General features: G+C 32.5%; 3 protein-coding genes across 5 annotated transcripts in view; all 3 read right to left on the minus strand.

Annotated features, from left to right (window-relative positions):
- Positions 1-19,806: 19,806 nt before the first annotated feature.
- LOC124361223 lies at positions 19,807-21,244 on the minus strand. Its single transcript, XM_046815266.1, has 2 exons — positions 21,026-21,244; positions 19,807-20,020 (listed from the first exon to the last, which is right to left on the minus strand). Exons 1-2 carry the CDS (start codon positions 21,139-21,141, stop codon positions 19,807-19,809), a joined length of 330 nt encoding a protein of 109 aa, XP_046671222.1. The 5' UTR covers positions 21,142-21,244.
- A 546-nt stretch (positions 21,245-21,790) lies between these two features.
- LOC124361225 (piggyBac transposable element-derived protein 4-like) lies at positions 21,791-25,431 on the minus strand. Its single transcript, XM_046815267.1, has 3 exons — positions 23,789-25,431; positions 22,817-23,021; positions 21,791-21,916 (listed from the first exon to the last, which is right to left on the minus strand). Exons 1-3 carry the CDS (start codon positions 25,429-25,431, stop codon positions 21,791-21,793), a joined length of 1,974 nt encoding a protein of 657 aa, XP_046671223.1.
- A 17,519-nt stretch (positions 25,432-42,950) lies between these two features.
- The window catches only part of LOC124360307 (protein DDI1 homolog 2-like), a 36,576-nt gene continuing 7,437 nt past the window's right edge, over positions 42,951-72,089 (minus strand). Inside the window, exons 2-7 of one of the 3 annotated variants that reach the window (XM_046813812.1) lie at positions 57,830-58,039; positions 56,277-56,531; positions 54,972-55,204; positions 53,942-54,131; positions 44,128-44,234; positions 42,951-43,166 (exon numbers count right to left, since the gene is read on the minus strand). In XM_046813812.1, the coding sequence (XP_046669768.1) occupies positions 43,086-43,166; positions 44,128-44,234; positions 53,942-54,131; positions 54,972-55,204; positions 56,277-56,531; positions 57,830-58,039 (1,076 nt within the window). In that variant the 3' untranslated portion in view covers positions 42,951-43,085. Of the gene's footprint in view, positions 43,167-44,127; positions 44,235-47,125; positions 47,282-51,602; positions 51,686-53,941; positions 54,132-54,971; positions 55,205-56,276; positions 56,532-57,829; positions 58,040-72,089 lie in introns of those variants that run through there. The other 2 variants (XM_046813813.1, XM_046813814.1) reach the window with 2 other exon arrangements.

Genomic DNA, 72,089 nt, shown 5'->3' on the forward strand with positions numbered 1-72,089 from the left:
CACAACTTATGGTCGATTATAACAATCATACATTACAAATGACCAGTAACAACAATGATGTTATGCAATAATTATACAAATTACTGGGTGACAGCTGTTGTGAAGCATCTGAACAACTGGACAATGTATTTTAATTGGGGACATAAGGAATAAAAATTAAATGGAAATTTGTTTGTGATTTATGCTACAGGGTCTTGAACACTATGTTGCTCATGTGGAGTGCTGTAACATCTCCCCCTCTCTATCTCTCTCTCTGCCACAGAGGTAACATCTCTTGTATAGTTTTTCGTTAGGGTTATGGCTGAGGTTGACCAGCTCCTTTGTCCTCCATTTTCAACCAAAAAATTTCCTTTTGTTCATATCTGCTTTGGTATTATGTCAAAGTTAATTTAATGCTCAATGTGCAGTTTCATTAGTTCAAATGTCAGCTTTTTCAAAAATCCAGTCTGTTAAAAAAAAAACAATGTTTTTGGTTGGCTTTATAGATATTAAAAGAATTAACATCTTTGAGTATGTAAAAGAACACGGCCAGTGATCACTGTTTTGAGTACCTTGAAATGTCATATTGGCAACACATTTAGTCTAATATAGCGTATTTTGTGTCATTATATTCTGGAATTATGACTGGCTTCTTGTTGTCTCCAGTTGCTTCATTGATTGTAGCATTATCGTGCAAGGAAGAAATCATTAAAACTTTTTTGTTTTTCTTTGGGACTTTGTAAGATGCTAAAGTACGGTTTTTCTGGAAGCTAAAATTGCTACTCCTTACTTTTCTCTGCAAATCAGGTAAGCAGACTGGAGGCACTCCCTGTTTGTTGTTTCTCAAGGTTGCTATCCAAAGTGAATTTCTTCTTGTAGCTTTATTAGCATGAAAGCTCAAAGCTGAACCAATGACCAGATACACAGGTGACATTCCTGTTACTTCCTTTTACAGACTCTCATACAACCAAATTTAAAGTGCTGTTGATGACTGTAAGGCACAACGGTTTGTTTGCGTACATAGACTTCACAAGATTTGTAGCATAAAAGTTTGAAATAGATACTAGTGCAAATACTTTTATTCAGTACTTGGCAGGTTTACTGGGCATGTATACCTGAGAGGGGCAGTTTCCTCTAAAAGCCACCAACTGTTCATCATGTATTAAGTGGTCAGTTGGTTTATAAGAACTTGTGCAATTTGATATGGATTTTCCAAAGATTTCTCTGAATCCAGTAGAATTGTCCATAAAATTTTCCAATTCTTGGCTATTAATGTCATCAAATCTGAGGTAGGTAATAGAAATTTAAATTGGTTCAGACTCATTGCAACGTATACTAATTGAAGTCCAATTACTAGTGTTGTCCCATACATCAAACAAGTTCCTTCTTCCGTCTTTTAGAGCACCGGCAGTTTATGGGATCCTAATCAATTCACAAACATCTATTGGTTTAGAATCTCTCCCCTCTTGCAAATTAGGTCCTAATTTTGGCAATATAAATGTTAGTGTACTCTACAATATTCAATATTTCATTGTCAATCGTATTAAAAAAAGGTTGTTCAGGTGCTCAGTTAACCTGGTATTACCTTGAGGTTCAAGTCTGTGGAAGACTGGCATGCTATTCTGCCTAGGAGTGCAGACTGTTTGTGGATCAATAAACATCTTCTTTCTAAAAATTAAATTCAGGGATTTCAAAAGGGACTTGCAATGGGGCTTGCAGAGGTTCTGCCTCTGGTATCAGTTCTTCCTACATTTGAACTTCTACAACATTTTCAAAAATATCCATTTAATTATCACTAACATCTTTGGAGCTAGAACAGCTTTCAACTTCAGGTCTGGAGTTATCTTGCAACTCTACATAATCTGTTTTTAGTTCATCAGGGTCTTCCTCACCAAGGGTATAGTCATTGTTATCCTCAACCAATCAATGCTGTAACTCTTCACTGTTAGCCATTGTTTCTCATCAGGAATTTTCCAATACAAAAACATACTTTTTACTAAAATGTATTAAAATTATTGCACTCAGTGAGTGTGTAGAAATACTACAGAGCTTGAGAAATAATTAGTAGAAAATAGACGAGTTCAATACACCAGCTGTCACTACACTGAGGGGTTCTGAGGTAGACAGGGGGAAGGTAAATGAGCGCTTAAGGCCATTTGTGTTGCCAACTGCATTTTGTTAACAAAACAAAATTCTTGAAGTGCTATTTTTTAGTGTTAAGTAGTTATAAAAATTTCAATGTCTTAATCAGAACTAATTGTATAAATACGGGGTCTAAATTACAAACACTGAAACAAACCAAGGAATCGGCCTGTGATCTTTTTTGCATAAATTATCAACTGATTGGCCTGTGATCCAAAAGAGAAGAACATTAAGGCCAACAAATTAGCCCTTAGTCCTCAAAAGGGTCAAGGACAAATTCTATGCCATCCTAACAACAAAAATGTTGTAAAATTTCAAGAAATTCAACAAATTATAAAAAAAAATTAGAACACTAATTATTATAAGTCTTTTGAATTATTAAAAAATTATACCTGTTACAGCGTTTAAAAAATCTTAAATTAAAAACATGTATTGCTAAATAAGTTGCTATGCGCTAATTTCGAGAACGATTACAAAAATTTAGCTAATTTTTTTAAGTATTCTTTGAAGCCCGCGGAAGGTTTATATGAAGAGAATGATTGGAGAAGTTTCTCGGAATGCTTTAGAAATCAGATTACTTTTAGATAACTCAGTAAATATGTGAGGAAGAGTTTATCAACGATTTTATAACGTAAAATAGATATTGAGCAATAATTTGTAGCATCCAATGTATCTCTATTTGAATATTGGTGTAATTTTTGTAAGTCTAAGAAAATTTAGAAAACCCTTCTTTTTAAAATGACATTTTTATTAATTTAGTTTAAATATTGTACCCAGAGCCCGAGTAATAGGTTTAGCCGGGTTCGCAGCACTAGTGACCATGAATAGCTCGGGCATTTTTATTCAATTCTATTGTTTATTTGAGTGAGCATGTTTTCTGATTCAAACATTCTGGTTATGTTTATTAGTTGTGAAATGTTATGTTTTGATTTTGCAATCCCTGGATCACATCCGTCGTTTTACAAGTGAATCTGAACAACTGATCATAGTCTCTGTCTGCTTGGTAGTGTTTCACATCGTCTCTTGTAAGCCTAATGGTTTTTTTTACAAATACAGTACTGTCAATTGGTGTACCTATTTGTTCAAAAAGTACCACATGAAATTTTATCTATCTACCAAAAAGAAAGTAAAAACCAAAAATAAGTAGGATGGTATAGATTCCTGTTTTTAATAAAATACATAGAAATACTCTGTCCTCATTTAACAAACATTTCCAATAATTATTGTTGCTGCTGGAAGATAAATTGATATATTTCATGTCAGGTCATGAACAAAGAACAATTTCAAATTTTATAAACTTAATCCATTAAAATATTACACTGCTGCAGTGTTATGTAACTTGTAAATGCTCTATGGACATGAAACTTTACTGAATGAAAAATTAATGTAGATGCTCATTCAAGTTTTTTCTATCATTTGGACTTAATTTAATATTATCTTTTTTTTCTAAAGATATAAGCAAACCGTACTCGTATTTTAAGTTTTAGAGATGATATATTTTTCTGTATTTCAATGTGTATTTAATGAATACACGTTATAACTGAATATTCTTATTTCAGAACAATGCTTTAAAAATTATTAATAACAAATCTCTCACTAAATTTTTCAAACCTATTTATAAGGTACAAAATAATGACTTTATATACAGTTAAATCTTGACTCCAATCCTAAAGGACATGAAGAAAATTTGAAAAAACACAGTTTTCAGTTACCAAGAATGAAATCACTGATTTCGAGTTACAGAGGGCCAAGAACATAGATTGGAACTTGTCTAGATCGTGTTACTAAAAGGTAAGCTTTGCTTAATTGAACATTATACATAAGCATCTGCCATCACACTAATCATACAACAGCTCCAGAAAAAACAATACTTTATTGTACAGTAAAGTACATAGTATCTATATATATAAATGCGAATGTTTGTTTGTATGTTCCGTTATAACTCTGGAACCAATGCACGAAACATCGTGAAATTTTGTACAGTGATTCTACACGTTCCTGGAAGTAACATAGGCATACATACTAGAGTAAATTTGGTCCAATTTAAATAGTTTATTTAATTAATTTTTTAATTATAAATCGTTGATAGAGTGTTTTATATTGGATCCGACAGACTGCGCTACGACACATAATACAAAGCGAACTGATACTTAACAGCTCTGTTAATACTTTCAGCTGAAGTTCATCAAAGAGGCAGAAACATTTGTTTACATTTAAAATTTAGAAAATTTTTATTGTAAAGTGCTTGATCAGTAGTGTAATGCAGGTTGCATAGAAGACGTCATTGCCTAATTTTAAATTCAGATTGCACCAAGATCAAAAAACTTTCTAATGCAATGAAAATACTATTAAACGCTATTATGAAAACAACCTCATTGTAAAAATCCGTGAATGTTTGCACATAAGGTAATCGAATTTGGTTACATGGAAGGTAAATGAAAAGAGCCGAAAGAAGACATTTTATGATCGAAATTGGGTTTCTTTGATACATTTTCTTGAAAAACACCCCTCGAGATAGTACCTATCAGTAAAATATCAAATTCTACGGAGGGCAAACTTTGGTGCGTTGCAAAACGCCGTGTTCGTACATACATAAAATGTTTTACCTTTTCCTGATCTTCACTTGACCGTGAAACTAAGTAACGTGTTCTCACAACCGTCAACCAAGCCAAAGCGAAGCGTCGCCGGTTCAGCTAGTTTTTATTATTTTCACAAACATGTGTGATAGAAAATCACAAGGTGAGGTAAAAACATTGTACGAAACAGTGAATTTACAGCTACGGGAGTGGGAGATTCATCGCTCAACATGAAACTTTGCATGGCAATTATTGGCTCAGTATCTAATGTAATTACTGAACTTGGATATATTGAGTTGCCTCACCTTAATTTTAAAGTTGCAGAGGTCAACTGATTTGTAGAGACCTGCACAGCTAGAATTTTAAGCTATAGAGGATTAATAATATTGCACAAAAATTTGAAAATTTCAACTTTAACAAAATATTCCAGTTTTAGAGGTGAAGTTAACATTGGCTGTTATGAGTATGAGAAGTTCGAAAGAATTTTACTTATTAAGAATTTTGAGTTATCATCCTGACTTTATTTTAATTATGTAAATACTATAAAGAAAATATTAGTCTTCCCAATATGACTAATAATAAACTCTGTACAAGACAAAACTTTCTATATATCTTATAATTAAAAATGAATCGTTAAATGTGTTGCTAAGTGTTAATCTCAAGAACAGCTGGGCTCAGGAAATTCTTTTTTTAATATATCTGTTTAAGTCCGAAGAAGATTTTTTAGGAAGAGAAAAATAGCAAAAGTTTCCTGGAATATTTATGAATTTAATAAAACAATTATAATACTTATGACACATGATCCAAAGTTAACTGACACTAAGAGCTGTTGACACTTAGAGGTGAAGTTCACTAAAGAGCAGAAACATTGATTTACATTTAAATTTGAAATAATAATTGAGTGCTTGGTTAGTTGTGTAATGCAGATTGCAAAGACGAAGTTACTATATAATATTTACTTTAGATTGCACCAGTGACCAATAAATCATCCAATGCATTTGGAAATACTATTTAAACGCTGTTATAAAATCCACCTTGATGAACAAAACTGTGAATGTTTGCACATAAAATAATAGGAACTGGTTGGCTCCCATGACATTGTGTATGGCTCATTTACTGTAGTTTAATGAGAAATGAAGGAAGCTGTAGGGTTGGTTTTTGTGCGCACTTTTTCTCTATATAGCGGAAGCAAGTGACAAAAGTAGATGCTTTTTGACCAAAGTAGTCTTTATGAGCTTACATAAATATGAATATTTTCTTGATCTGCATAAAAAATTAAATTAATAATGGCACCAGAAAGTAGACACTTTTTAATCTAAGTTGAATTTCAAAAACCACATACGTATTTAATTTCTTGGTCAGTAAAACATAAATTCAACTGTGGAACCATAAATAAATTAGACAGGCAGTGAATTTAAATGGCCGGAACTTACTCTTTATGAACCCAGTAACTTTTTAGTCGCATATAAGTGTATATATATATATATATATATATATAATATATATATATATATACAGGGTGTATATTATGTCTGGAAACACCCAAATATATCCTTTAATAATTTAAATATAAATTTGAAACCTCTTTCAATCGTGATAGAGATTGGGCATCTACTTTTTGGAACAATGTTTTGTTATGTCACACCAACGGGGGACGTCCTGCCGACGGTATCGTGAATATTCTTAATGGAAGCCTATACCTTGTGATACATAATTTTAAAGGTAATAGCTTACTGAATTGAATGCCACAAACCGCATCTCAAAGGAATTATTCTATCAGAAAATAGAGCATTTTTAGTATTGAAAATTTACTGATGTTCAACAATGTAATTTTAACATGGTTCTTGCCACAAAATGTGTTACACTAATTTTTTAGCATTTTTTAAATGTTCAATTAAAATAAAATAAACAATTTATTTTTAAGCTGGTTTCATTAGTACAAATTTACCAGTTTTTATTACAATGAATAAAACTTATGAGTCACTTTCTCTGATTACTTATGAATCTGTACTTGGTGTTTTCCAGTCAGCAGGAAGGTTTAAAGAGACAAAGGTCACTAGCCTATGAGAAACATTATTGTGTTATTAATCATCTGGTCTACAGGTTTCAGTTTGTTGAGCATGGAGCTTTCACTAGACAGGTCTAAGCTTGGGAATTACAAATGGACAAAGGTCATATCATTCCTGTCGAGTTAATCAGTGTCTCTGAAGCATTGCTGTCAACAAGTTATCTAATTACAGTAGTTCAGTTTTTATTTGGCATTTTAATGGAATTGTCTGAAAGAGAACGAATTACTCTGTTGATGATGCGAGGATATGGCGATCGTCAAAGATCTTATCGGGAGGTTTGTAATTTGTTTAATGACACTTTCCCAGAAAGGAATCCCATAAGTGTTTCAACAATATCAAAAACTATTGAGCGTTTTGAAATGACAGGGAGTGTACGTAATCGGCCAAAGTCGGGTAGGATACAATCTGCAACAGATGAAGAACATGCACTAGATGTTTTGCAAACATTTATTGAAGACCCACATACATCGCTCAGAAAAGCTGCACAGCAACATGATATGCACCCTATGTCTGTGAGTAAGATTTTGAAAATTAATAAATACAAACCATTTAAAGTTCATTTAGTCCAACAGTTAAGTGAGGATGATTACGACAGAAGAGTTGAGTTTTGTGAACTTGTGATGCGCAAATGTGATGACAATAGAGATTTTCTGACCAACATACTATTTTCTGATGAGCCAACTTTTTTCCTAAATGGCAATGTTAACAGGCACAATTGCCGTTACTGGACTAGTGAAAAACCCACATTGGATTACTGAGTCCCATTCACAGCAACCACAAAAACTGAACGTATGGTGTGGAATTTTAGGTAACAAAATTGTTGGACCCTTTTTCATCAATGGAAATTTAAATGCCGAACTTTACTACAATATGCTCCAAAATGAAATAATCCCAGCTATTCAAATTGCATCAGGAGAATACTTTGATAATGTATGGTTTCAGCAGGATGGTGCTCCACCCCATTATGGGAGACAGGTAAGAGAGTATTTGGATTTAAGGTTTCCTCATAAATGGATTGGCCGAAGAGGAGAAATCGAATGGCCTCCAAGATCTCCGGATTTGTCACCAATCGATTATTTCCTATGGGGTCATTTAAAATCCAATGTTTATAGAAGAAAGCCTCATAATTTGGAAGACCTAAGAAACAGGATTATAGAGGAGATTGCTTTGATAACTGAAGAAATGTTAGGCAACTCTGTCGAATCATTTTACACAAGATTGGCTCATTGTCAAACCGTAGAAGGAACACAGTTCGAACAATTGCTTTGACACCAAATGCAGGTAAAACGTTTGTTATAAGACTTTTCTAACAGCATACATTATTTTTTATTTGTAATAAGAAATCAATAACATAAGTATTTCCATAATTGTACTGTAATAAAAACTGGCAAATTTGTGCTAATAGAACCAGCTTAAAATGAAATTTTTGTTTTATTTAATTGAACATTTAAAAAAATGCTAAAAAATTAGTGTAACACATTTTGTGGCAAGAACCATGTTAAAATTACATTGTTGAACATCAGTAAATTTTCAATACTAAAAATGCTCTATTTTCTGATAGAATAATTCCTTTGAGATGCGGTTTGTGGCATTCAATTCAGTAAGCTATTACCTTTAAAATTATGTATCACAAGGTATAGGCTTCCATTAAGAATATTCACGATACCCTCGGCAGGACGTCCCCCGTTGGTGTGACATAACAAAACATTGTTCCAAAAAGTAGATGCCCAATCTCTATCACGATTGTAAGAGGTTTCAAATTTATATTTAAATTATTAAAGGATATATTTGGGTGTTTCCAGACATAATATACACCCTGTATATATTCAATATTGGAACAAAAAGACAATTCTAACTATGACACTTGAAATATCTTAGACAATAGGTAGATTACTAGTGCTGGTAAAAGACTCTTTATGACCTAACTAGATCTTGAAAACCAACATATTTGTACATAAGGGCAACATCAACTGTGGGATCGTAAATAAATTAGACTGGAAGTGAATTTAATCGGCCGGAGCTGTCTCTTTTTTACCAAAGTAACATTTCAGTTGTAAGTTAGTTATATATTTTCCTTATCTGGACAAACGTGTAAACTAAACTATGGCACTGGATTGTCTTTAAGTGAATTTAAACAGACAGAAGTTGACACTTTTTGACCAATTAAGTTTTTGAGACACATTTTCTTTTCAACAAAACGTAAAATAGATTCACTAAAAATTTTATTTAACTTTTAGGATCTCTCAACTATAGATACTGACTGATACTGTAGCTGATATGTCTACTTATGTTTGAAAAATGTCATAAAACTCCACCATATTATTGTATCATAAATGCTTTCACTAAAAAGGCTACACACTTCGATTTTTAGAATTGCGTGTGGAGCTGCAGGAAACAGCTAGTATATATATATATATATATATATATATATAAATATATATGCATAGTAATTATATCTTTCAAATTAAAAATTGGATTACAACTTTCAAAGTAATGAATAAAATGTATAAAAGTTTAAAATAATAAAAAGTGTCCAGCAATATACTTTTGAAGAAAATAAAAGAGTTTGCTATCAAAAGTGTACTATTTAATACATACATATTTTGAGAACGATTACTAAAACTTTTGGTTATGGCTAATGTTGGTTTAATTGTTTTATGCAAGTTTTTATTTGGTTGTGAGTGACTAATAAGTTATCAAACTAATAAAAGCTGTTTAGCCTTAACATTTAACAAAAAAAGAAAATAAACTAAGAATATACTAACAGCCCAGTTAGTATTATTATTCATTTCAAAGGTTACAACTGATTTATATGCAGTGAAAATTACTTTCATTATCATACATATGTCAACATTACTTCATGGTTCAATATAGAGTGAAAGATTATTATTGTATAACATTGGTAAATTAAAGACATTTTCATACAAGCAAAATAGTAACCTTTTTTATTACCAAATGAGAATATGTCAACAAATGCATAACTTCAACAAAATAAAATTATTGTGTAGGCCTACCTCTTTTAATTTTGTAAATGAAGTCCATTATGGTGAATAATTTTTCTGCCAGATCTACTGTACTCGTGAATCTTATTTCTACTGTTAAAATCCTTCATCTGAACTTTTCTTATTGAACTGTTATTTGAATTTACTGATATATTATGGTTGTCTGTCAGGGTTACATATTGAAGCGATATTTCATAAATTTCTGTTATTACTGGTCCATCATAATTTACAAAGTGTAATCCAGGATGAAACAAATTGATCTTCAAGCAAGTTTTCCCTTACCGCTTTAAATTTCACAATCACACCAACTGAGGATGTTCTACCACTCATTCCATTAATGTATCACTATAATAATGATAATAATTACTGTAATATACTGTTTCGCGTTTGCTTAAATGAAACACTCAGCGAATATTGAATCCACTAATTATTTATTAATCTTAACACTAACAAAATTAAACATAGGTTGGCCTTAAATATACTAATTGTTTATAAAACGGTCACTAATCTGTAGTCAAAATACCACTATTAACTATATTGTCTATCTAGTTTCACACAAGTCTATTTAAAACTAATACATTCAATAATTTCAATAACACTAATACATAAAGAGTTTTTTTAAGGATACTTGGTAGGAAATATATACAACTTCCTCATTGATTAATTGCCTAATTTAATGTTATTATTCCTGAACAAACTATTCAAAAAATGTGGTTTATGCACGATGGGGCACAAGCTCACTATCCTGAAGCGGTGTGACAAACTCTGGATGAGGAGTACCCTCAAAACTGGATTGGCAGAGGTGGACCGTCAACTACCCACCCAGATCACCAGATTTAACGCGCATGGATTACAACTTGTGGGAAAGATTAAGAGACTTGGTTTATGCCCACAACATGATAGTACATGATGCACAAATCAGGGCTGTTGTTTAAACAGTAAATGAGGAAGTTTTAAGGGCTATAAAAAATTCAGCTCCAGAGTAGAACTGTTTGTAAAACAACGGATTACAGTCAAAACATCTGAAAATAAGGTTAGTTGAATAACAATTGTTGGACCAAAATAGTTAGAACTTAGAAAATTATAGGAATAAACATTACTTAAATACAGCATTTAACAGTTTTTTTAAAGATTGAAGAAATTCATTCACTAAGATCCTACAGCAAACACAGGAGTTCAAAACACTGAAATGAAAAAACAAAAACTGTCATGATACTTATTATTTTGGGAGCCATTTATCAACAATCTAAGATAAAGCCAAACTAAAAATACAAAACATTTTAGTTTTTAAGACAGCTATTGATAGGTGTAGTGAAAGTCATACCTTGCTATTTGAAGTTTTTAGATTTTTTGACTTTAAAATATCCTAAATTTGAAATATTACAAAAAATATTGGAAATGTCTTGAAAATTGACAACTGTAACGTATTTTTAGAAAAAGTACTTCTTTAATAACTTTGGATAAAAATTGGGATTTGCTAAAATTTTTAACGAGGTAACAGTAAACAAAAGTGTGAAATTGTGCAACTTTGATATTTTGGACCACTCAGTATACAAGAAGCGAAATAAATTAAAACTTTTATTTTTCAAAATAATCAGTGAATCATTTAAATTGAGTTATGGATGAGTCTACCATTACATTTGAAAATCCTTAAAAATTAATCCTACCCCTAAAAGTGTCATTTTGGGGTATTTTTTGTGTGTTGAAAATTATTTTCCCCAATTGTTTAGGGTCAAAATATGGAGGTTTTTGTTAAAATGAAGAAGGTAGTTTTCTCGGTTCACCCACTATATGTTGCTGACGTGGCCAGCATCACTCTATAGAGTAAACATCTATTATCTACTATACTAGAGATAAATATTGTACACCCTTATATCTAGTTATGTTATTGTGTCATAAAATAATTAAAGGATAAAGAGACCGAGATTGTGAGCACCAATAGTCACTTAAAACTTTACTTTTAGATACAAGCTGACACAGTAATAATAATATGGGAGGGCTGGTAGCCACACAAGTTTACAGAAGAGACTGACTCACTATAAAAAAAATATATGTATATATATATATATATATATATATATATATATATATATATATATATATATATATATATATATATATGTATATTATTTGTGTTGCAAATCCCATTTCACAAATGATGGAATAACTTTTTGTAATTTTTTATAGTGAGTCAGTCTCTTCTGTAAACTTGTGTGGCTACCAGCCCTCCCATATATATATATATATATATATATATATATATATATATATATATATATATATATATATATTTTGCTATATACTGTTATTTTTGTATCCAAAAAATTTACAGTAATAAAAATATCATAATTTATTTTTGTTGTAACCCTATTTTATTTAAGCATATCTATTCATTATCAAAAGAAAATGTAAATAGTGGTTTTTAAATTTTCAGTATATCTTATTAGCTAATTATCTTATTAACTGATTTATTTATGTCAGACAGTCGGTTTTAATTTGTTAAGTTAAACAACACAATAATATTGTCATATCTGGCTCGGTAATAAATTAGAACATTTTGTAGCTGTAATTTTTCCAAGAAGGAATACCACATTACTTGGGCTGAAGGGGCATGGGCTGGTGAGGGATGAGACAGGAGGATTGTCCTATTTTAAAGTATTTGTAGTTTAATTTGATGTAACCTGTACTGATTGTGAATACTTGTCTTTCAATTACATATGTCATGTTTTATACAAAATAAACCGTTGACAGGTGTTCTCCTAAAAAAAAAAAATAAATAAATAAAAAAAATACCTGTTAAATGACCTGTTTCTCCTTCCAGTGATATTACCCAACACTATTTTTCAGAAACATTACCTTGGCAGAACCATGACATCAGTGCTATATTATTTTGACTTTTTAAATAAATTAAGATCTGAATCTTTGTAGCGTTTTTAAAGCTACATTGATTTATTTTTTTAATTAAAACTTAAATTAAATAAAAATTTTGGGATCGAAATATTGGGACTTAATTTTAGATTAGATTGTGAAATGTCAGGGTAAAATCGAACATGTAATCCTTTGGCAAGTTAGCACTGGTAGTTTTAAATTGTTAGGAAGGCAGGTTGACTGCCTTGAATTGATTAGAACTTGTCTTATTGTGAGTATTGTTCTCCTGGTTTGATACAGCTGGACCAATGAGAGAGCTCCACGGATGTCCTGCAAAGGTGATTGGAAAGGGAAGTATTTAAGCGCCCGCTCATAATTTTCGCCCTTCTTTTGGTTATTTTCGTGAGTAAAGTTAATTGCAGTGCGCCGTATTTCTTAAATTTTTTTCCGCGAGTGATTTTGAGGTAAGCACCAAATTTATTGTACGTTTTATTGAAATATTCATCCTGATCTGATTTTAAATTAATTTTGTTGTCTTTTTTATAGGAAAAAATTAAATTCATAGAAACTACAGAGCAATCTGAATAACTTATTCTCGAAGAACAATAGAGCATAATAGAATCATACAAGTTACATTTGGTTCATGCTTGCAAGAGAAGTGAATTAAAATTGAACTTTGTTAATAACTGTAATTGAGATTTGAAAAGGTAGTAATTTGTTAATATTTAACTGGAACTGTTTATTGTGAATTATTAATTGAAAATTAATTGAACTTTATAATTGTTAGAGAGAGAGTTGTAATCTGAATTGCAGAGACTTGAAAGTTAAGGTTCAAATAGTGTAAAGAGAAGTTGAAATTTTATTTTGTATTTTGAGTGAACTTAGAAGTGAACATTTTTATTTTAATTATTTCCAAGCGGTATTTCATTTTATTTTAAAACTTTATTATTTTATTTTAGAAGAGAGCTCTGATTTTTAGTTTGATAATTTGATTAATATTTTTATTTCTTGCCAAAGGAATTTTTAAATTTACTAAAAGGTTTGTCAATTCTTTGTGGAAAATAGAGTGATAAAAATTCTGAAACGTTGAACTTATTAATTTGCCAGTTAAAAATAAATCCATTGTTTTCATTTAGAACTGTGATTTTTATTTTAGACAAACCAGATAATATTTAATAGTTAACAATTTTAGTAATACATTGTACTTAATATTCACTAGGATCTTTACTAATCAAAAAATATTTTATATCGTCTTGGATGTATTATTGATGATTTATATATTAATACTCTGGAATATTAAGATCAACAATCCAAGTCGTTATAATCTTATATATTACATTAACGAACTTATTATTTTCCATTCGAAATAAAATTCCGTTTACACCATTTTCAATTATTTCACTGTACACAGTAACCACAAAAATATCCAATACCGTAGTTTAGTTTCATACTTTCAAATAGGGTAATATTTGCTGTTACTGTTAATTTATACAATTCCCAGGGAAACAGCATCAAAAATTTGAATGGTGCCTTTAGACAGAAAACCGTAACATTGGTAATGGGTCTAACATATTATGTCCTTCATATTTGGCTTTTTCAGTTATCCGAGCTACCCCGGTACCATAATTATGATAGGTTTTGTTGTAATACCTGCAAAAAGAATTTTAACACACTGACTGCTGAAGGCAACACTTATACATATGTACGAGTATTTTATATACTAAAAGTAGTACTATTCAAATTATTACTAATAATTTTCATAAATTTGGTAGAGAGATCTTGTAGCATAATCAGTGACACTTACGGGCTTAAATCCTATTTTCATTTACGAATACTTTTATTGGCACCAAACATTTGATTAAATATCATAGTGATAGAGTAAAAGTACTCTGTAATTAAATCAATATAGTCTGCTACTATAGTTAATCTAATCACAATTTACAGTGTGGCATGTAATTGGAAAAAATATGTGTTTCAACACCAGCTAAAACATTTATAACAATACATTTATTTATTATTGATTCATTGAAAAACTAAGTTGTGTTCTATGATAAAATGCAAATTGGCTGAAGCCTTCTGGATTATAATAACGAGATACTAAAAACTTCTCTTTCGGGGTTCATACACATTCACACAAAATTATTAAAAGATTAAAATTATAATTGGCTTAAAAATCTTTAGGAGTACATACCAATTCTGTATAACAATCAATGGATTACTGCTTTTGAAGCTGTCATCAGTTTTTAAATAAGATAACAGACTGATATAGTATGTACTTGAACTGAGTGTGTATTAGAACTGATTCTCATACTAATATCATTTACCACCAATGATTGAGTATCCTTGCAGCAATCTAGGAAGTCAACAAATCCGAAAGTCAGATATATCATTTTCTATCAAGGCCAATGATCATTTTGGATTGACGCTACTAGTTATAAAAGACATAGCAAACCTGATTGACGAACCTTTGACATATATAAATAAACCTTTGCTTTAATGAAGGGGTGTTTCCCTCCATCTTAAAAATGGGGAAAATCACACCCATTCCTAAAAAAGGTAAAATGGCCTTGTATGAAAACTATCTGGTCTGTATCATACCAATATTGGCCAAAGTCATAGAATCAATCTTGCTACGCCAAATATTGTCATTTCTTGTATTACATACCCTACTAAATGACCACCAGTACGGATTTAGAAAAGGCAAAAGCACATGTGTGGAATTAGTAAGAGATTTGCTCTAGGGACTGGAAAACCGGTATAAGGTATCATTGAGCCTCTTCGACCTGTCATAAGCCTTTGATTTAGTCCCCCATAATATATTACTTGCAAAGTTAGAATACTAATGTTTCAGTATAAAGGCTATCGCTTTCATTAAAGACTATTTCCAAGGGTGGCACCAAGTGGTGGAGTATGAAGTAACCTATCAAATCCACAATATATTACATGAGGTGTGAAACAAGGATAGATCTTGAGGCCGATCCTCTTTTTATTGTTTGTAAACAACCTACCATACCACCTCAGCTCCTTATCAATATCTGCATACCTCTTTGCTGATGATATAACTGTCCGAACTGATGCAAGACAGGATGAAAATCTAAAAAATCACATTAAGCAAGTTGAAAAAATAATAAACTGGTGCTCTGTAAACAGCCTCAAGCTAAATTCTGATAAAACCCAAAATCTCCATATTAATTTACCTGAGGCATACAATAGCAATAGCAGCGTAAAATTCTTGGGAGTGACTAGATAATCGTCTTTCCTGGTGTGGTCATATAGACGACATAGGCAAGAAGCTTTCAAAATACAATTTTATGCTTCGTAGATTGGCCTGATCCACCTCCTATGAGGTGTTACGAACAGTTTACTTTGACTGCTTCTTTAGCAGATTGTCATACTGCATACTGGCCTGGGGATCCATCTTATACAGACACTATATTTAAGATCCAAAAAACTGCAATACGCATTCTGTGTGGTTTAAGTCAGAGAGTTATGTCATGGCTATTTTAAGAGAGTGGGAACACTTACTCTTCCCTCCCTATACACTTTGACCCTGATGACCCATATAAAAGAAAACACATCACTTTTGACAAGCAGGAGTGAAATACATAGATACAACACACAACAACAATATAATTTATATGTGACCTATTGCAGACTAACCAAGACACAGACAACTGATCCCTTCCAAATTGGAGTATGACTGTTCAACCTGCTACCAGAAAGAATAAAATGTCTACCACAAAAGAATTTTAAAAACAAGTTAAAAAATATTCTGTTAGAAGAGGAACTTTATTATGTGTCAGACTTTAAAAACACAAACTTTGATGAATATTGACAACCCAAAACCAGTTTTCAGACTTTAATATCAACTAATTATTTCAAAGTGCATTGAACTGTACTGCCTTTGGCTTATTCAATAAAAAACTATTCTATTCTATTCTCTTAAAACATATTGACTTACCTCTCTTAGATTAGGTACCCTTGGTTAAGGAAAATAAAGTCTTTTACAATTATTTTTCTCTTATAAAGTCTTTAAACTGATAATCAAATGATGATTACGACTATTATAACATAAACTAGTGTTCAAAACTATATCCTGAGGTCTCCTAAACACAATCTGCTTAATAGAGTTTAGTGTACAAACTATTGGTTTATTTTCATATCGGAGGGTAATTTTACAGGTGTCCCTCAGGGATCTACATTATTATTCTATCTTTATATAGATAGACTAGCTGTTTCCCGCGGCTTCGCACGCTTTTCGTAAGTTTTGCCCGCGTATGAGCATTTCTGGTTGAAGTAAATTATATTTCCAACCCCGATGTAGATTTTACCTTGATGTCACGATCAAGAAAATATGTCAAAAATGTATTGTACATGCATAATGTATTTTATTACAAAGTGGTCTACCACTCAACCTTTAAGTTCAACCAAAAATTTAGTTTAGACAATTATACATCATAACTTAGCGCCTTCAAATAGTGTTTCACTGTTTAATATACGTATCTATCTCGTAATTGCAGGTTATAATGTGCAGGCGCTTTGAAAACTTTTCTTCATTTTATTCGTTTATATTCACGACATAAGCGAATAATTCAGATAATAACTATCCTATCTTCTAAGTTAGACTAAATTACGGATACATGTGAAATTTGATTGAAATTGGTTCAGTCGTTTTGGAGTTTATTGGCAACATACATCGTGACTCAAGATTTTTATATATATAAGATTAGATAAAACAATAAGGTTTAGTAAAATAATGCTGTAGTAAGTATGAAGCCATAATTACATTTATTGAATTTTATAGCTTCCCGAAATTGGAGTGTTTTTCTAAGTTTAATGACCTCAAATTAAAAAAATAGTGTAATTTTGTTTACTTCCCGATGTTTCTCGGTAAACACTTTAGGCTCAAATTTTAGACAATAGAGTTTACTGTTAGAGTGTAGAATTATTTCTTGCTGATAGCCCAGAACTTGACCTATGAAGGGATTCAACTCTGTGTCATAAAATAAATAGTTTGGTGCAAAATATTTTTGTATTCTGCAAATATTTTATGTACAACTAAAACTATGATATTCCTTGAATTAAATTGACATTTAAATGTGTTTTAAAACCAAATAAATTAATTGTGTTATATTTGAAGAGCTCAAAGCTAAAAGGATGAGGGTCCATTAATTGTCGTTTTGGAGCTAACACTGATTTCTTGTATTTTATTTCTTATAAAATATTGCATGGTATCTAACTAAGCTGAAAAGATGAAGGTTGTACAAGCTATAGAGGTTTGAAAAATACGTGTTCTAGGCTAAAAGGATGAAGGTGCTATAAATGCTGGCTAAAAGGATGAGAGTCCACCTAGTTCAGATTGCTGACCACAGAGGTCTCTGCTCTTAGTGCTGTTGTTTGTTGCCCATCTGCTGATTGTGTTTTTGGAAATTTGCATTCCAGTGTTTATTTACAGCTTCAGGTTAATTGTAGTGTAGATTAGGCCCGGCCTCCACTTGCGATTTGTTGTCGCGCGATTGTTTAGTCGCAAAAATAGAACCTATTGTTTTAAATGCAGGCGCATCCACATGCGACAGAAATGCGACTGCGATTTAAAAAACGCAACTGGACCTATTTTGACCGCGACGCGACTGTCGCGGAAATAAAAATGAGTCACACGGACAGGCATCGACATGCATCCACTGGCGATTATTTAGTCGCATTTTTGACTGAGTACTGTCGAGCGGTGGCTGTTTGTTAACTAAATAAATATGTCTGACAGTGAAACCTCTACTAGTAAATTAGTATTATCAGTCATTGATACTGATTTGCTAATTAGTGAAGTAGGAAAAGAGACCGGCTCTTTATAATAAACAATTAAAAGAGTACAGTGACCGAAATATAAAAGAAAAAACTGTGGACTGAAGTGTGTGGTAAAGTGATAGAAAAACTGGAATGACCTTACATCAAAAGAAAAGAAACATAAAGGTGAGTGATTTTAAATATGATAGCATTAATTGGCTAAAAAATACCACCTACAGGATATCTAAAAAATGTAGCCTACACTAACTTATAATTTATATCTTATCGGATTCATTGCAGTTCTATATGTTCCCGATTTAATCAATTTATTTTCGTCTTTTGATATTTGTATTATCTTATAAATCTATTATATTATCGTCTATTAAAATATTGTATGCTTTTTTAATTTATTCCCAACAGTTTTGTTTATTTTTTATTATTATTTCACAAGAAACATTTTTTTCAATATTTCATTTTAATAGGGTCTACCTAATAGGTTTCTGTAAATAAAACATCGTTCATAGTTTTATTAGCAATTTATTTAAACCAAAATGTAGTTTTGGCTAACAAGATATGGTTGTATAAATGATTAATAATGAAATTATTAAACTTTAGTTACTCTTAACATGTATTAAACAATTTTTTAAACAGAGGTTTCTTCTGTAAATCACTTCCATGTATTATTATGCCAACTTCTTCTTATTGATTTAAACATGGTCGTATTGCCAAGGTAAATGAGCCTTGAGGTTGAAATGAAGTAATCTGCCAAGTAGTCTCTTGCTTCGATACCTGAAGAGGTTACCCCGTACACCGACTTGTTGTATACATACCAGCGGACACTCATAGCATTCATCTTCAACTCGAATACCATCTTTTCTTCTTACAAAGTTGTTGAGAACGCAGGATGATTTAATAATGTCATCCGCTAAGTTCGTTTGGACATTCAATGGCCGATGGAAAATTCGCCATTTGTTTGGCTAAAATACCAAACGTGCATTCCACACCATTCTTCGAGCACGGCACATTCTGTAGTTGTATACTCTTTGTTTCATGGATAAATTCTTCCTGGGATAAGGCCTCACTATATTTCTTGATGTAGCAAATGCTTCATCTCCAACTATAACAAATGGCATAGGTTTTCCATTTTCGTCATTAGGAAGAGTTTGAGCTTGAGGGATGTTTCAGTTTGCCATCAATCAACTTTGCACCTAGTGCGGAGTTTTTCAGAATATTTGAATCACTGTTACTACCGTAAGATCCTACATCGATTGCTGTAAAACAATAGTCTGCGTCTACTACAGCAAGTAACACAATCGAAAAGTAATTTTTTATAATTGTAAAAAAGAGAATCCAGAGTGATTTGGCTTCTGAATTCTTATATGTTTGCCGTCAATGGCACCAATGCAATTTGGGAAGTTCGTTCGCAAGTAAAATTGTTTTGCTATCCTCCTTCCAATCTTCCTCTGATTTGGTAGGCATGTGTATTGGTTGTAAACATGTCCACAATTTTGAGCAAGTATCTTTAATGATGTGACCAATTGTGCTGGCACCCAATAAATATTCAAAGTGTAACGAAATGAAGCTGTTCCCAGTGGCAAGGTACCTGAAAATAATAAATTCTGAAAATAAGGAGGTACTATATCAAAAGTGTTATGATGAAGTTATGGCATAGGTTTTACATTTGAAATCAATAAAATATAATTTTTAATTATTCTAGGGGGGTTAATACTAAATTTGTATTCCAGGTACAGACGTTCAAAAAAAAGTGGAAGAATTTAAAGGACTGCTTTTTGAGGGAAAATTGCAGCACAACGAAAAACCACATCAGGCCAAGGAGCAACAAAAAGAAGAAAGTATATCCATTTTGATGCGTTGCTGTTTTTGGTTCCCTTTGTAAAAGGTAAGAAAACTATTAGTAATATCTCCCTCAATGAAACGGATGGATATGAACCAGAGCAACCACATGATACATCTGATGACATTCAAGAAGGTAATTCTAATTCTACTGCAAGATGCTCACTTGGCATTAATGCACAGACCGAGCGTGAAAGGCGTAAAAATAGTAAGAAAACAAAATGCAAACTCATATGAGACATCTTTATTGAACATTTTGAAAGCAAGACAAAGTGACGAGGGTAATGAAGATAAACACTTCGCTTTAATGTTGGTTCCAATGTTAGGAAAATTAAATGAAGAGCAAAAGCATTATGCTAAGATAGAAATTTTAAACGTCATGAGGCAAGCTCGAAAACATTAATCCACGCCCTGGTTACATCAGCTCTTCCCAACATACACAACAGCCACAGCATAGCCATTCTGCTTACGGACATAATTCTAACCAACCTGTGTATCCACAAAATACTGGGCCAATGCAGAATTTTTACAACGATTTTGCAGGAAGTGTTTTGTCATCACCCTCTGCAAGTGGAAGTGATCTTTTTGATTTATCGTAACTCTTTTAATGGGTAAACTACTAACCCTTAGTTATTCCTATAACATTTGATTTTTATTAATTTGTACTTGTGTTTTTTTAAAATGTTTTGATTTAATAAAGAGTTTTTAATAGATAAACAATAAGATAATTTGATTTTCTGTAATTATTACTCACCTCAAAGTCACTGATAGACGTTCTTCTGGTGGTATAGACAATCTCCATTTTGTGTTTTTATATGTAATTGATGGACCAATTATTCTCAAAAGTTCATCAAAACTATTTTTCGTCATTCGGTAATACTGAAAGAATTTTATAGGATGTTCACTCAAATCTTCAAATAACTTGTGAAACTGCCCTTTTAGTAATCGCTGACTTGTTATTGGGTGAACCCAGTAATTATGGTTTTCGCGTTTACGTCTAGCACGAAGTAAAAAGCGCGATCACAACACTTGCTTCGATGTCATCCATGATCAAAATCTACAACGATTCTGTCGCAAGTGGATGCACCTCAATTAAGTTTTTGCGACTGCGACAAAACAATCGCGCGACAACAAATCGCAAGTGGAGGCCGGGCCGTTAGTGTTGTTTTTGTGCAGTTTAAAATTTCTGACAACGAAAATTCTGTAACAATTGAAAACTGTGCAAAAACCACCTTGACTTGCAGGTAAAAGGAACTTAAAATTTTCTGTGATTCCTGCGCAGGACAAAACAAAAAATGTGTTGTTTTCCGTATGCTTCACTATTGTACACTATACTAAGAGACTTGAAAAAATAACAATGATTTTTTTCCAATCAGATTTAGAGTGATTTCTTGCGACAACCAGGAAATTTTTTAAGTCTTGGACTAAATTTCTTTCTCCTTTATATGCAAAAAGTTGTCCTTTCAAAACACGACCTGTACGGCAACTAACCATAGTTTCCCATCACCCTTGAATGATGTTACATCGTCAGTCTTTTAATGGCATAAATGAAGAAAGTGTTGTTACTAAGTCTAAAAGGAAACACGTTTTCCCTGCCAGAAGGCTGTTTTTCACCTGCCAGAGCTTGCATATTGTGGACTTTTACCTTTAAAAAAAAGCAAAATTACGATGATATTCAACAATTTAAAAAGATTTTGCTCTGTAAAGTCTCAATCATATTTTGACACACTGCCATATGCTTAAACTGTTAAATGTATCCATTACAAACAATCTTGTTATTGAATTTGTAGGTAATCAACATAAGCAGATCTGTAAACAATTTTTGAAAATATAGTCTATCTTATCAATATTTGTTTGTTTCATTTTCAAGACTTGTTAGTGGACCCTCATCCATTTTAGCCTAAGATTTAGTGGTATTAAAAAATAAAATTACTATATTTAATTTTAAAATTTATAATTATAACCAAAATACATAACATATACGTTCCCAGTAAGGTACTGCATGAATTTGTAACCAAAATGAAGAGCTCTTTATTTTAATTATTTTTCAATTTAGTTTTAAATCTTAAAGTCTTGATTTCTCAAAACTTATTATTTTGGATCCTCATCCTTTTAGCTTTGAGCTCTTCATTTAGTTTAATAGGTACATTTCAAAATTTGTCTTTATTGTATCAAACAAATGAAACATGGAATACAGTTGTTTTTTGTAATGTTGTTCTCATTGTTATTTTGTAATGTTAGAGATAATTCTTCAACAGGTCTGCCCTTAGAAAATTACATGTAATTATTTGCAGTAAAATACTAAATATTATCTTTTTTTTAATGCACTATTACGTGTAGTGTGGATAAATAAATAAAATAAATAAATAATGACTTTATTTTCAAGCGAATTTCAGTATTTACAAACTGCTTTTCAAATTAACTCAGGTCAATTACATAATAAGCTGAAACAGCATAAAATAAAGTATACATAAGTGGCTACCTAATAACTTAAATTAATTTCTTTTAACTTCCTTTTAAAACTTCTTAAGGGTAGGGTTTTAACAGCAGGTGGTAGGGTATTGTATTCCTTGGGTCCAAAGTACGAGAATCCCTTCTTGCCCCTCTCCAGGTGAACCCTCGGCAGTTGCAGCATGGCGTCCTGCCGAGTATGACGTTCCCTGACCGCCGACCGCAACATCAATCTTTTGTTCAGGTACGCAGGTCTACCAGTGTCAAGAACCTTGTGGACTATGGTGACAGTTTGTCTCCTACAAATCTCCTTAACACGTTAGCTGCCAAAGGTATTTTTGAAACTTCTCTCAAATGCCATGTAGGTCAGATCTGGCCGGCACCGTATATAATGGTAAAACTTTCTGTCGGCCATATCTGACCGGCAACATCAAAAAGCAGGGTTATGTTAGGTTATGTTTTTTACTATGTGCTGCGGTCTACAGTCAATTTGTTGAACTTCTAGCGATCTTGAATATCGCTATTTACCTACAAAACGACTCCCGTTGTTGTCTACTTACTTTAGCGCGGGAAATTAATACTCAAATATTGACTTGTTGTCATGGTATTGTGTCGGCCAGAAATGGCCGGCAGTATTTATTACGTAATATCGATCATTTTGATACTTACAAAATGAATTAAATTCTTGTTAGAAACACATTTTACGTGATGGAGTGATTGTTCAAGGATTGAATAAAGGTACAGCCAATGATTTACAAATGTTTGGTTTTAATTTTTACATAAATCAGACATATTAAACCTAACTATCATTTTTTTCAATAAAGTACATTTCCTTGTAAAATATTTAGTTGTGAAATAAAATAAAATTGTAAAAATTTGCAATATTGATAATAATTACATGACACTTTGTTATAAAACATGTTATTTGTGAACTTCACGAAAACAGTCTTTACATAAGTATGGCTTCTCAGGACACTGCTCACAAAATGTGTTCACTTTGCCCAGTTTCTTGGCCACATCACGTCCACTTACTTGTACAGCTTTTTTATAACACATTTTGCAGTACCTTCTGACCCTGTGTCTACCCTTTCCCTCTCCAGTAAAGTTTTGAGATATAGTCAGATAATGGTGCCCTGTACCTTTTACAGGAGTAATAGTGTTATTATCTAGACCCATAAGTGAAACAGCCAGATTTTCTTTAAAAGTTGTAATTGACATGCAGTGCTTTTTCTGATGTCCGCCTGCTGTAGGTCTTGCTTTCACAGCATTAGTGTAGGCCAGCCAAGAGTTTACAACAGCGGTTCCAAGAACTATTTCTTCTGCTGCTTTATAGTACCATCTTCTTGACTTTCGAACACCAGTGCTATAAGATGAGAGTTGGTCAGACACATCGATGCCCATCTTTCCCTTGTTGTACTCAACTATCACTAATGGCTTAAAAATGTCATTGCCTTTTTTGTCTATTTTTCCTGTGAGAACGTACTCTACTTCATGTTTGGTGGACAACATTCGCACTTCTCTCTTGTCCTTCCATTTGGTAACTACAATACCATCTTCATTTTCAAGGGCTTTCATTTCTCCTTTTTTTATTTGTGCCTTCATAACATCGGCAGGGAGACCTTTCCTGTTTGCTCTCACAGTACCAACAAGGTGGGTTCTTCTAGCTAAAAGATTTTTGGCAAGTTGCACTGATGTGTAGTAATTATCTACATATAAGATGTGTCCCTTATCCAAGTTATGTTCCATGAGTTCCATGACCACTGAGGTTGAAACTAATTCATTATTTTCATTCTGGATGGTCCCTTTACCCATGTAAACTTTTATACAATAGGTATACCCTTGCTGGTCACAAAGTTTGAAAATCTTTAGGCCATATTTGTGGGCCTTGTTGGGTATGTACTGTCGAAATGACAGTCTGCCCCTAAAGGGAATCATGCTCTCGTCTATTACGAGATCTTGGCCAGCAGATTTCTTGTTCAAAAAAATGTCGTTCATCTTAGAAATTAGGGGCAAAATCTTTGCGATACGCCCATCACGTTCCTCAGCAGCATGATCGTTAAAATGCCAAAAGCGTAGCATTAGCTGGAAACGGTTTCGGCTCATAACTTGAGAAGCAACAGTATTCTTATACAAAATGTTGCCAGACCAGTAGTCTGTTATGCGGGGATGATTAGACAAGCTTATCCATATGAGGATACCAATAAACTTCCACATTTCTACATCATCTGTGGGAGCCCATTTATTAAGTCTACTACTTCGGTTCAACCTCGTTTCTCGCAATACTTTACTGGCATTTCTATTAGTCTCTACGACCATCATTTGTATAATGTCGTCAGTAATGAAAGCTAAGTAATAGTCTACAGGTTTAGCATCATTGGCCATATTTAAATGGTACTCAGAAGTAGAAGTGAAAAGAAATTCTTGTTGCCTACCTTTAAATTCAGTCCATTCATCCATCATCACTTCTCCGTCATTTTCACCAGAATCGCCACCGTTCATATCATTTGTCTCTATTTCCATTGTAGCCTCGCCTTCATCATCACTACTGTCATGATCCGATTCACTTGGCAAAAAGTCCGGATCTTCATCCGTGTCGTCAACACTTGAACCTATGTTTTCCTCAATTTCATGTTGAGGGTCTGGTTCACTGGACATTGGACAGTCCAAAAGTCTTTGAATTTGTTCTTCATTTACGTCTCTACTACTCATAATGAAATCGTTTACACAAGTTTAGTTTCGTTCAAACTAGGTTAAAAGAAAAGATTACGCACGCACAATAGGTTATTAGAAGATACAATACACTATGGCGGGAACGCAGTGGAATGCACGGACGAGCAATGGTTACTGCGCAGGACAGTGGCTGACAGCGCTGACAGTGGCAGACGGCAGCCCTAACTGATACCAACATCGGCGCACAAAATAGTCGCAACAGTGAGCAATATAGTGCCGGCCAGATCTGGGCGGCAGTGTTATTTTTAATGAAAAATCACAACGAAAAATGTTGTGCCGGCCAGATATGGCCGACGCTCAAATTGCATTATATTCAAGAGATTTCAATGCAGTTTTGACAGAAAATGAATTTTAACTAACAAAACAATTCGAGTTAATGAATAAAATAATTTTAGAAACTTGGCAATTTCGGGGTTGGGCAGTAATATGAGCGTGGCATTTAGGGCTAGTTTACTGCCGGTCAGATCTGACCTCCATGGCAGCTAACGTGTTAATAGTTAACACATTTGCTTTCCGGCGGTAACTTGTAATATGGTCAAATTTACGAATATTGTAAACAAACCTTACTGCACAGTTTTGGAGCCCATGAAGAATTGTAAGTTGTTCCTGACTCAAGCTGTAACCAAACACGGGAAGTGAATATTCAATTATAGGGAAAACAAGGGCCTGCACAAGTTGCAACTTTGCAGCCTCGGGAAGAATATTCTTCAGCCTGTAAAGCATCCTAAGTTTGCACATAACTCTACGATGTATCAACTCAATCTGGCTATTGAAAGTAAGCTCCGAGTCTATGCTGACTCCAAGAATCTTCAGCCTATCACACCTTAATAAATCAACACTATTGAGCAAAATATTTCCCATATCAGCATTTAGGGTCTGTTTACCAAAGTGCATGACCGAACACTTTTCAGGGTTCAGCCCGAGACCGTGATCTTCTGACCATTTACTAACTGCTAACAAATCATTTCCCAGCTGAATACAAGCCTCGTTTGCCTCTGAGGGATGGTAAGATAGCAAGAGTTGACAATCATCTGCATAAGCATGCAATGAACAGAAATTTAACTGGCTGTCCAAACCTGCAACATACAAAATAAACAGAATTGGCCCCAAACAACTCCCCTGGGGAACTCCTATAGCTTTAGGTAACCATTCTGAAAACTGACCATCAACCTTTGTCACTTGAGACCTGCCTCTCAAATACGATGAAAACCACCTCAGAGACAAATCATCGAACCCGTACAACTTCAACTTTGCTAGTAAGACATCATGATTTACCGAATCAAAGGCTTGTCTGTAGTCCAGGGCAGCTACGACACTGCACATTTTGTTATTTCTGGCCCTGCAGACTTCATCGACCATATTTAAAAGTGCAGAGCAGGTGCTGAAGCCTCTCCTGAATCCTGACTGTGTTTCGGACACGATTTTCTCATTTTCAATATATGAAATAATTTGTTCTGTCACGACCTTTTCCATCACCTTTGATATAGTTGGGAGTAAAGAAATAGGTCTAAACTGAGAGGCAGTAGAAGCATTTGGTACCTTGGGGAGCGGAACCACGACGCTTTTCTTCCATGCCGTCGGATAACAACCATCCATCAGTGATTTATTGATAAGGTGAGTAATTACTCCAGAACAATATGGACTTAAGCCTTTCACCATATGGATGGATATACCATCTACTCCGAAAGCTGATGAAGAAATGCTGTTTATTACTTGTCTTATTCATACTCACTCACTTGCCTAAATTTAAAATCACTCCTGGTTTCACTGTGTGAGTTATTTTTATAAAAATTAAGCATATCTGTACTTGAGGTGTTTCCTGCACCCATTTGAGCAAAGTAAGTGTTCAATACATCTGGAGTTATTTTGCAAGTATTCGTATTATCTTGACCAGTATTCATCGCTCCTTCTCTTCGCATCGCCTTCCAGAAAGCTTTAGGATTTTTCAGATCTAAATTTTTTTTTGAAATAATTTTTCTTTGCAAGCATTATGGCATTGTTTAAATTATTTCTCAATTTGCAATAAGATTGCTTAATGGTGGGGCACTTTGTTTTTACATAATCGTTCCTCAATTTATTTTTCATTACGGTTAGTCTTTTTATGTAATCGTCACGCCATGGTGCTCTATCTTTAGTGACACGCTTTCTAACTAACGGAACTCATATGTCAAAGATATTTTTAATATAGCTTTTGTCAGTTTATCGGTCATTTCATTGATACACTTTAATTCTTTAATCTCGTCCCAGTTAGTGTTTGATGCACGATCAATAAAAACTCTCCATATCGAAAGTTTCTATAGGCTATATACTTAGCTTCCCTTTGGCGTTTGTATTGAGAAATATCACAAAACACAAGCTTATGATCAGTTATCTTTCTTCCCCTTGCATCAAGCATGATTGAAGTGTCTATTAAACCTACGTGTTTAGGAACGAAGTTTTTGTCTGCAATAATGTGGTCAATAAGTGTTGATGACGAATCTGTGGTGCGTGTGGGTTCCCTTATCAACTGAGAAAGACTTAAAGAGCCAAACAAATTTGTCAGATATTTTCAAATATGGATCATCATGGAACAACTGCATTGACTCAACACTACACAAAAAACCGTAGAATGGTATTCTGAAAATATCTTACACCCATAATTATTACTATTGTTTACATATATGCTCTCATTAGAATCATGCCTAACTATTCTTCAGAAGGAAAGAAAGATACAGAAATATAAAATACAAAATATCCCTTCTGGCTTAATTAGGAGAAAGGTAGATATCACACGAGACTGTCAACTTGAAGATGCATTATTAGTTTATGAATTTAAACCTGCAGTAAAAAAGTGATAAATAAGACATCTGTAGCTATGGTTGGAGCATATTAATTCGTAAAGGTTCTTTTTTAACTAGTTCATATCCAATAAAAATATTTGGTCGACTTCTGACAATTTTACCTCTGGATTACAGTTAAGTTAACCATCCGGTAAACACAAACTTTGATGAACCAATTCGCCTGGTCCTATAATAGATTCAACTCCCTCAAGGAAAGAATTGCCTATTCTTTTAACCCCCGGTAACCTTACCTGCCCTTCTGACGATCTTATTCGGCTGATAAAGATTACCGTATATGGTTAATTGTTCGTCATATATTTCAGACATCTTTATATTTAAACCGTTTGTGGTACTGACTTACTTAGTGCTTACAAAATTCACTTCCTGGTATACAAGGAACTTTAAATTTGAAAAAATTCATGTACTCACTAGAAAACGTCTGAAAGCTATCAAGTTATTCTTGTATATTATCAAATTCAATGATACGAGGATTCATGTGATAATTTGAATTCGGAGATGGAGTTTGCCAGGGAGTTAAAGATACCATAGTGTTTACTCACTTTTAACATAGTTTTGATTTAGAGGAGGTTTTGTGAATTATACATCTAATATGTTTCAGACCTCCCTAAGTATAGCATACTTTGTAGGTTCATGATGTTGTCACCAATAAAAGCATTGTGGTCTGAACATTATTGTACGATTGTCCTTGTTTAATATTCTTAATAGACAAAAGTAACCTAAAGTCACTTTTATTTAGTTTTTTACAGATGTGAATAATTTAAGTCTTATGGTGTATAAAGCAGCTTATTATTTTTAATTAAGAAGTTTGTTTTTGTCTGTCATTGTTTATAAAGACGCTCATTGTTTTTTTTTACAATACCTTCATTAGTTTTAATTTATTAGACAAACATTTTTTTTTAAGTTTTATTGGTCTTTGCAGAATCCAAAACAAATAGAAAATAGTTTTTAAAGTAGTTAATAGGTTGATATAATCTTTGAACATGTATATTTATTACACATGTCAGATTAAGTGAGTATCAATCCCTCTGCATAGTTTGTACCTTGATTCAAATTAAATTTACTGTAAAATAAAGTTGTATTCAAATGTCTAGAGCCTAGTTTTTTAACATAAGCATATTAGATGCAAAGTATATTTTTATAATAGGCAATTAATTACTTGTTTAAAAAATATTAATAATAAGTCATAGCAATACAAGAAATATACTCATTACCAAATCACAATATGGTTAGATGTTAATTCTTTTAATCTGAGGGGGTGCTTATTTATCACATCAACAAGATATATATGCTGATTTAGTACCCCCCATATTCAAGGGGGTGCTAAATCAGCATACGGTCAATGCTGAATTAAGACCTTCCTGTGCACAGTGGGTACTTATTCAGGGCATAACAAGGACACTGCGCTGATTTAGCACCCCCTTTCAAGACGTCAGGAGTGAGGAGCTAATTCAGGCGTACCAAAATTATTTGCAGTGGAAACACATGGTCTGCTACGCATGCTGTGTACTCACGGCAGTTCTTTATTGCCATTTTAAAACATATTTCTATACATTACTTAGGTAAATAGCTTATAAATAAAAGACTAAAATAAAAAAACTCACACTTATTTGAAGCTCTAAAGTGAACATAATACAGAATGCCATTTACAAACAAAACTAAATTAGTAATACTTCTGAGCTTGTTCTACCAGATGTCTTTGTATTACTTTACTGTGAAACAGCAAAACATCAAACCTAGATTAGTGCCTCCAACTGGAAATGGTTATTGCTAAATGCAGAATGGACACGGGCACGTTTGCCTTTTGGCATCCAGTCCGCTGGGTTATAGAACACACACACTGCTTTTCATCCCCAATGGGGTAATAAGACAATCACTTAGTATGCTTTTTAAAACTGTCTTTGAATTCAAAGTAAAGTAATATATAACACTCACCCCTTCTTAAGGGTGAGAACACGTAGTGTTCAATCATGAAGGTGAGCAGGTACCTATAGTTAGTCATTATTCAGCCAGTCAGGGTAGTGTGGAGTCAGTAACCTGCGGCAAAAGTTCCTCATCACTTGCCATTACTCGATAACAATAAACCGCATGATTCCTCCACTGCTGTTTTCTGGGCCTAATTCTTTAAAACTCAATTTCAAATATACTGAATAGAATTCTCACATTTAAATATGAATTGAATAATAATATATTCAATTCATATATATATTCAATATACTTATATATATATATATATATATATATTTATATGTATATAAGCATAAAAACATCTTATATAAACATTCTGTACAAAATTCACATTCACTTACGTAATGATACGAGATTACACTTCTGCCCTTATAACATTAATTTCTATACTATGTTATGCAACTGGTGTGTTGTCCAGCTATGACCTGAACTCTCCATAATAAAGTCTCTGATTAAATTTCTCCAGTAGTTCTGTTGATTGGGTTCTCTTTATAGTTATATACTATTATTATTTATTTTATTCACGTAACTGAGTTAGCTGACTACCAAGTCTAATTTAAATTTATTATTACAGTAATAAATTAATTCCATGTATGTTTTTGTACTTCATATGTATTTAACTTAACCTTGCAAAGCAAGAGCGTGTTTGCCGCTTCTTTAACCATTGCCATTTGATATACCTGCGGTTTTACCTCATTGTTATATAATGATACCAAGAAATATAATATACATTATCAAGACTACACTAAGGTTTCTCCATCCCCAAACTATTAATTCATACTTAACAATGACCAAGTTGTTTTACCAGCATCTGCATTTCCAATTTGTTTAATTCTTCTAATTTCATAAAGACAAGAGAAAAGTTTTTGGCAGAAATTGTTCTGATGAGACTTCCATGTAGTGTATTGTTCAGAATAAAGTCTAGGTTGTTTATTGTATTTAACATATCTAATTTAAGTCCATTAAAATGGTTTTCCCCCCCCCCCCACCCCCCCCCCCCCCCACCCCCCCCCCCCCCCACCCCCCCCCCCCCCCACCCCCCCCCCCCCCCACCCCCCCCCCCCCCCACCCCCCAATGTCCTTTTTTTCATAAACTTTCAGTCTTTTGTCAATGACTTCAATTAGTGATGATTTTAGATGTTTACCTGCATCTGTTTGGGGGTTCTTTTTTATTAGTACACTTTGAAGTCCTCTTACTAATGGTATAACACTGGATAGTGTAGGGTAAGCTTCTCCGCACAAAAATGTTGACATTTTTTCTATAGGCTGGAGTAAAGCAATGCAGTCGTCAATTATATCCCACTCAGAAGCATTTAGAGATGGTACAGGTGACTGTATAAGTGGCAGAGTAGCTGAAAGAGGAATTTTAACTTTGACCAACCGTTTCCAACATAAATAAAGTTGCATTCCACCGAGTTTGGACATCTTGCTTCAATTTAAGCGTTTCTAGACCCATTTGATTTTGAATATCTATCAATTTATAGGAAGATTTAGCACTATGGTTGAAATGAGTCCACAAATTGAACGACATTTGCTGATAATTTTTGATCAATTCATCATGTTTTAAATGATCATTTTCATCATTGCCCTTCGATATGCAATCCTTAACGGCAAGATTTAATGTTGGATGCGCAACACAGTAGTGATTACACAAATGTAAAATTTCTCTGACAGCCTTTTTAACATTGCTGGCATTATCAGTAACAACAGCGACAATTTTATGATGTACTTGCCCACTCTTCTGCAATGTTTCTTATAGCGTTAGCTATGTTATCAGATGTATGATCCAAGGGTAAACTCAGAGGTAGATAACACGTTAGCAATTTAACTTGGCATCAAGGATGAAATGACATGTTAAAGACATGTAACTTCTATTACTATCTGACGTCCAGATATCTGTTGTCAATGCAATATTTTCAACTGTTGCTAGTTTTTGTTTAAGGGCTTTCTGAGCAATACCTTATACCGTTTCATCGAGTAATTTGGTCGATAACAGTTTTCTGCTTGGAAGAGTGTAGTCCGGGTTAAGTTTCTTAGTGTAGTTTTTGAAAAACCAACATTTCTCTACTATCTGTAAGGGCTGATAATCTAAAAAACTATCATGTCTAACAAAGCGTCATCAACAGATTTTTGATTTATTTTGGTAGGTGCTACTAGTCTCATTTGTTTATCGGCGTTTGCGTGGAGGTTCTGAATCAAAATTATTCACAAGATATGTTGGTATCCTTGTGTTTGTGTTCCACTAGTAGAAGCATCATTACTTACGGAATCAACCAAGGGACCTGCTGGAAGATTCGTGCCTTGACTTCCTTGAAATTCCAGGAGATGGCTGTCTATCAGAGGTGTCCAAATACTGAACTGGATGTTTATTCTTTAGATGTGTTACTAAGTTAGATGTGTTTTTTCCGAAATGTTTATAGGAAGATGAACACAACTTTACATTGCACTCGATTATCTGTAGTTTTTTCTTGTAAAACTCCCATACCACAGATTTTTTGTTGTACCGAGGCATAGTTAGATAGAATGAAAATTAATAATGGCTACAGATCACTTTCAAAACATCACTTAGGGTCAGTGTTGCCAATCCACTTTTTGGAAAATTCCCACCAGTACCTGAAAAAAATACCACCTATGAGCCCAAATTACCACCTTGCTTAAAAGTATATTTAGGCTACTAAAGTGTGTTATCGACATCGTATGACAGTCTATATTTTGTAAATGCAGGGTGTCTACCAAACTGAACATATATAAAATTCCCTGACATTTTCCAGGTTTTCTAGGTTAGACACTCTTAAATGGCTTAAAACCGAGCAGGATTTTTTATTGCATTGAATATGGTTGATTTTAGAGCATAATATCATAACTTATATTGTAAAAAAATTAACTTTTTACTTTTTTACAGAGGGACAATTTGCATGAAAAAGTTAGTTTCAGAAAAACAAATTTAACTTTCAATGAGCTTGGATCCATGCCAAAGTTTTTTTAAATAGAAACTTGTAAACTGATAAAGCAGACATTAATCATGCAATCCTGCTGTGATTCAAAGAAGGAGTAAAGGAATATAATATGTAAATGACTTCTAAAATCTCACTGTCAACCAGCTAAGCACAGGCTTTAGGTTTGAACATACTATAGGCCTACAAAGTATTATTTTAGGAAAGGCCTACCAAAACCAAACATGCAAGGTTAAGCAAAAATACTTACAACACTCTTTCATGATATCCTACCTCCAAAATAGGTTGTTTACTGATGTACAGTTTAATAAATTTGTATGATAAATCACATGAACTGTTATGTGTTGTTCTAAAAAATCCACTTTTTTCCTTTAACTCAACTTGTAGCTTTATGGAAAAAATTACACTAGATCACTGTTTTTAAATGTGTTAAAACCACAATTTTTTAATGTCAGGCAAAGTGCTAGGCACACATAGTCTTGAAATTAAAACCTTAGAAGGCTAGCATTACCATGATGTGTTTAGCCTACTCTATAACTCAGGTTCAAAATATTTATTTATATATAAATATATATATATATAATATACACACAAAATTTATTTCACAATATATCACTTGATGACCAAAATATGAATCACAATATATTTGGCTATATTAACACAGTTTTAGTTTTTTTAAAAGCCAAATAATAATAATAAGGCCTAATTTCTTATTGCCATATATTTCTTGTGAGCATTTCCTTGGTAGGTTCAAATTTAACACATCCACCGCTATTTCGGATTCCTTCCCTTGTACCCATCAATGAAACGACTGTTTCTGTTTTCAATTTGTTTCTGTCATTGGTTTTGCCAATGCTTCAGTTCACTGAATATTCGTTCGACAGATGAATTTGAAAATGGCAGTATAAAAAGTAAGTTAAAACACTTTTTGTATTTCTGTAAACATAGCATCTCCAGCGACTGTCTTTAGACTGAATACAGCCTTCCAATATTGCATAGCAGACTCATTTGCATCAAGTTTATGCTCTTTGAAGTCTAGCAAAGCATGACTTTTCCACTGATTGTCGAGTTTTTGGACATCAACAACTTTCTTCAGAACGGGAAATCTGTTAATGACATGAGCCAAAGACCTTACTTTGAAGGTTTGGGCACTTTTTGGCTCCAAGACACTGAGGACATCAAAAACTTCATCAGAAAAATCAAATCTAGATTTGATTTGTGTGACCAATTCCACATAGAAGCTTAAAATACTTTTTAAGAAAACTTCAATATCTTTCTTTTCTGCATTTTTCTTTAATTCATTAAATGTTTCTGTTGCCTGAATGCCTAAAATATATTTGTTCTAATTGCAGGAAATGACGGGGGTTTGAATGCTCAATGGACATGATGGGTGTATTTTTAATGTAGTTTAAGTCCATGTAGTTTGTACACAGATCTTGAAGCATCTTGTGAACCTCTGGTCGCAATCTATGGAGAAGTGGTGTTTCGGATTGGAACATTACATTAAAATCTGTTAGCATACCAAGAACATAAGACATAAAACTCCAAGTATAAGTAGATAAATTGGTTGTTCATAGCAGCTAACATGCTATCCACTGTGTTTGACGGGTCTTCGACAGAAGCGGTCAGCAGGTTAGGCCTTCAACGGTTGAAATTGTTCAATCACTCTGTCAACGCAAGATTTTAATGACAGCCATCTTGTTACTGCTGGTGATAGTATTTTGTGGATTTCCTCTTGAAAAAACTCTTGGAACTGTACAAAGGCAGACTGTCTCCCAAAACTTCTGCTGAAGTGAGCCCCAAGATTTCGGAGCAAATCCTCCACTGTCTTTGGTAACTTCATACATGCTTTACTTGCCGCCAGGTGGATCATGTGGCAAGAACACTTGAACACATGCAATGTGAGGGATTTCTATTTTCAAAAGTGAAAAAACCGAATGATGCTGCCCCACCATCACATTACATGTGTCAGAACTAAATCCCACTAAGTTTTCAATGGTATATTTTTTGATTTCAGCGAGTTCATCATACCAGTGAATAATTCATCAGCAGTGCTAGATTTGACTTCAAACAATGTCAAATAAATTAGTTTTTGGCGTTCCAGTTACATCATCAATATAGATAACTGTGAGGGCACATTGATTAACCGATGCCTGATCCGTTGTCTCATCCATGATCAAGGAGAAAAACGATCCTGGTGCCCTTAGTTTTTGGTAAATCAATTCCATGAATGCGGGACCTAAGGCTTTTTTAATCCACAGTTGTTGTTTTAGTGCGTTTCATACACAGTTTAGCAGCAATTTCTGAGTCCGGAAAGACCGATTTGCACAGCGGAATCAATGTATCCATCAGCGAAAAGGGCAGGTTGTTGGTTGCAATTAGGCCGGCTAATTTTAATTCTGCTCGTTTGACACTTTTATCTGTTGTAGTTCTTTGAACCAATTTTTTTTTAAGTCTTTGTTAGTGGCTATCTCCTTGATTAATTTTAGGTGCTTGAGGGACTTTCCATGACGCACAATCTCTGTTTTATGCGCCCCCATGACTGCATCACAGACACTACAATATGCCATGTCTTGTCCGGTTCTTTCTTTGACTTTTTTTTGTAGCCAGTTTTTGAACTGGGGGTCATTCAACCAGTTTGAATTGAATTTTCTTTCTTTTTTACTAGGCCTAATGGTGGCAGTATGGGTAAACCTAGACACAATTTTAGGCCTAGCAGCAGTTTTTGGTTGGGTGGTATTTGAAGTTGAGTGTAACGGCTAGGTCTGTATCAAGCTCAGTTTCCTTGCTACTAGCAGCAATATTAACCTGGTCCTCCTCACTAGAGCTTTGACCTAATGGTTCTGGATCATCTGGATCTATTCCTAAGTCTTCGTACTCCATTGGGATTGCAAGAGACATTGAAACTAGGCCAAATAGATTTTTTGCTCGATTCACCATGTGAGCTTTCTACAAACGACTTGCTCTGTCTACTTTTCATCATCTTTGTCTTTTTTCTCATCTTCATCTTTCTTAGGCTTAGGCCTACCTTTAATAATAAACTTATCCATCTTAGTAACTTAAGTTAGTCCAATTAGAGATTCATGTCAATAAAGCTAGTTCAAAGTTAGATGGATTGTAAATGGAAAATGTAAATTAGTTTAGGCCAACACTAACTATAGTTAGGTGATGTTTAGTTAAGCTTAGGGAAAACAATTATGAAGCAGAGCAGATAGGCTAGTAGTAGGTATTACAAAGCATAAATAGGACTAGGTCGTTACCTAGCTATAGGGCCCCTAATCATATTTACAAAACAAATGATTTGTATGAACTTAAAGCAGCAAAGCTAGCTCTCAAAAAGTGTCATCTACACTCTAAAAAATAATAGTCCAAGAAGAAAAATAGCATTGCAAAAAAGAGATCTACGTTCTTAAGTTATATGCACTATAAAATAATGGTCCAAGGGGAAAAGATTGGCCAAGCACTACTAACAGTTATGACATGAACACAATAAAAATAATGGGCTAGTCCGAGAGAAGAAAAAATATTGCTACATTTTTGTAGCCTATACCTTGGCCCACAGTCTACACAATTTCACTACATACTTTACTATTCTAGGTCCACGGATTAAAATGCACGATAAAGAAAACTTGAAATCTTACGTATCTTGGAAAAACGTACTTAACTAAAGCCAACTCACACGGCTATGAAATCTTATCATCCATTAAACTGATCAACTTATCTCAACTGAATAACTTCACTAGAAGAAATAAGAAAATAGAAACCAAAATTCAAGAGAAGAAGAACACTAAACACTATTACTAACAGCATAGACTAAATATCCCTGGTGTTGTTGTTATCATAGACTAACTATGCCAACCGTCAATTTCTATCTTAGCATAGAGTATTAAAAACAACAACAATCTGAATAACATATTGTAATATTATATCGATTGAATGTGTTGAATGGGAAAATCAATCAGGTTACCTGAAAGCGGAATTCTCAGTGTTCGTTGTTTTCCCTAATTAATTTAAAGTTACCACCAATTTACCACCGGGGCAAAATTACCACCTGAAATACCACCGAGACCTTAAATTACCACAAAATGTGGTAATTACCACCCGATTGGCAACGCTGCTTAGGGTTATGAACAAAATGACTTATTCTGTCTGACAAGAGATGGATCGCGCTAAAAGTTCGGAGCGAGTCGTCGGACGAGTTCGTAGCGAGTCGTAAGAGTTCGTAACGAGTCGGAGCGAGTCGGACGAGGTTCGTAACGAGTCGGAGCGAGCCGGACGAGTTCGTACCGAGTCGTCCAATCTCGGGTTCCCTTTGGTTTGGGTGGGATAGTGAATTAGTGAATAGAATACGAAATGCGAGTTTGACTCTACTCGAATAGAACGGAATTGTCACTCGAGTCGACTCGAGTGGAGTCTGACTCGAGTTGACCGAGTAGAAACTATTCGACTCGTCACATCAACTAAATTCTAACTCCGCGCGTGGTGATTGGTCGGTTTAGTTCGTTTGTTTGGTCGCACTGTTTATGACAGGTTAGAGGTTATAATTTGTTATTTTAAATGTTTGACTAGCAATACGCGCTGTTTCTTCTCAATCGACTGACTGATTGCAGAGTGATTTAAACTAATAATTTACTTAACACTATCAACATTTGTCAATAGTATGACATAACCTATAAACTCAGTTTCTCAACTTTTGTGTCAATCTAACAATTAATCAATCAATCATAGTTTACGATAATGAAATATCAGTGTACAATTATTTACCTTTATTGTTGTAGTTGTTGTAAATGACGAATCTAAGCACTCCACATTTTCACGAATAAACATAGTTATCTGCTTTATCCCGTGCGGCGGACCCACAGTTATCTGCTTTATCCCGTGCGGCGGACCCACAGTTATCTGCTTTATCCCGTGCGGCGGACCCACTGGACGGGCATCGTAACGTTACCGGGAGTTACACTTTTTCATGAGTGACTCCGAGCCGCAACCTAATTTAAGACGTTGTCACGTCAAAAACTATATATACATACCTCCTCAACATTATAAAACAGCAATTCCATGTGTAAAGTTTTTAAAATTTTCATTTATAAACTGTTACTTGATAGTATGTTTTTAAATTAACAGATATGTTGTGTTGTCTCTGAATGCACTTGAATAATGCTTAAATCTTAAAGGTTATTTATTGAAAAATATTGTTCCCCATGTAGGATGACATCTTTTTCACCACTTTCAGATGATAATTGGGGTATTAAAAATCAGTTTTATACCTAGTGTTATGATTTACGTTTTTACTACAAAGGTTGACATTAAACTGCACTGTTCATAGGGTTTTGAAAATTGTTAGACTTGGTACAGCCAAAAGCTTATATTCATTAAAGCCCGACAAGAAGTCTTCTAAGATTCTTACAAATCTTTTCTGAATTTTAAAAATTATATCTATTTCTGTAGAAAACCCTCAGAAAAAATAAGTTTAGTAAATGATTAAATGTGATAATACATTTATAGTGTCTCATAATAAGCATTTGAAAGCATGCCGAGTTTAAAATAGTTTCAATGCACTTAGTCCAATTTAATTGCAAGTCAAGTGCTATGCCCAAAAAATTTAGTGTTGTTACTAATTGATAATATCTGATCTCCAAATTCTAAATCACTAAAGAAAATTATTTCTTAATTGAGGAGTACATTGTCAACAGTTTTTTCTGGGTTTAGTTTCAGTCTATTTGTTTCAAATCATTCCCATAATTCATTTATGGTTTTACTGACTTTTAAAAACCTTCAATTTGTCGTCATTCTTATATTTAACCCATTGGGGAACTTGCCCGAGCGTCACTTGTGCTCTTTCTAGATGCTAATGATTACGTATTTCTTTGATTTTCCGCTAGATCGTAGTTTTGTGCCCTCGTACAATCTTACAGGCAATTATTCTGTTTTGATTCTTTATGTTTGCACACTTACAGCTTCTTTTGTTAATGTTTACATTTTGACATATGCTCAATTTTCGTCACTTCAATGTTCTGCTTACATTAATGTAACGTGTTCTCAATGTTTAGTGTTTACCTGTTTATAGTTGTTGAAAGAGTTTTTAGTTCTTCCGCTACCTCATGGAACAAGACAATTTGCTTACCTCAGAAGTAGGCAGATACTTGGACAGTGATTGAGATATCAAAGATACTCAGATTGACACAAAAGTTAATTATAAAAAGTAAATGAATGGTCATTATATGTAATGTGAATATTTTATTTTAATTATCATTTAAATAAAAACAATTGAATGTAAAAACCCGTTTTATCTCATCTCCCAGACAATTCAGAAGCTTGACATAAAATAATCAAAAAGTGAAAAAATGTAAGTGAAATTTGATTGTTTTGTTATTATGCTTTGTAATTACGTAATCCAATGAAAACTGGTTTTCCATGAAAAAACCTTTACTTCTTTTGAATAAAAAATTATTGAAACAGGTAAACAAAAAAGTAATAGAATATTGACAGTTACTTTTGATTTTGTGTTTTCCTTACTAAACAATTTGTAAATATAAATTAAAAAAAAATAAATACAAAATTATTTGAAGAAAGCAAGTAACACAATTGTAGAGCAACCAAATAGACTAAAAAATCCTGAAAAAACTGACTAATTTTGTATCCAAACTCATTATATTAATATTTTAGTACATGCATTTTTGCCAAAATCAAGTTAAAATTTCAGTCCTAGAGAGGCTAAGTTAACGGCTTCTTCAATGGGTTAACAATTGCAGTCATATCATCTGCATACAAATTGCATACATAAGACTGTTTGAGGGAGACTGTTGTATGTTTGCAGGGAGAAATTTTTCATAAAATTAACTGGAGCTCCAACCCATCCTGCTGACTTTTTATTTTGTAAGGATTTAATTACTTTGAGTATATTATTGTTCTATTATAATCTTTACTATAATGTTATATTATAGCTTAAGATTTACAAGCACAATTACTTAGAACAAAACAACAAATTTCCCCTAATATGATTTAAAGTGTGTAGTTACAGGACCTACATTACTATTTTGAAATACACAATGATTCTCCAATATTGTTGAACTTATTCTATTCTAGCCTAGTGATATCCTCATGAGTTTTGACTGTTTCTATTTTTTTTTAATACTGAATGTCTATTCTAAGACATAACTGCATTTAAATCTGATACATTTGATGAGATTAGATCTAAATTATTATTTATCTCCAACCCTTAATTTTCAAGTTAATTTTATTGTGAAATTCAATTGTTAAATCTTGTGATTCTTTAGATCACATTATAATTGTATCATTTGTAGAGACATTGTTTAACACAATTCTGAAAAATACTTAGACGTCAACAGTAGATTTAAAATTTTATATTTGAGTAATTTTTTTTATCAAAGCATGTGTTCTATCTTGGATTAAATTAATGTTTGGCCAGCATAATAATACTTTTAGGTTTTTTTGTTGTTTACATTTGACTTTTTGAAACTCATTTTGTTGAAAACGTTTAAATAAAAATGTTGGTTTATTTTCCTTTATGTCTTACTTTATTTTGTTGTGCTTTTTAAGTTAAATTATAGCACATGTTATAAGTGATTATATAAGCTTAGTGAAGATTTTTCATCAAGATGTTAGAAGAAGTGCAAGAAGACCATAACAGAAATCTGAAAAATCTAATGAAAAGGCTTGATAAAGAAAATATGAGGCTCAACAAAGAAAAAAAAATCAAACTGTGCAAATCTGACATCACGTTCTATGGAGACATACTAACTGAAGAGGGAGTTAAACCGGATCATTCAAAGGTATTTGCAATTCAAAACATGCCAGAAATAAAAGAGGATTTTTGGTATGGTTACCTATCTTTCCAGGTACACTAGGAATTTGTCTACTTTAAGTGAACTGTTGAAGAAGCTGATTCATCAAAATTATCCTTTTCTTTGGAGAAACGAGCATTCCGTATGTTTTCATATTATCAGATATCAACAGCAGCTCTCCTCAAATCTATGACCTGACCAGACCATTAACAATCCAAACAGATGCTTTGTCTTTAGCCCTTGGTTGTTTGTTCTTCTAGATAAGGGACCAATCGCATAGGCATCAAAAACTTAAACAACCACACAAAGAAATTATGCTCAGCTCAAGAAAGAGAAGTTTGGCTAAAAACAGAACCCGATAAGTAGAAACACACAATGAGAATGTGGTTAAAAGAGATCTCGCTGTTGGTGAAAAGATTTGGTACAAGAAGCTTGAAAACGACTCATGAAAAAAGGGTAGTGGTCAATAGTGAAGAAAATCGTTCATGTGAAGTGGAGGATGGTGAAAATGGAGCTGTGTACGTCAGGAATGAGAGATTCATGAAACCCGTGTTCCAGAACCAGCTATATCAACTGAAGCCAGATTAGATGACAGTGAGTTTAGTATCAGATAAGAAAAACCCCAGATAGCAGTTGCTCTTCGCAGATGAATTGATGATTATGTAATGTATAGGGTGAACTAAGTGTCTCAACAATAATTGAAAACGGAATAATGTAAGTAAACCCACTACATTGATCAGCTGATCAGAGTTTGGTCTGCAAAATAATCATTTTAGTTTCGTTGTTTTACATTTGACTTTTTGAAAATCATTCTGTTAGAAACTTTTGAATAAAAATGTTTGGTTATTTTTCCATTATGTTTTACTTTATATTACTTTTTAAAGTTAAATTAAAATAGTTTGTTAAAAAGAAATGTATACAGATAGACAAAAAAATTCAGAAAATACCTTCACAGGACATTTTTCAACATTTTGGTATGTTTAATTATTTACTAATTATTTTACCAATGTATTTTTTACTTTTTTTAATGGTGTTTAGTGATGTCATTTCCACTTTCCACAATCCAGCCAGGTCCCTCCGAGCTGTGAAGACCAAAATAAATCTCCCAGAAAAGAATGCATACAACAAAAATTGACAGTGTGCTTCATTGTCTGGGAACCCATTCCACAGTCACAATAGGGATCAAGACTCATTCAATCATTGTCTGGATTTCCATGCTTTGCATTTGCCCATTCAGTTTGAAATTGGTTAAAAAGGACTCATTCTAATGAACCTTTTGAGATCAACTGGGAAGCTGTACTCTCCGATGAGTGCTTTCTTTTAAAGGTAGGAGCAATGTTTCACAGTACTGTAATGATCACTTTTGTATATGCATTATTTAGGCACGTAGGAACACAATATTCAGCAGCTAAAGAAACAAGAGACAAAGTAGTACACAGAACTTGTGCTTTGGCTCCCATTCAAGCCAGCAAGATGGTGTGTAATATTGACTCTTATTTTTATTTTTGCTGATGATGTTTGAAAGTGGATTTTAAAAATGAGAAATCAATCTAAGGTAACTACAAAATACTGATGTGTTTTTCTTTAACACCATCTAAAAGCATATTGAGTTTATTATTAGTCAGTTTATTGTTCAGTTGAAAACAGGCCACTTGTGTCTTCATATGATTCGAACTAACTTTCACATTCTAAAATAGTCTTTGAGGACATATTATTAATCATCCATGATTGTTACTACTTCCGCCTGGTGTATATCCTGAAAAGCAATATTGTCTCCAAAACAATATAAGAACACAATAATTTCCAAATAAACAACAGTGAAAAGTTAATTTTCGAAAAAAGAACAGAAGGTACATATCAATGAGGTACATAACAGCTATGAAGATACTCAGAATTAACTAGTGAGTAACAGGAGAGTATTTTTAAGCCACATATAAAAACTTATAAACACTTTTATTAAAATGACAGCAATAAAACAATGTAACTGGTTAAATTCAACTAACAAAATCTAATTGCTTGTACAATTCAAATCAGTGAAAAATTGTGGATAACGTTGAGCGTGCACCACTTCAAAACTTGAGTGACTTTGCAAATAGTGCGGCAGTGGCTTGCTTTTTGTCACCATTAAAGCGACGTAGCTCTGCAATCACCTGCAATCAATTTAATATAAATAAATATGATGAACATTTATATTGAGTATTTAATTTTTAATGAAACATAAAACAAATCCTAACTGCTTGGAAAGAATTCTCCCAATGACAAATTTTTTAAAATGTACTTAGAATGTATCTTTAAAAATTAAGAAATGACATAAAAAGAGTGAACAAGATTTGATCAATTCAAATGGGAAAAAATAACAGTGTAGTTAAATCTCAGCTTAGCTAAGAAAAACTTTTAAGATGAAAATCAATAGTCACCTTTTTTATAAATTTTTAGATCTAACATAATACAATAGAAACAGAATGCAATGTTTTCATAACTATCTTATTTTTTCAACCTGACTTTTATTCAATTATTATTATTTTGATTTCACACAAATTCCTAAAGAAACTCTTATTAAGAAAAACAAATACGAGTAAATAATGAATCCTTTTAACCCAACCTAAATGTATTATTTTATGATCTTGTGTTTTTACTTATGAAAATAACAGATCTTACTGTAAATATAATATAGATCAAGGTATTTAATATAAAGATAGAAGATGTCACAAAATAAAATATTATATTAATTTAATATTGCCAAAAGGCAGATGAACAAAGAGTAAAATGTCCTATTACATCTTGATTGAGACGTTTTAATAAATACTATATTTACATTTAAAAATTATAGCTTTTGTTTAATTTCTATGTATAAATAATATTGTACAATTTTATAATACTATTATTAATAATAGATATTATTATTACAAACTGTAACATTAAATGTGTATAATATTTAATGGGGAAAAAATTGTAATCATATTATTTAACACTAAAAATCTAATAATTAATATGTCCAAATTTTAAGTTTTACAATAAGTACATAACTTGGTAAATATCAGTATCAATTCTGGATCACTGGAGTTATTTAAAGTTTTTTACTAAAAATTAATATTTAAAAAGTAAACATACCTGTTCTCTTGTAAATCCAAGATTCACAAGTTCTTTTACCTCCGGCTCTCCAAATCTGTCTGACTCCAGGACGGATGTTGATGGATTCAACTGACTTGTACTTGCACCTACAAAGGATTTTAACATTACAGGAAATGAAAAATTGATCTGACTCAAATATCACAGCTATATTCAATGCTGCCCATGCGCTGACTCTGAGAATGCAAGTAATGTGATCTTCGACATTTTGCTAAATTGATTTTTACACCATAGTTAATTTCAATTATGTAGTATAACATTTGAGAATTTCAAAGTAAAGTATACACAGTGTTTCCAAACTCTCACTACAAATTTTGGGATATTGTCCCTTGAACCAAGAGAAACCAAAAATTAAATGCATTCAATAGTCTGGGTAGATTACTTTTCGTTTACTGTCTATCTGTCTAGACGTGTATTTTTTAATAACGAACTTTAACACAACCACATTAATTTAACCATCTTTATAAACCTTTTATGTGGATCTATCAGTAAAAGCAGTTTGGTAGAATCTCTAAATTAAATTTTAAGACAGCCATTTAAATTTTTTAAACTAAAGTATTCAGAAATTGTTAATTTTACCAAAGTAACAATTTGGAATAAAAGTTTAAAAAAATCAAATGATGAATGTATGTTGAAATCAGATAATAAATAAGTGAATTTTTGCAACTTTAATCTGATTGAGTATGTCCAATAGTTTCCTCACAATAGGTAACAGATCATCAACAATGAAACAGTGTAAACATACATTTTTACCTCGAGGTGAAAGCACAATAATTTATCTACTGCTTTTTTCCCCATTACTGCTACTGATAGCTATAACTTGTTCGTGACAAAAGGGGTGTGGTATTTATTGGATTTTGAAACATAATTTTTATATCAACATTAATAAAATTTTATTTTCTGAGTTTAACTCAAGTACTAGTGAAGCTACTTGCGCTTGTTGCTGTAGCCCACTTTTCAATTTAGATGTATAAAAAGCATTGTTATCACAATGTCTTTAGTACCAATAGAAAGAGGAGATTCCAATTTATCTCCAATAGATTAATACATATATATATTATTACAGGTTGGTGATTGTTGAAACTCAATACGTGTTCTAGCCATCTGTGTCGCTAAGAGACTTTCTGCGTAGAACATGTCTAATTTATTTTTCTAGGTTCATGAAATCTTTTTGTCCTTATGTGTTATATTATAGTTCCTAAAGTGCAAATTAATCAACGCATACTCAAACATTTCATTTTAATTTTACCATTTATGAATTGCCTAATATTGGAAGGTTAGTTAGTATCAGCTGGTACAAGAATGGAAAGCGGCATAAAGTTTTTTTATAAAATTTCTTACTTTCAACACTCAAAGGAAATTAAAAAAAATTCTAACAAAATCCAAAATAGGAAGTTTGTGTACACTTAAATTAGAAATAACATCATATGCAGTATATTTCAGTTAAAGTAAAATTGATTTATGGCAATTTTTCTTTGTTTATTTGCATACTCACAACTGTGTATTACATTGTATTTGTAACAGTGGTTGTAAAATTCAAATAAGAATTTTTTTGTACACTTCTAGAAAATAATAATATTTTATCCCAAAAAATATTTTTAAAATGTATTAACACAGAACAATTTTCCATGAAACTGCAAGCTTTGTAAATAATTACTGAATCTAGCGAAAATGTATCCTTAAACTTTATTTTTATAGTACTTTAGGATACTGATTCCCCATCTACAACACTTTGGTTAAAAGAAAATGCAAAAAATTTAAAATACTTTAAAATACTGGGTGATAACAAAATATGTAAATGCCCATATATTAAATAAATTTTGTTCACAAAAAGTTATAACCTGTAACATAAAAATAAATTATGAAAACATTTTATGACTTTTTTAGATCTAATATGTTAGATCATAACGTTGTGAAAGAGTAACGTTGTGATCATATTATACTTATTTATTGATATTACACAACAAAATAAACATATACAAAGAGTTTATGCAAAACATTACACAATCAAGGTTTGGTAGACAAATAAAAACTATTGTAAAGTATTTAAGTCATTATAAAAAAAAATTTAGGATTTTTTGAAATCTAATATTATGTTAGACCACAATCTTATGAAGAATTACATGTAATTCTCAATATAATGGCATTTTGTGGGCTCCAACCTCTAGGTTGAAAGATGGATTTCATAAGTTTGAATACTCTTTACTACAACGGTCATTAAATATCATCTACAGACACAAATTATAATGCAATATATAGATTAGAATCTCTTGAATTGATTGGTACTAATATCATTGTGATATAGTGTAAAATAACAACACAATTAAATAATTATACCTTTGCCAGAGTACAGCAATAAAAATGTGAACACATCTCAGCTCCACAATCTAGGGTTAAATTGCTTTTACTTACAGGTTTTGTAGTGTTGATTTTTTGTTAGATAGTGATAATATAAATACTTCTCCTTTTAAGTTTACTACACACATACAGTATCATAAAAACCCCAACATCTCATTATAACTGATTTTTTAGTTATATATCAATCAAAGCAAATTTTGGACATTTACATTTTTATTTGCAGTGTTTTTAATCTTTCATGCTATTTATTAAATTTTATATTTAAAGTGACCTGTAAAGTACAGCAATTACATGAAAATAAATATGACAAAAACCTTTATTTAATGTTATTTCCAAATTTTTTGGAAAAACTGTTGGTTTTCACACAGAAACATTGGCTTATATACATTAAAGAATGGTTGGAATTAAATTGTATAGCTTTTATCAGTGATGTGGAATTAGATGATTGAGCACATGTTTCAATAATAAATTCATTTTAACTATAACCTAAACATTTGTGCTCCAATTTATATGCATAAAAAAAAATTACATAGAAACTGATATGATGAAATATAACTACAAAATCTCCAAATCTGTGGCTTAATAAACATACACAACAAATAAATTTAATGCTTGATTCCAGTAAATTTCCAGGAACTTTTTATTATTGAGAAAAAATCAATTATACTTATAATTATAATGCACACAAATTTATATAATAAAAAAACAATATATAATTTTTCTTCCATTAAACCACAATATTGATTTACGAAAACAAAATTTCACTTTTTTCTGGAATCTGAAACAATAAGGACACATAAAATTAACTATTAAATTTAGGATCAAGGATTTATTACTCACTACTTCAAACTACAATCTTAGGCTGCTAGTAGCCATGGAGAACTAGTGGTACAACTTGTACCACCGTTGTGACAAATAGTTGACTAGCAAACTTTAGCCTGGTCAATTATTACTATCGATATCATCTCAGTTAGAAACAGCACTGTGTAGTACGGAGCTATTGCTTCCTGTCTTATTAATGAAAAAAAGTCATAAGTTTCAGAAACACTTATGTTAGTCCTAGGTTTCGCATATGACTATATTTTACACAACATTTTATGACCTTTTTGCTGATAAAAATAAATTTTTAATTACTTCAGGATGTCAGAACTTTCTTCATTTGAATAGTTAGTTACCTCCCTACATAGATGGCTATATTTACAATTGCAAGTTTTCCATTTTAACTGTACCACAATTAGTTTCTCAAAAAATGACAAAAACATGATTAAATTTATACAAAATGGCGCAGTGTAAAGTTACAACTGTGACCTTGTTAAAAATAGATTCGTCGTAATTCTTTTTACAGTGAAACCCTGAAAATCAACTATAGAAATAAAGAACATAAGCTTCCATTTTGTACAGATTAAATTGTTTTATCTCGAGTGTCATTGTGTTTTCTTGATTGGATATACTATTAGATCTTATGTATACTTCAATATCTTCATAGCGAAATCCTGAACTAATAGCGACTGGAACAGGATCATTTTCACAATATTGTTGTTTACAATACTGACCTTCAAGATGTTTTTTCAGATGAAGAAACAAATGCTAGTCTCTGGGCACTAAATTGAGGCTGCTCGGGGGGTTATCAAATTGTTTCTAGTAATATGCTGTGATGAGATCTTGAGTTTGTTTTGCTACATATGGACGGATATTTCCACACAGCAAAACATGTTGCTTGATAAAAATGTCATAGAGACACTTCTTGAAACTTGAAAAGTCTCCTGATAATAAAAAAAATTATGAAACGTTTGTTTATTTTCAGTTTATTATTCACTTTCTGCACCATATCTTTGGTAATTCATTGAGGGTGGTTTACTCCTTGTCTCATTATGACTGTTCTTTTGGGCAGCTTTTAAAGCTCTTACCCATTTAAAAGCCTTTCCATCACTCATAATATTTTGTACTTATACTTTACAATTCTGACAGAGAATTTCAAGTCCTTTCATGGCTTTTGTACCAAGAAAACAGATAACAGCACATACATCACAATTGATAATTTTCACAATTGATGGGGGCATTTGAAATATGCATTAACAGATAGCAAAACGACTGAATTTTGCCATATTTGTACATGTGGCTTTTGCTAACAGATAAAGATAGACAATGTTCAAACACAGGACACCAACCACAGTGCTGCAGCTGTGAAATTTCCAAACGGAACTTAAAATTGGCAAGTAACAACAAGTACACAGACCAAGAACAGGAATAAACTTTTTTCACAGTTTTCAATTCCATCATATGCTCTAGTCTACTGCACATTCACAAACCAAAATTGTTGTACAACCAGTTGTGTCTGGCTAATAGGCTGCACATACAGCAATGCCCATCAATCCAGCTGAGACATGAACAGCTGCACAGAAGCTGTTGCACAGTCGTTGTACAACCAGTTGTGTCTGGCTAATAGGCTGCACATACAGCAATGCCCATCAATCCAGGTGAGACATGAACAGCTGCACAGAAGCTGTTGCACAGTCGTTGTACAACCAGCTGTGTCTGGCTAATAGGCTGCACATACAGCAATGCCCTTCAATCCAGCTGAGACATGAACAGCTGCACAGAAGCTGTTGCACAGTCGTTGTACAACTAATTTTAATTGTTTTTTTTTTGTTATCAATTCCCAAATTCAAATCAGTTTCCAATTCGATTCAATACATGCACCACCACCATCTACCAGTAGTACAATGGGTTGTACCAGTAGTTGTTCACGGCTAATAGAGACTTACACATTATACTATTAACAACTGAATACAAAAGTGATTCTGCTGATAGCTTTTTTAATTTATACTTATACACATTAGAAGCCCTTTTTCTTGACTATTAAGTTCATTACATTTATAAACAAAATAAAAACACGTGGAATTAAAAAAACTACCAGAACAGACATCAATGACACCTTAAACTATAATTTGTTCCAGTTTCATTTATTTAACAACTTACAAAATGGAGGATCTACATTTAAAAATATACACTTCAATACATTTAATTAAGAAAAATTCATCTGTTATTGAAAATTCATGATCATTACTTGGCCATAAACTAGTTACTTGTGTGAAAGTTCATTGTATATGTGCGATACGAATAAACTGTTATTCGTTGCATAACGATTTGCCTGCATAGCATATCTCAGCTGTTGATAATCGTGGACCACTCTAGGTTAATTTGTATCACAACATTATTGCCAATGTGGCAAGTCAGTAGAATTGGTCGCCACAAAGCAAATAACTGGTTACTAACTCTGCACGCAAGTTTGATTGAGTTCATACTAGGCAATAGACTATTTGTAATGGAGAAAGGTTTTTGATCTTATCAATTGATCTGAAATGTAGAAGTTTTACCAACTGGTTACGCATTCTGCACCCACACAATAACTTTCACCACAGTTAACCACGAATAACCAGTTTCTCACGGCAAGTTATAAGTTTTTTCAATCTTTTAGAAATATTACATTTCTCCCACTGTAGACTAGTGTAGTCTCAGGTTCAAGTCTCAAGTAGATCACAAAGGATTACTGTACTAGAGAAATAGCAATTGAAGTACGAAGCTGGTATAGCTAAATATCTCAGGCTTAATAGAGAATAAATGTTAGTAACTAGCAGTGCGACTGCTTCCTGATGGCTATTGCCATAATGTACAATTAATTACCACAGATAAATATGCACCCATGTTATTACATTTAACACTAAACTTTTACAAAATAAGAACAATTTCAACATAATTTATTAGATCTTCTTAATTGCTGTCACGTGGTGTTCTTATTAGATGTGTTGACTTGTGTATCTACCTTTCACTAACCCCCTAGCATAGGTCCTTGGACCACCCCTTGGGAACCACTGCTCTACAAACATATTTTTGTCAGAGTTTTACACCTGTCTTTTGGAAAATCTGATTTACTCAATAGAAGATTTTTTACAAGTGACATTAGTTTTTTAAATTCTTGTTTCACTCCGTAGTAATATATTTTCATATTTATAATACTGCCATACATGTAACAATGATTTATTTATATTGTCTGTTCAATTATGCAATATACTTATTTGCATATTTTTTAATTCTACGCATGAATTAGATTAGTATTTTTATTTAATATGACTTGGCAACAAATGCTCAATGTACTTTGTCACTCTTTTGTAAAGTTTTATGACAATAAGTTGGAATTTAAATAAAGTAAAATGTATGCACAAAATATTGTACTTATTAATTTTTATTAGCATTTTGGTCCAATTTTGATCAATGTTTAAATTTTATTTTAAAAAAATGTATATTTTAAAAATAATTTTAAAATTTGAAAAAAGATGCACCTACTTCATCAGTAATACTGCCTAATGGAAATTTTATAAACATAGTTGTTAGTTTTTTTATAATTTAATTAATGCTGTTGTTATTGTCAGATTTAATAAATGTTCAGATTTAAAGATACACCACATTATGTTTCACAACTGGGCTGGGAATTATTTACACACTACTTGAATCCAATTGTTTGTTATGAAGAAATATATCATTTTTGGAATTAAAATATACAACAATTATAATATTAAAACCTAATATTATTGAAACAAATATAAATTTACCATGCCAGTTATCATAAATTACATATCAGAAAAAACTGTTAAAACAATATGTTTAATCTAAATATATTATTTTGGAAAAGTACTTACTCTTTACTTTGCCACTTCTTGAAATAAGTAAATGAGGACAAAGGAAGTCAATACAATCACATTTTTGAGAGAAGTATGAGTAGTAAGTTGAGTGATAGTTCTGTGATCTTTACAATATAAAAAAATCATGTTGATAGTTTGCACAATACACCACGTAATAACACAACTATTTTTAATTATTTGGTCTCTCTTTAAAAACTTAAACTTAAAATTTCCACATCCCATTCTCGAGATAATAAGTATTTTTACTGCGTTTGTCATTAATTTTGTTTAATGTTAAGTCACTCATATGTTCTTATAAAAATAAGATATTTTCATTCGATTGTTCAAGTGATCAACATATTATTTATTTAGGAAATTCATAAAATAGCGAAGAGAAAAGGAAAAGTGAAGGAAACAAACCATAGCGTAAAATGATGTAGTTCACACTGTGGATGGGAAGACTGGGATCATGTGACAACACTCGTTTATACTGTGCGCCAGGCCTTGCAACACACACCACTATAGTTTACTCTGTGCTGCTTACAATAACATCTACAATAGCTATACCTACTTCTTGGCTAGTCAAGTACAAATTATTTATCCAAAATGCTTTGTATAAACCACATTCCTGCATCATTAACTGAGAGTTTTGTTACAACAAATTTTTAATTGTTTATCAAAATCTCATTTTTCCTCTTGATACTAAAGAATAACTTTTAATATATTTTGTTTTTAGGCTTCAGACATACTCAAAATTGTCAACTTCTTGTGCAGGCTTTAAAATAGCCAGCTTAACGACAATTTCAATAATTAAAGCAAAATTTCTAGGAAATGTTCATTAAAGTATCTAAAGTGAAGAAGTTTATTTAAAACTTAAGAAACAAACAAAACTTAACATTGGAATCAACTACCAAAAATGTATTTATATTATTCTGGACTGTGAGACAAATTATAGTATTTTTTCCAAACCAAATCATTGAAACGTAACAGGAAACAGTAACATGTTCAGCCAAATTATTAATTGCTAGTTTTGGTCAACTATGCCAAAGGGTTATCCTTTGTGCTCAGATGACAAGATTGATGGCCACAGCCATTCCTTTGTCAGATCAGTTATATTTTAGTTATTTGCCGTGCTTAGATTATTTCTTCTTTTTACCAAATACCTCAAACAGCTGGCCAATCACTTTTTTGTAGTATTCTGTGTTGTTATAATAATACAGAAACCGGAATGGCCAAGTGCTCAAAAGACATTTCTTAAAAGACCGTCCTGAGTGCAAAGCATAAAACGACAATGAATTAATGCAGTTAAAACAATAACATCTTTACCACATACAATTTACAAATAACAAGGCATTTTTCTACAAATATTTAGAAAGACTGTAAATGGGGTAAAGCAGGCTAAGCACTTTGGTTATCTAATCTATGGAAATATCATATAAATAAAGTTTTATATTTTAAACACTGCAAAGTTTTCATTTGTTACTTATGTGACTATGATTAGCAACGATAACTACCTATGTACAAAGTTATACGGAATTACATTTCATTTATTAAACAATTTGTGGGTTATATTATGGTTATATTTAGTACTTATACTCATTTATGTGGATGCAGTGTCCGTTTAACTGACAAATTAAGTTTAAATATTTATTTTGGTGTTATTTATTGTACTTATGTGAATCCATTTGAACTATTCAAGTTATTTACTATCAATATTGATTGATACCTTACAATATTATGTCTTTAGAATTTGAAGGCAATATTTATTGTATTAAGATTTCATTAAGTTTAAATTGTTTAGAAGTTTAAATTAAGTTTTTCTCATAAAACTCACTTAATTACTTTAAATCATTCTAAAACTGTATTAAGTTCAATTGCAAGAGCGTAACACACTCCCAACAAATGTAACTTTACGCATTAAAATAGAAGTAAACAGTTGCTACTTTAACAAGGATTTGTGCCGTTGTCCCTAAATATAAATTTAATAAAATTTGACCTAAATATGAATATTGAGTTAGTAACTGAGCAGTTACAGATTTCAGTCACCTCAGGAGGTGGAGAAAAAGGCACAAAGCCTAGTTGGTTAACAATACAATATCAAACACATGTTATTCAAGTTAACACTTCCTGTAATGCTTACAATTAGAACAACTTGTACTGCCCTTGCGCGTGTGCCATATTCGAAATATACTGTACAGTGAGTCAACTGATTACAGGCTGAACACCATTAATATAACTAAATGCCTTAAGTCGAGTTTTTAAGCTCTATATATATATATATATAGTATATACACATATTGTGTGTGTGTGTGTGTGTGTGTTGTTTAATGATGATATACTTCCGTTGTGACAGCACATTCAACAACATTAAATTTAGCAAACAAAAAATAATACTATCATCAAAATTGAAAATTTATTTCATATAATGAGAAATTTGTACATGTAAATATATACAACTGAAATATATCATCATTAAACAATACCACTTTTGAAGAACTTGCAGATGAGACCTAAATAAGGAGATGAAAGAGTATGTATGTTGAAATAAAAATGGACCCAGAATAAAGCCTTGTAGCTCTCCACTTGGCACGTGAATCCTTTGAAGTGATATTTTATTTAATGATTGTAATGAGTATTTTGCATTAAATCAGTCGGCATAGTTATTATCATTTAAAAGGCCATACATAATATTCCACAAATGTTCAGTTTACACACAAGAATGGCGTAAATAACACATTAGTATGCTGTACTTAGATTACCTGAGGGGTTTGTCTGGCGACTGGCTAGAATTGCTTTCTGTATGTCTTTGTCTTCTATGGTCTCCATGACTTCATCATCAGCGTTGGAGGTGAGGCGTGCACAATCTGGCAGATCCCGTTCACTCAAGAAATGGGTTTCAGTCCCTGTTGTTCCAATACGGAGTACATTCTTTTTTAGATCTATACAACACTAAAACAAATATGAGTCTTAAAATTTTATCTGAACATTAACTAGTTGCTAAGGTATTTAATATAAATTAGCTCTCTGAGTGGCAGGAGTAAAAACTGCTCAGAGAAAGGATACGTATTGGTAGAATGTGAGCACTTTGTCAAATCTAATTATAAAATATCAATTTTTTTACTTATATATATATGTGTGTGTGTGTGTGTGTGTGTTCAAATTGAAGGGTACGTTGCAAGGAATAAAGAATTAATTTGTAAGTTTCTTTTTTTCCATGAAATTTTAAATATTGAAGAAAACTATATTGATAATTTAAAAATACATCACAATTTAAAGAAATATTTATGTTTGTAGCCTCAATAACTTGTATTTACTTTTTAGACTCAAAGAAGGATGTACATTATCTGAAGATGACATTTATTGACTGATGGTAAAAAATTATCATAATGAAACTTTCTTGTAATCAAATCATTGAATGGTTATGAAATGGTAGAAAAGTTTATAAGGCTCATTGACTAAAAACTGCAGATTGGTATGTCTTGAAGACTTTTGATCCAGGATCAAAAATAATAATTGAGTGTAGGTTGTCTGAAGCCAGTTACATCACGACTTTAATCCCATAATGACAAGGCTGAAAATCTCAAGATAAAAATAAATTGTGTTAGCAATGTTTTAACACGGTGGGAAACCAAAAGATAGTCATGATGTTACTGGCTTGTAAAAATATTGTCTAAGGTAAAATAAATAAATTTTAAAAACTCTTTATGAATAGATAATACACAGCAACTTTACATACTATTAATGTACGCAGGAAAATGTGTTTGTTACATAATAAGTACATATTATTACCTGATGCCGTTTAAGCATATCAAGTCCCAGAAGCATATCCATAGGCTGCTCTTCTAATACAGAGAATGATGTAGTCAAGTAGTCATTTTCAATGGCTACTTGAACCATATGAATTCGGCCAATAATTCGCTGAACTCCCACTCCCTTGGCAATCCCTGCCCATCGTGTATCAACCAGCCGCATGATGTTGACCCTCTCAGCACATGCAGCTGACATTATCGTAGTTTGTGCACCTACACAAGACCAATATAAATCTCACAAAATATAAATAACTAAATGTGATCAAAAATTTTAAGCATAATAAAGTGTGTAAAAGATCTAAATTTGTTATTTCTGAGTTAAAGTTGTGACTGGTCTTTAAGTACATTGATAGGGAAACGAAAGCATATGTGCATAATCTTTATTAAAGATTCGTTGGATTCAAGATTTAGGATTCGGCTTCAGCCCATCACTACATACTAGTATATATTAATATTGATTATATTTGATTTTCTTTTAATTTGAACAACAATATAGGCTTACTAACTACTTTATAGTTCGTTTTTTTTTTTTAGATCAGTGTAACCAATTTTAGGGATCCAAATTTTTATGGAGCATGTACCGTCGTGCACGCTCCAACTTAAAAATAATTGTACGTGAAGTAATGATATCTGGGCCATTACAAACTTTTTATTATTATAAGAACATGGTACAATGTTATTTTACAATATTTCTGGCTGAAAATTTACCAATTGCTACTTCAGTAACTATTTAAATTTTCTCCATGCATTTATTGCCTGCATAGTCATAATGAATAAAAACATCTAAACAAGACAACTTTCACCCTAACTGAAACCACAAGGTTATAGTCTCCCTTGAATACATGCACATTGTGTGTATAGACTGTATATTTGTGACCTTGGGTTCCTTCTGAGTTTTATATTGTTATTATAAAAAACCGAGTAAAAATGTTATTTGCAACCAATTTTAACTATTTTTCACAAACCCATATGTTTTTTACAAAGCCAAAACATTTCTTGTACATGCCCAAAAAATAATATTCCAGTTTATTTTTACAATATTTTTGGTCCTCACTAAAAAAAAATAACATTTAACATTCTCAGAAAACTAGACTAATTCTTTGATGTTCATTTTTGACTATGGGTTGTGAAGGAAATGGGTTTTTGGACATTTGCCAATGTCACCTGATTTTTTTTTGTATCACGTATTTTTTATCATGTATTTTGGAAAATGTCTGAAAAACATCTGTTTCCTTCAATACACTAATATTAATCTAAAATAAAAAACCATAAACAAATTACTTACCAGAATCAATAAATGCCTTGACTGGATATCCATTAACTTTACAATTAATGTAAAGCATAACCACAGTTCCAAATGTTTCAGGATTGTATTCCATAGCTGCCTCCATATTTGCCTCAATATTCTTTTGCTTTATTTCTTCGGCTATGAGTCTTTGGGCCTCAGTATCAAAAGGATGAGCATTCATCATCCTCAATCTTTGCTCCTGTCTTCTTTCACGCTCTTTCATTTGTTCCCTCATAACATTAGCGAACACTTCTAAAATCCAACCAAAATCACAATGTATATATTTTTAAAATACTATCACAAAAGAACAGACTACATTTTTATAAAAAATAATTTTTACAAAATATCAAAACTTAAATTCACAACTATATAAAACACTACATAACTATTATTAAATTATGTACGAACATAAACTAAAGAAACAAAAATATAAGAATAATAAAAACATTATTTTTGCTGGTAAACATTTTTAACGAAAAAGGAAGATAATTAAACAGCTTTGACTAATACAATTAGAAAATTTTTTTAAATGTTTTACATTAACATAAGATTTGGAAAAGAACAAATATGAAAAGGAAAACTACAAAAAAGATTTATAAACCAGAAATATACAACTTTAAATTAATCAGAACTGAATCCAGAGTTTTACAAACTCAATAGGTCCTTCCATTAACACAATGTTAATATTTATATACCATTTTTATACCACTGAATACCAAAATAACATTTTCTAAGAGGTTATTTAGCAATCTCATAATAATACCTTCAGTAATCCAAAATCTTCTAACAAGGATAATCCAAATAATCTATCAGGATACTGGTTCTGTATGTTTCAATTATCAAGATTCTCTATATAACCAATAAGAATATTTTCTAATTCATATTATGAAAAAATGTGCTTTTTAATAATATTTAGTACAATTTGGCATTAGAAAATTGAATGTTTTTTTATTTTGTTTAATTTACTGATTTAAAAACGAACTACTGAATAATAATGAATTTTTAAACACAATTTCATTAGTAAAAATACAAGGAATACCTTAAATTTCTTTCAAAAATAAAATAAAGTAGAGCACATTTTCTAAAACCATGCACTCTTACCAAATAGAGCCCTGGCAGTTTTCGCATGAATCACAATAAAATGTCCAGCACTGAAGAGTTAAAAGGCAAACAAATACAACGGACAAGTAGGAGTTGTTCCTATTTCATCTAGATATTGACACATGTTTACTGCATGAATAATTAATTATGTTGTTCTTTGAAAGTAAGACCAAATAGATCCACACTGGCAAGCTTCCGAGTCTGAAATGACTATTCGACAACAGGTAACAAATTCAAACATTTAAATATTACACTTTATATAAAAACATCATATGAATATATATTCTGGAACAATCAAACAGATAACCTCTGTATATAATTAATTGTTCAGTATTCTATGTCTGAACTAATAATGCTTTTTTATTTTCCAAACCAAAAATGCTCAGGTGTATTTATTTATATTATTTTTGATATGTTCTATATAAATGTACAGGATAATCAAAACTAACCAAGTCTACCAGTTGCTAATGCATCAGCAAGTCGAGGATTATTTTGCTTCAACAGTGCAAGTTGATCTGGATTAGCCATGAACAAGTCTCGGACATAAGCTGGGTCATCCATCCTTGGAGTAATGCCGGCCGGTCCAGCCCGGCCACTCGTGGGAGACATGGCAGCTCCAGGAACTTGGATGCTGCTGAAGTCAAGACCTGTCAGAGGACCTGCATCAAAGTACATGTTAGTGATGTGTCACTTAACAAATAACAGTATTTCATTACATCAGCATTCCTCCATCTAGTACAGTTACAAGAGAAAGAGGTACAAGAGAAAGAGCCTTCAAACCCCAACTCCAAAAAAAGTAAGTCTTATTTTACCAGGTGAAGTTGGGGCTAGGAAGCTCTCTCTAACACTTAAGCTGGGAGCCACCAAAAGATTTCCGTGCCATAAAAATAATTAATATTAATTCAATCACATTTTAGTGTATAACTTTTCACAATTAAACTTTTATAAGATGCTTCATTTCAAGGTATGATTTGTAAACATCTAAATCTCTTTTAGTTTTCCTAGCATTTCTGCCAAATAATCTAACAAAAATAGGTACTTTGGGATTATACCGACCACACCAGTATGAAGAACACAAAAATATAAATTTATAGAAACAAACATGATAGAAGGAAAAAACAACTCTTTAATTACAAAATTACAAACTTACAAGCATTTCCAGGTATTGTGATCGGTATTGTTGTCGCTGTTATCTTATCTTTCTCGAGAATCCCGATTATGGCAGGCCGCGTAGCATCACATGATTATTTAAGTTTTTTGCACGGTACATAATTGCCTTTCCATTACAATTCAATTTATATTTCTGATCAGCCCCTCTAGAATTTGATATTTTACTGATAGGTACTATCTCGAGGGAAGTTTTTCTTTCGTTGACATCAGCGCGGCGCAGTTCACTACTGAATCCTGAGGGTACTGTACCTTGTTCCAATCATCATCAGTGAACTGAATCCCTTTGGCCCATTCCAATCTCTTCTTAGCCATTGCCAATGTTATTTTTTTGTAGGCCTGCATGCGTGAAGACCTTGTTCATTTAAGGTTCTTCTGATGGTCCTGGGCGAAACATGTGTGCCATAATCTCTTAACTGGTCACTAAGAACTTTGCTGGTAATTTTTCTATTGACTAGTGTCATGTTTTTCAACTTTCTGGCCATCCTTGAACTTAACGCTTTCTTCCGGCCACATTTTCCGATACGGCTGGATTTATAAATACCATTGATATCAAGTGTTTTCTTGATCCTACTAACTGACTTCTGTAAAATATTTAGTCTGTGTGCTATTTCAGTTTGTGTGTAATGATGTTCTTCCAAAAGAACCTTGGCCACAGCACATTTCCTTGGTGAAAGGTTCACCTTTTTACCCATTTTCTGATAATTTTATAAATAGCCAATAAGGAAGTAAAAAAGTGGTTTCATACACTCACAAATGACCTTAAACTTACTTTAATAATAACAGAACACACTAATAGAAAGATCTACTGAACCTAAAACATGTTAACCACATAAAAGATTAACTGTTACCTGATTGAAGTTATGCAGCTGGTAGATTTGTAAAGGTAGATGATAAACAAAACAGGTAGTGTTGCCACCCGACAACATAGAATTACAAAATTTTCTGCCCATACTATTCTAAAGTAACGCACGAATGAGGGTATATACTTTAACATATACCAACATGAAATTAAATAGTTTTTTTGTAAAAATTGAGAAGAAAAAACAAAAAAAATGTGCTTTAGTCTAATAATTTGGCCAGCACTGTATACAGTGAAACCTTGGTCAAAGCTTAAGTAGGCTATTTTACATAATATTTACTGTGATCTACTTCAAGACATAAATACAAAATTAGTTTTATATGCTGATGACACCACAGTAATAATAATCAAGGAGGAGAACTTACATGTGATATAAGACTATTAGTCAAACAAACTATAGTTAAATTAGAAGAGAGGTTTGGAATTAATTAAATGGTTCTGAATGCTACAAAAACAAAATATTGTTCACTTTAAAAACAGACATGACAGAGAACACATGTTTACAGTTACCATAGATAAACAAATAAATAATTGCAAAGATATGAAACTATTAGGAGTTTGTTTTGATGAACACATGACATGGACAGAACATATAAAAAGCTTATGTAAAAAACTGAATACGATTTGTATCATCAATGTGAGCTGTGTTACACATATCTTAAGTTTTAAAACAAAAATGAACCACAATAAGGATATTTTTACTCAATTCTATTGTGGGGTTCTGCAGAACTAGCAGTCTAAGTTTTAAAATTCCAAAAAAGATTATAAGAATAATGACATTTTCTGGACAATAAGTTCTTGCCCAGAAAATTGAGGATTCTCACTGTCCCATATGCGTACATGTATAAAGTGTATTGAGTCAAGTTCATGATAGTTTAACTAATATTCTACAGAAAAGACTATTCACCACCACAATACCAGAAATAATGATTTGCTAATACTATATCACATACAAACCACAGCAATATTTGAAAAGTGTTTATTATATGGGTATTAAACTTTATAATAAAATGCCTAATAATCTCATAACCTTACAATAAATATCTAACAAATATTGTACGTTGAGTTCTTAGATGGATTAAAAATCCTTTTGGTCAAAAAAGCCTACTATAAGGTATCTGAAATTCTAAATGATAAAAATGTAGTACTAGTTACAGTATTTAGATCCAGTATTTTCTCTTAAACAATTTAATATAATGTATAATCTCCATTTTGCTATTGCTTTTTACCAATTGACTGAGTGGTTGTTGGAAAGATTGCAAAATTTGTTATATTGCTAATGATTTTATAGTTTTATTTGTTAACTGTATTAATAATCTTTCAGTGTTTATTATGTTAATGTATTAGTGTGACATCTTCAAACAAATTTTATGTTAATGTCTAATTAATAATGTTTAATTTCAATAGTATTAGTTAATATTACGTAGTAGCAACAATATTTATTATTGTTCTGTTTATGACTATGCCATCTGTCTTACCAGCATAGCTGGATATTGTAAGATTTAATATGACAATAAACATTCAATCATTGTATTAAAATGCATAAAAACTAATAGAACAAAGTTATTTTATGTAAAACTGTTATACAGTAAAAGAGTATTTCAACCTCTTGCCATCAGTGTGGGTGGGCTTCGAAAGAGCCCCACATTTTTACAAAAAAGAAATACATTCCTCGAGATAAAAACAAAATTCAAGCTCAGATCACATAGACCCTCATCTATTATATAAAAATGAAACTGTTCGTGTGTAACAGCATCACTCACAAACGGCTGGACGGATTCGCCTAATTTTTTTTTAAATTTGTTCGTCTTGATCTGTAGAAGGTTATAGGATACTTTTTATCCCTTTCCCGATTCAGGATTCCGCCCCACTGGTTACAGAAATACCCGTAAGAAATGCATTGCAGCAAACATAGTTATTAAGTGAAAGAGTCTTTTCAAATTTTTAATCAGCTGTTCTTTGTAAACATATATAATGCGACAAAAAATATATTTATATATAATTTAATTACTACACTTATAGTTTTAAAGCATAGAGTAAGCTTAAGAGAAACGACAAATTTTGTTTAAACTGTTTCTGCAATCACTGTTAAACATAGACTTTACTATCCAGATAATACAATTCAAATTTGACGTAAAAATTCACCTTTAACTGCAATATTTATTTAATATAAACCATGCTCATGCTTGATCAGAAGAGCAATGCAGATATCATAATTACTATCTTACGTTGGCTACAAATATAAAGAATGTTATAAAATCAACCTTAGTTGTTTTTTTTTGACAGAAGTATCAGGAATGTGGTACATACCTTCATAATGCGCCCAAGAAGCTCACGAAGGAACGACTATCAATTATCTCAGCAATGTTTAGAATGTGATAGAAAATGAATAAGTGAATATAGTGTACTGTTTTCAACGGGAAATTGCGTGCGAAGCCGCGGGAAACTTATTGAAATGCGCAGCGAAGCGTGCCGGGTCCGCTAGTAAAGATTATCTTTAACTTTGATGCTACTAGGAACATATTTATGATAAGCTAATCCAAACCTACTTATATCATCTAGTAACAGATAAGGACAGAGTGGCCTTCTTCTTGCTGGTAGCGCTTCCTTTAAGGAAGTAGATAACAAGAACCGGTCCATAATGACATGTAGGTTTTTTTTAGGTCCCCAGTAAGAAAAACTTCGAAAGTTAGTGGCCTCCTGATAATACCAAAGTACCATATGAAGTCTGTCTTTTTTTAATACTGCCCGTCTGTCTGTTTGGCCATCTGTGCAATTACTTTTGATAGAAATGTCATAGAGACTTGAAACTTTGTACATAGATTCCTCTTGGTCCAAGGAAGAAGCCTATTGATTTTGGGAACAAGAGCTCCAAGAGCAGTCTGTCTGACTTTGTGATAACTCTTGATAGAAAAATCTTAGAGACTTCAAAATTGGTATATAATTCTCTTTAGTTGAATGAAAAAAACCTATTGATTTTGGGGTAAAACACCAAAAAGAAGTCCCACCATATGTGTGATAATGCATTCATTCTGTCAGATCCTTTATACTTATTAGTTTATACATTTAGAGTTCTTCATTATAAAACTCATTAGTTTGTATTCTTGTCTCAGCTACTAACAGAAATTACCCCTGGAAATTTCCAAAGCAACCATAAGAATTTCTCTGGATGACAAAGCTGCTTTGATCACTATGAGATCAGGTAGATCATCCAAACCTACAACGTGCAAAATAGACTTCCCATCATTCCTCTCCTATTTTTATCATTTCTCCCATTCTTTTCTTTTATATTACTGGCAATATTCAATATAAAATTAGTGCCAAGATTTTAAATCTTATTACAATAACTAATCAGTGGGATTCCCTCTGATGTCGGATGTTGTAATCTGGTGTTGAATTATTTGGTAATTATGGAACAATTTCATTTTTTTATTCTTGGTTACTACTATCAAACTCTTTTAGAATACTTATACTCAAGGAAATTTCTTACTGACCTTGATCTTGAGTGCAGTTACATTAACAAGGGAGGATGGCTCATTGCACTGAGAGGGAAAATTTTTACATTGCTGACCAACAATTTGTGAGGCACATTACTTACACTGACAATGGAGTTCATTAATAAGCATATCTACCTAGATGTGAAAAGCGTCAGGAAATTCTCTTGGACTGCTGGAAGGAAATCAATACTGTAAGCACAGTTCGTGATGCAGTCACTGTCCATTGTTAGTTTACATGCTTGCTAACAGACTACTTTTATATTGTATTGTTTTAAAATATTAAATGATAAAAATTTAAAGATTAAAACAGTAACTTACCTTACAAACCATGGCTTTTATTATTTAAATGAATATTTAAGACAAATGCACACTTTTAATAATGGATATTGCAGAATAAACTTATAAATTGCAATAAGTACTATAATTTATTTCTTTTATGGTTTCAATTAGATAATAATAGTTCATTTAATGTTATTATTCCTGACATAACTGATTACTTACATACAATGTAGAGATAGAAAGTATGATGGCTCTACAAATTCCTACTTGGGAAATTTAATTATACTGGGCCTCAATCATCTAAATATAATTTACACACACATAGATGCAGAGTATTGTACTTTTTAAAAAGAAACAGAAATTAGTACCAAATCAAACCATTATGTTCTGTAAATGTCTTGTAAGGTATAAAATTGATTACTGTCGATTAACAAATATTTGTTTGAACTAATGTGTTGATTTCATGTAATAGATTAAATCATTAACAAATTTGGAACTAAAAATCAAATATATTACCCAAGACCATCAAGCTGATAGGAAGTTGTGATTCAAATATCCCAGCACTGTGTAGTACGGAAGAATCCCACCTTGTTTAAGGAGAATTTCCCTTGTTTTAAAGAATTCATAACTTCCTTAAAGCAATACAGTAGACCCTCTATAATCCAGCACTGCACCAGTTCGGCACTCCAATAATCCGGTGAATTTTGATGGGTGTGGAGTGGGGGATTCAAGTTGAGACACATTACTAAAGACAGTGTAAACAAATAACCTACAATCGCTCAGTTGTCTCGTGCTTTATCCGCTGTTCACGGTAACAGTGCCAGTGTTATCCGTGTTATTGCTACTGTGCTTAATTTATATCTCAAGACAGTAAGTGATAAATGTCTCAGTGTAAACAAAAACATAAAATCTTATCTCTGCTTCAGAAGAACGAGATTTTTAAGAGACTTGATAAGACGATAAGCTTGCTAACCTTGTAAATGAATACATGATATCGGTATCGGTCACGCAGTGATACATGACATACGAAAGAAAAGTGAAAATACTTTTTTTTTGCAAAAGCAGTGACAATGTGAAAAGCGCCAGGAAACATTGAAAAAGGGCGAATTTCCTCAGGTTGAGAATAGCCTATACGCTTCGTTTCTTCAAGAACAAAACAAGCACACACCAATTTCAGATTCTTCAAGAAAACGCAAAGGTATTCTATGAGAAAATAATAGAGAAAAGACTTCAAAGCACATGAAAAATTCAAAAAGCATTTCGGAATTCGGTTATGTACGACGAGCAAAACACTATCGTATAATGTTGCTGCAGTCAAACCATTCAAAGAAACGTATAAGCAAATCATTGAGGAATTAGACTTAACTCCCGATCAATAGTATAATGCAGATGAGAGTGGTTTATTAAACATGCTATTTCCCAATGCTGCGATGAATACCTCTGTAACTTCTGTGAAGTGGGCAGAAGAAAATAATGAGTATGCTAGTGATATTCTTATTTTAAATAAGCTTCAAGAGAAAGAATTACAAGTGTATTTTTAAACCAAGAAACAAAAGAAAATCAAAAGTCGTTTTACTCCAATGGAACAGACCTTTCACACTGTAATTTGTTATGTTTACTTATAGTGTGGTACAGCATTGATAAAAACCAATTATCACATATGTAAAAAAATGTTTAACAAAAATGTTTTAATGCCAGTCATTTAAATTTATTACACAAGTACTGTAATAGTCATTTTGAATAGTTTCAGTCTAGATAATAAAATACACATTTTGTACATTTTAAGTATTTGTATTGATGGCCTTAAAATAATCCAGCGTTTTCACTAATCCAGCAATACTGTGGTCTGATATCTGCCGAATTAGTGAGAGTCTACTATATAGCCAAGACTCTTTAACTTAATTTAATCTTAACAAACCAACGTTCTTTCATTTTGTATACATTAAAAAACTGTAATTCGAATTTTGTCATAAAGTTTATTATTGATGTTTGCTACTTTTACATTAAATTAATTTTAAAAATAAAACACACATCATACTAAAACCTTTTGTTACAATGTTTAGCTAATTCTTTACAATTACTGTATCAACTTCAATTTCTTGGCACTTCTACTGAAACAAGTGCCTCTGGCCATCAGTGTGGGGCAGCACCTTTGCAAAGGTGCTGCCCGTGCTGATCATGACAAATGAAAAACATCCCTCAAGGTAGTAGTTACCAAAAGATAATTTCCTACTACCTTGTAAGAAAATTAGGTACACTTCTAATGTTTTAAAAGTCATTATTTGCTATTTTCATCCCCTAAAACCTTACATTGAAATGATCAAGAGGACAATTGCACTAGGTTAATAACATGAATTTTGTTACCGGTGTACAAAAAAAGGAAATTTTAAAATAATGCAAACAAATTTAACCAAACTTCCACAAAAAAATAGTGTAAAGTAAAAATATAAGTATTATAAATTAGTAAAACTAACATAACCATAACTTCCTAATTCCATATGAATTTACAATCTACTTACAAAACACCTGGTAACTTCCAACTACATAAAAATATCTTTTTTCCATTTCAATATAACGCAACCTATTAATATTCTCACTCTGAAGAACCATGATGACCAATTAAAAATTGAATGAATTAATATAATTAAACAAAAACGATAAATCTGTAAAAAAACTGTATTGTGATGGGTGATATAAATATTGATTTATTAAAGACAGATGATAATGATGTGGACAACTATAAATTAATGATGGCTGGTTATGGGTTTGAAGCACTTGTAAACTCAACCGACAAGAGTAACTGCTACGACACGATCGTGTATATCGATCATGTCTACTTGAGGATGTCATGTAGAGACAAGCGACCGTGTGCGGTGGAGGCGGCTGTGGTGGAGGCCGATGTGACCGACACTACATGACGTCGTTGCGGCTACGTTTGGCCGGGCGCCCCGCAGCCGAGCCCGCCGCTGCTACTTTGTACTGTTATAAGTTACGATAAGCTGGACGTATGTTGACTAATATGGACTGGACTGACATCTATAGGCAGAATAACGCTTCTGTGGCGTATGATTTATTTGAAATTAAAATAAAATCTTGCATTGAACAATGTAAAGAAGTATATAAATTAAATAATAGAAATCGCAAATTAAAGCCTTGGATGAATGATTACATTTGTAATCAAATAAGAAAAAAAGAAATTGGTTGTATAAAAAAGTAAAACATAGGTCGTTAAATGATAGATGTAGGTTATATTATAATTCTTTTAGGAACAGCTTGAAGCAAAAAATTGAGTTAGCTAAATCAAACTATTATAGAAATAAACTGGAGAACAATATTGGTAATCATAAAGCTACTTGGAATACCATTAAGAATATGACTGGTCAGAACATAAAGAATGATATATTTTGTTTAAAAATTAATAATACAATGATTTCAGACCCAGAAATAGTTGCTGACGAATTTAATGATTTCTTTCTGTCGGTAGCTGATCGCATAATAGAGGATAACTCAATTCCGAATGGTTTGGGAGAACTGCCAATACAAAAATAATTTTGTCCTAGTTCAAGAGAGGTCATCAATGTTGTTAGGACCGGTGTGTTGTGATGACATTGTGAGAATAGTTAAGTCTCTGAAAAATGGAAAAATCGCCTGGGATTGATGGTTTGAACTCTTTTTTAGTTTAAGCATATCTGCTCAAGGATAGCTGAAGTCTTTACGTTTATTATCAATTTAAGTTTTAGCACGGAATTTTCCCTGAGAGTCTTAAAAGGGCTGTTGTAATACCAATTTATAAAGGTAATTCGCCCAACATTTGTTCAAATTTCCGCCCGATCTCATTGATTTCAACATTTTCCAAAATAAATAGAAAAAGTAATGAAAGAAAAACTTATTAGCTTTTTAAATAGAATAGAATAGATTTTTTTAGCAAATAATCAGTATGGGTTTAGAGTGGGAATGAATACAGAACGGGCTCTCTTTTAGACTTTGTTAGCAAATTAAATGAAGGTATTAATAGTGGTAAGTGTGTGAGTGGACTTTTTCTAGATATACAGAAGGCATTTGATACAGTCAACCATGCCATTTTAATTAGAGAATTATTATATAATTGTGGGGTTCGTGGGGTAGCTCATGCTTGGTTTTTCCAGCTACTTACAAAAACAGAAGGCAATGTGTTAAAATCAAGGGTGTTTTTGAGTAAAATGGGTGTAGTCAGGCACGGAGTCCCCCAGGGATCGGTCTTGGGAGCAACTTTGTTCCTTGTATATATCAATGATCTTTTGTAATTCTTCATTAAATGGCCAAATCACCGCATTCGCGGATGACACGGCCCTCTGCTATTTAAGTGAGAACGTGGGAAGAATCAGAAAGAAAAATTTTAACCGACCTGGAAGCTTTAAAATGGTGGTTTTACAGGAATAAATTAGTTCTCAACACACAAAAAAACTAACTGCATTAATTTTAATTTAAGGGGGTTCATTGAATTTAATAATAAAATTATATATAAAATGTGTTTAGATTGTTTAACACGTTGACTGCCATGAGGACCACCGGTGGCTCTCACTATGTTCTATACGTGACGCCATGAGAGCCACCGGTGGCTCTCCACTGGTTTTTACATCTGAGGCTAATGGCATTTGGGCAGGAACGTCATAACTGAACTATCATTGGTTATACATCCCATGTGATCAAATATGGTGTCCTGAGTATTATAATCAACAAGATTCGGTCCTAGGCCAATTGTATTAAACGTTGTAGCTGAGGACCACCTGTGGCTCTCATGGCCTGGGCAAATCTTTTTCTGCTTCCATCTGAGTGGTTTTTTTTAACTTAACCAGCTGTTTTAGTTTGGTTATGTAATTTCCCGCCAATTCTCGTCACCCTGTTGTTTTGTTTTATTGTGTGGACCACCGGTGGCTCTCATGGCACAGCCAAGTCTCTATATCTAGTTTCCAGCTAATTCGTGTTCTATTTTGTTTTGTCTAGATCATAAGCTTGAGTTTTAGTGCTGTTACAAAAATGAGTGCGGGTCGATTGAGACATGATGACGAGGATTTAGGGGATTTTGTGAACAGAATATTAGAGGAACCTGCGAGTACAGGTACAGAGCCAGTGGGTGTTGAAGAGGAGGATAATAGTGAATTTGACGACATGGTAGTGAATCAAAGTGAATTGTTTTGGAGGTCATGATTTCAGATATGGACCCTGAATATCTTCCTTCAGAGGATAGTAGTGAAGACAGTGATAACGATATGAATACCTTGGACCAAAGGCAGCTCGTCCACAACCAACTTATTCAGCAGCAGCCCAACCCACACCCACAGCCTGACAATGGAATCCAACAGGTAAACCAAAACATTGAACCAAATTACTTAGCCCTGACCTGGGGAAATACTAACCAAAACAACTTATCATCATTCGAGTTCAATGCATTACCTCTTATCTCACAAGAAATAAGGGACAAAATTGAGGGTGCTTCCCCATTTTGAAGTCTACAACCAAGTCTTTGTTGACAACTCTTTTTTTACAAAAAATTGCACTGCAAACAAACCTATATGCACAGCGGACAATTGAATCTGGTGTACCTTCTGATAAGTCTCGGCTCAAATCCTGGCTTCCAACAGACGAAAAGGAAATTAAGCAATTTTTTGGTCTCATAATATGGATGGGGTTAGTTCAAATGCCAAGTTTAAATTTGTATTGGAGCACAAAAAACATATACCAAAAATGAAATGTGCAAAGTAATGCCTAGAAACAGATTTGAACTGTTACTTAGAATGCTTCATTTCAGCGATAATACAAATGCAGATGAAACAAACAAACTATACAAAAATACAAAATATACTTGACCCCCTGAATGAAAAATTTAAATCTGCTCTGACTCCTCAGCAGCAACTCTGTATTGACGAGAGTTTGATTCCCTTTCGTGGCAGGGTGGGATTTAGACAATACATCCCTAACAAGGCCAGCCGCTATGGCATTAAGATCTTTAAGCTATGCACTGAAAAGGGTTACACCTGGAATTTTAAGGTGTACACAGGTAAATCCGAAGGAGGGAGAGTTGGTCTTGCTCAGGCCATTGTGATGCAGTTGATTTTCCCGTTATTTGATGCTGGTCGAACACTGTATGTTGACAATTAATTGGTACAGCAGCATAGCTCTAGCCCATACCTTGAAAGAGCGTTCCACTCATTTAGTTGGAACACTTCGTAAAAACAGAAGAGGAATCCCAGCATGCATTGCAAATGCAAAGCTAAACAAGGGTGATGTTGTGGGGAAACAAAGCAATAGCAATGTCGTCGTGATAAAATGGAAAGATAAGAGAGAAGTAATGATGATAACGACACAGCATACTGATGAATTGCGTATTGAGATTCCTCAAAGGCGAGGAATCAAAATAAAACCAAGATGTGTGGTTGTTGACTACAACAAGGCCAAATCTTTCATAGATTTGTCTGATCAAATGGCTTCATATTCTAGACCTCTGCGACGCTGCGTAAAATGGTATAAAGAATAGTACTGTTTGAACTACTTCTAAACACAGCAGTGGTGAACTCACTTCTTCTGTACAACATTGTGAATGAAAAGAAAATTGCAAATCACCCAGTTCAGACAGGAAATCGCAGATTCTCTTATTGAAACCAAAGAGGGAGAGGAAGATGAACCTCAAGCTGCAAGAACTACCAAACATAAGCTTATCGAAATCCCAGGGTCCTAAACGCTCAGTACGTCGGAGATGCGGCAACTGCTACAAAACTCTCTCAAAGTCTTATGGTCGTGAACATGCCCAGAAACAGTGCAAGAGAGTAACCACAAAATGTGTCATGTGCAATGTATTTATTTGTTTGAACTGTTTCAATGCAACCCATAAAAGCCCATTCATGTAATATTAGTGTGTAATCTAAAGTTCTGAATACAAACATGATGTACTTATTACATTCAATTATTTTAATTATAATCTAATTTTTCAAGGCTATAGAGGTTTTATAATTTTTTAACTTTTATTTCATGTTATAAAAAACAAGTTCTTGTACAACTGGTTTTACTTAGTCTATTCCTATAGTGTAAACCACAATAAACAAACCCAATTTTTCAGCCTATTTATTTTGAGTTGTAAAAACAGTATCCAATAAACCATATGACCTTTTTTATCTTCATTTAATACGCTATCAGTTAGTATAAATATAATTGCTGGAATGTGTTTACAGATACTGTGAAAAAGGTTTAAAAAATGTATAACCTGAGAGCCACCGGTGGTCCTCAGGGCGTAGTTCTGTACACCTGTTGAGAGCCACCGGTGGTCCTCATGGCGCACAGAGGAAGTTCATAAAATTAGTCCTTGGCCTACAGATACAGCAAAAATATATTCCTTGGTGGCAGTCAACGTGTTAAATACGATTAATACCTGTGTAAATTGTTCAGAAATCAGTCCAACCAGAGAAGTAAAATATTTGGGTGTAATCCTAGATAGCGAATTGAGCATGAAAACGCATATAATTAAACTAAAATCAAAACTCATAACAGGAATTAGACTTTTTTTATCACTTGCGGGACGTATGCCCAATCCAAACTCTTCGTTGTTTATATTTTGCCTTAGTAAATAGTAGATTAGAATACGCTATAATTTCTTGGGGTGGAACGTATAGATCTACAATAAAACCTGTGGAAAACATTCAAAAATGGTATGTTAAATTAATTCTAAAGAGAAGATTAAGAGAACCATCTCATCCGTGTTTTGTTAGTATGATATTTTGCCATTACGTTGTATTTATATATTTAAGGTTTTAAAAGCTTTTTATTTAAATAGTGGAAATTTACCATCAAATGTTAACTTTTTTAGACAAGGTCTTAGAAATGCTAGCAATTTTTAGAGTTCCTAAACCTAATGTAACTTTTTATACAAAAACATTTAATTATACAGGACCAAGACTTTTCAATAGGTTGCCGCCAAAATATAAAAAATATTACAAAAGTAAATAAATTCCTTAGAAGTGTTAAAACCTGGCTTTTAAGTATGGACAGAAGCAAACGTTGAGTATCTGTTAACTATTATCCAATAGGTAATTTATTATGTTAACCTTTATTATTTGTTATTTTGGTTTTGGCGGTTTGTGTGGAGATGTTTAAACATAATTATTCTTTACAATAAGTATATTCTGTTTATTTTTTAATTTCACGAAGGGGCAAGTTTGAGTTTTGTTATTAATTCTGTTTGCTAAGCCATAAAGATTGTAACAATAAATTAATTTATGGGATTAGAAGATATAGATAGTCTATAGTGTCTGCAACCGCAAATGAACTCTTTATTTAAATAAACTTATCTGGTGGAATCCCTCATCAGGCTTTGCCTTTGGGACCCTATTTTCCTAATAAAATTATATTTTATTTGTCATAATAGAATTTTATATATGTTAGTATACATATTTTAATACGCATATGATTTTGTGTTGATACTTATATTTGTGTTTTTTAGGAAATAAATCATTTATTCATTTATTCATATTTATTCATTTATATTGTAATATTTTAACTACTAATATAGTCCACACTCAAACTTTTAAAACTAATTTACGGTTGGTATTAGAGTTCATGCGCCATGTTAACCATCCAGAAGACAGTGAAGGCTACTGCACGGGATGGTTGTTGGTGCTGTACTAACTGTTCTAACCATTCACATAAGCTATCTAGCGCAGATAACACTAAAAAACATAGATAACAAGAAGCATAACACAATCAAAAAATGAAATTTCCACTTCAAATATTAAGAAATATTGTTTTATTTGCGTTTCCACCCCTTGTTCAGGAGGAAAAAAATAATATGTTAAAAATGTTTAAATTACAATTGAAAACTCTGGCAATTAACTTTACTGATACCCAATTTTCTTAGTAAGCCTATATAGACTTATA

Source organism: Homalodisca vitripennis, chromosome 4, assembly GCF_021130785.1.
Source record: "Homalodisca vitripennis isolate AUS2020 chromosome 4, UT_GWSS_2.1, whole genome shotgun sequence".
NCBI classification, from domain to species: domain Eukaryota; kingdom Metazoa; phylum Arthropoda; class Insecta; order Hemiptera; family Cicadellidae; genus Homalodisca; species Homalodisca vitripennis.

What these genes read in the sequence shown, in the direction of transcription:
- LOC124361223 (XM_046815266.1), bottom strand. Translation starts at nt 21,141, where the DNA reads ATGACGAAAAATAGTTTTGATGAACTTTTGAGAATAATTGGTCCATCA. An exon ending in CGTCTATCAGTGACTTTGAG is followed by an intron (nt 20,021 to 21,025) that starts GTGAGTAATAAT and finishes TATTATTTTCAG; the next exon opens with GTACCTTGCCACTGGGAACA.
- LOC124361225 (XM_046815267.1), bottom strand. Translation starts at nt 25,431, where the DNA reads ATGAGTAGTAGAGACGTAAATGAAGAACAAATTCAAAGACTTTTGGAC. An exon ending in GGTAGACACAGGGTCAGAAG is followed by an intron (nt 23,022 to 23,788) that starts GTACTGCAAAAT and finishes GGAGATTTGTAG; the next exon opens with GAGACAAACTGTCACCATAG. An exon ending in ACAATACCCTACCACCTGCT is followed by an intron (nt 21,917 to 22,816) that starts GTTAAAACCCTA and finishes TTTTTTTTAAAG; the next exon opens with GTAAAAGTCCACAATATGCA.